At 34.5% G+C, this 71,733-nt stretch overlaps 6 protein-coding genes and 2 pseudogenes across 9 annotated transcripts; 5 read left to right on the top strand and 3 right to left on the bottom strand.

The window, feature by feature from the left end:
• Nucleotides 1-2,012: 2,012 nt before the first annotated feature.
• LOC115956753 (protein FAR1-RELATED SEQUENCE 5-like) lies at nt 2,013-2,975 on the bottom strand. The gene has a single exon (XM_031075049.1). The coding sequence runs from the start codon at nt 2,973-2,975 to the stop codon at nt 2,013-2,015; it is 963 nt and encodes a 320-aa protein (XP_030930909.1).
• Nucleotides 2,976-3,145: 170 nt separating this feature from the next.
• On the bottom strand, nt 3,146-4,264 carry LOC115956752 (protein FAR1-RELATED SEQUENCE 5-like). The gene has a single exon (XM_031075048.1). The coding sequence runs from the start codon at nt 4,262-4,264 to the stop codon at nt 3,146-3,148; it is 1,119 nt and encodes a 372-aa protein (XP_030930908.1).
• Nucleotides 4,265-15,231: 10,967 nt separating this feature from the next.
• LOC115955783 (arogenate dehydratase/prephenate dehydratase 1, chloroplastic-like) lies at nt 15,232-32,713 on the top strand. 3 transcript variants are annotated; one of them, XR_004084195.1, is made up of 11 exons: nt 15,232-15,960; nt 16,535-16,602; nt 16,723-16,815; nt 17,142-17,342; nt 17,460-17,540; nt 17,630-17,725; nt 20,487-20,564; nt 20,653-20,742; nt 20,856-20,923; nt 29,469-29,635; nt 29,878-29,964. XR_004084195.1 is itself a non-coding variant. In XM_031074117.1 (11 exons), exons 1-11 carry the CDS (start codon nt 15,675-15,677, stop codon nt 32,066-32,068), a joined length of 1,200 nt encoding a protein of 399 aa, XP_030929977.1. In that variant the 5' UTR covers nt 15,234-15,674; the 3' UTR covers nt 32,069-32,713. The 3 variants fall into 3 exon arrangements, 2 of the variants coding, with proteins under 2 accessions (XP_030929978.1, XP_030929977.1); XM_031074117.1 differs by lacking the exon at nt 29,469-29,635 and adding an exon at nt 32,012-32,713 and having other exon boundaries at nt 15,234-15,960; nt 29,878-29,959; XM_031074118.1 differs by lacking the exons at nt 29,469-29,635; nt 29,878-29,964 and adding an exon at nt 32,012-32,713 and having other exon boundaries at nt 15,233-15,960.
• Nucleotides 32,714-43,634: 10,921 nt separating this feature from the next.
• Nucleotides 43,635-48,466, top strand: LOC115954972 (5'-adenylylsulfate reductase 1, chloroplastic-like). 2 transcript variants are annotated; one of them, XM_031072986.1, is made up of 4 exons: nt 43,635-43,798; nt 44,353-44,448; nt 44,554-44,695; nt 47,693-48,466. In XM_031072986.1, exons 2-4 carry the CDS (start codon nt 44,376-44,378, stop codon nt 48,051-48,053), a joined length of 576 nt encoding a protein of 191 aa, XP_030928846.1. In that variant the 5' UTR covers nt 43,635-43,798; nt 44,353-44,375; the 3' UTR covers nt 48,054-48,466. The 2 variants fall into 2 exon arrangements, with proteins under 2 accessions (XP_030928846.1, XP_030928845.1); XM_031072985.1 differs by having other exon boundaries at nt 43,645-43,798; nt 47,690-48,466.
• An 832-nt stretch (nt 48,467-49,298) lies between these two features.
• LOC115954416 (aquaporin SIP1-1-like) lies at nt 49,299-50,775 on the bottom strand. The gene has a single exon (XM_031072266.1). The coding sequence runs from the start codon at nt 50,447-50,449 to the stop codon at nt 49,730-49,732; it is 720 nt and encodes a 239-aa protein (XP_030928126.1). The 5' UTR covers nt 50,450-50,775; the 3' UTR covers nt 49,299-49,729.
• An 8,432-nt stretch (nt 50,776-59,207) lies between these two features.
• Nucleotides 59,208-63,456, top strand: LOC115956012 (L-ascorbate oxidase homolog). Its single transcript, XM_031074462.1, has 8 exons — nt 59,208-59,742; nt 59,822-59,931; nt 60,662-60,932; nt 61,152-61,254; nt 61,343-61,688; nt 62,028-62,393; nt 62,600-62,678; nt 62,891-63,456. The coding sequence occupies exons 1-8, from the start codon at nt 59,605-59,607 to the stop codon at nt 63,101-63,103; spliced, it is 1,626 nt and encodes a 541-aa protein (XP_030930322.1). The 5' UTR covers nt 59,208-59,604; the 3' UTR covers nt 63,104-63,456.
• Nucleotides 63,457-68,937: 5,481 nt separating this feature from the next.
• On the top strand, nt 68,938-69,868 carry LOC115956751 (annotated as a pseudogene).
• A 144-nt stretch (nt 69,869-70,012) lies between these two features.
• Nucleotides 70,013-71,488, top strand: LOC115956013 (annotated as a pseudogene).
• Nucleotides 71,489-71,733: the final 245 nt, after the last annotated feature.

Raw genomic sequence — 71,733 nt, 5'->3', positions numbered from 1 at the left:
GTATGTATATATACACACAAATTTCAGTTAAGTTAGAAAAAATTAAAGGAAGTGTCCATATAATCCATGAATTTCTCTCTCTCTCTAATTAAAAAAAAAAAAGAGAATTTCTTTTTTAGGCAAAGACAAAGGTACCTAAAGTCAGGATTGCCACGTAACCTAAAGTCATTCACAAAACATGAATTTTTATTTTTTTTTAGAAGAGACAAAACATGATTTGAATTAAACTTTTTCTAAAACTTCGGTGACGGCTTTCTTTGATGATAATCCAATAAGTCTTCCATAGAGAGAGGGAAAATAAATATTAGAGTTCCCAAGGTCCAATCCAAAACAATTAATGAATAAGAAAAGAACATGTAAAGCTTACTTTATATTTTTTTGGACAGCAAAAGAGGAGCGATCAGTAAAAACATTTCTTTAAATTGCTGGAAATGTGATTAGATCGCAACGAAAATAAAGCCTTTTTTTAAATTAAAAAAAAAAAGGATAATTAAGCTATATTTATGAAGTATAAGTAGGTATATATCTTAATTCCATTGATCGTATAGGTTCCATGAAAGTGGAAAACTCTACAGTTTGGTGCAATCAGTTGGCTTGAAGGAGGCCATCTTTGTTTCCAAGTCATACCCAATCAAAAAATTTGCTTGAACACTGCTGCCATATAATCCTGCGCCATCCTTAAAATCCAACTTAGTATTTGCAAATTTGTAATTGCAAAGCAGTAATATTCATATTCTTTAACTGGTCGATTGAAAGTTTGTATGGGCTTTAACTCCACATCTGCTCCTTCAAAATGGATAGTCAATATTGGTCCATTTTCATTAGTAATTTCAGTTCTATAGCAAAGCCGTGTCCCCAAAAGAGTTTCATTTTTAATGGGATCAATTGAAATCTGCTTCTTCACTTCCACCACTAAGCGATCATAAAAATCTGGTGGCAAAGTCAATGGTGGTGATCCTGAATCCATACAAATGTTGCCCTTAGAAACCCTACCTTAAGAGTTAAAGGGTACATATGTGTCTCCAACACTAATTCCTTCCAGTATCAAATAATATTGATCTCCACCTACATATGGTGTTGAACCACGGTCTTCACTGATAACCTGTACAATAAAGGTCTTAGCATAAAAAGAAAAATATAAAAGAGAAAAGGTATCATTTGATAGAAGTCTGGCATTGCTTTTAAGAGTCACATGTAATTTTGAAGATAGGCCCAGAATTATTTAACTTATTGGCATACAATTTGTGTGTCCCAATATAAAAGTTTCTCTTTTTTATTTCTTGATTTATGGGAGAAAAAAAAAAAACCTTAAGAAAACCTTTTATAATACAGAAATATGAAGTCATTTAACTACTTAGAAAAACCTTTTTTTTTTTTTTTGGGGGGGGGGGGGTGGCAGTGGATGCAATAATGTATCTCTGCCCCCCAGAGGGTTCCTTTGATTTTGCTTCTTGTCAAAGGGCCTACATGTACTTCAACTATCTATATAGCTCAAGCATGAAGAGCACACAACCGTGGAACATCATATTGCTACCAATAATCGTGTGGCCCTCTTGAGAAAAATATTTCAGTGTCCAAGGACGTATGAATTACTAGAAATACATACACATCTATCTCATAAGGATTTCAATATCATTGCAATTCATTAATGGTCCCAATATAGATATAAAACTAACAGTACTAGTCCTGGAATACAGAATTAGAATATCAAAATAAAAAACAGAACCTAGAACAGAAAATTTCTAACCATTAAGCCACATGACTAAGAACTCGGGGTTTGCTTCTAAGATCAGTACTCAAAGAGTTTTTCATATTAGAAAACATAAAGCAAGCAACTAAAAAGAGCCGGTGATAACAAGATGAACTTAATACCAACTCCAATCCAGTAACTCTATTCCAAAAACTAACAATGTGATAACAATAACCAAAAATGAAGTTTAACCAAAAAAGCTAAAAGCTGGAAATAAAAAATTCATATGTTGTCTAGTAAATATCCCATCGACATTTCACTATTAAAGAAAATTATAATAATTTGTTTCCAAATCAGGTGAGCCAACAGCTGGATGTTCCATGGATTCAGGGACGTTGTCACCATCAACATGTTCACCTTGTTGAATATGTGTAGATGGACATGTGCGCCTTGTGTGTCCAACATCTTTACAACTGCTGCATCGCCTAACTTTCGCATGGCTGTGGCTGTTGCTCGTGCTACCATGGTCGCCTTTAGTCTTAACAATGGCTGGATCACGAACATTTAAGTTTGCTTTATTGGACACAGTACGTATCCCATCTTCAGCAGCTTCTTTACTTGAATTATAAAGTTCTTCCATGCGGCGTGTCAACCTTGCTATTTGAACCTTCAATTCTTCGAAGCCTTGTGTTGTTCTTGAACCAAAGTAACACATCTGACTACAACTAGCAGACAATGCACTAAACCGTGCCATACGTATGATATCAGGAGACATTTGGGATTCAAGTTTGTAAGGCAGGTCGGACTTTGCTGTTTTCAGCCATCTGTTCATTATACATGTCGGTGGAATCTGTTTCAAATGTTCAACCTTCATAATAGCAAATAGGTGCCCACAAGGATATCCATATGACTCAAATAGCAAACAAGAGCACTTCATAGATTGATCAGCTTGACAATACACAACCTCCCATCTTGAGTCAGGGGATGCATACTGAGATAACGTGTACGTACGATAACCTTCCTTATCTATGTAGTAAAGCACAATGAATTTTTGTTCATTCAATAATTCTTCTTGAACCATGCTGAATATCTCCCTTGTGAATATAGTAGCAGCATGTTTCTCTATTTCAGCTAACCCAGTAATCAGAATAGGTTCAGTATAATTTGAAGAAAAATCTGCCCCCATCTTATTGTGTCTAATACGTGAAAGTGCTCTATCAACTTGCTGGAACAACTCATAAAGCCTAGTCTTCCTATCCAAAAATCTATTCAAGAATGCATTCATGGCTTCACAACGTTGTGTACTCCTGCAGCCAGAAAAAAATGACCTCTCATGTAAGCTTCAGCCCATTTCATTTTTTTAGCATACATTTCATGCAACCATTCATGGTTATGTAAATTGTGATTGTCGACCATTTTCTTCCACATGTCTTCAAATTCATCTGGTGTACCATATCATACCATACACCTAATAAAACTTTCATATACTTTATCATGTAGATTTGCAAAAGCATTCCTTTCAAGATGCCACACACATAAACAATGTCGAGACTTTGGAAAAACCGTTTTAATAGCTCTACTCATTGCTTTGTCCCCATCTGTCACAACTGAAATAGGGGTCTTATTGTTCATTGCTACAAGCATATTTTGCAACACCCAAGTATATGTTTCAACGGTCTCATCAACCAATAATCCAAAACCAAATACTATAGTTTGCCGATGGTGGTTGACTCCTACCAATATAACAAGGGGTTTTTTGTATACATTTGTCTTATATCTTGTATCAAACGCGACTACATCTCCAAAACATGCATAATCTAAACGACTTTGAGAATCTGTCCAAAACAGATTAGCCAAACGGCTTTCTTCATCAACAGTGTATTTAAAAAAAAATGAGGAGTCCATGTCTACTTTTGCTTGTAAATATCCCAAAGCACATTCAGCATCACCATCTCGCGTATTGTTGTTGCGAATTTCCGCTACATAATTGTAGAGATCTTTTGAAGTGAACCCTATATTCTCGTATCCTCCAGCTTGTTGGATCATATGATCCATGATTTGATTTGATTTGACCCCAACATTATGCAATGCTATAATCTGAGCCTTATCAGAATCCTTAATAGTCCTATGTGAACGGAGAAATTGAGTCTCAAATTGCGGAACTAAGTCATGATTATGCTCCCTTTTAAACTCTCCTACCACCCATTCACCTAACTTTCGTTCAAACCTAATACGAAAAGCGGCCTTGCAACCACTTCTTGTTATTGGTCTCTCACGCATGCAATTTACATTGGACTCATTTTTCCTAATTCGCAACCCTTCCTTTGCACAAACCCATCTTCTAGAAGTCACAATGTTATCTTTATTACGCTTTATCTCATCTTTACGAATACTAAACCCAACCAACTTTGCATATGTGTTATAAAACTCTCCACCATCATCTAGGGAACTGAATTTCAAACCAGTTATTTGGGCATCAGTCAACTGATCTATTCCTTTTTCGAGAATAGTACTCCAATGTTTTTCCAAATCAATAAAATCAGTCTTCCCTTCGTTCTCTGTATCATGATCCATGTAAACCAATATATTATTCCTAAACAAAGAAGATGTACAATTTTCAATTTAAAAAAAAAAGAAATAAACGTTTAACTATCGCTATAAAAAAAATCTGTCTACAAATTCTCACAAACACAACTTCAAACTTCCGCCCATTATCATTAAGCAGTTATAATGTTCTCCCTCCATCCCTATCCTTCATAGCAACAACTATTTTTGTATGTAGCCTCTGTAATGAACGTTGTTGTATGTTTTCAAGATAAAAGTTTGCAATCAAAGGGTAGGGGACGTGAAGTCCGTGCTACAAATGATATGCCACCATTTTGAAGTCCCTTCATGTTGACAACCTGGCTGCTAAAGTTCATTATAAAGTCTACATTCCTAACAGAGCAACATCATCTCTGGAGGTAATTATTTCATGTTGTCTGGATCTAAATATATGTTAGAATGTATTGTGGGAGTTGGATTTGGGAAGTGTCTTCCTGAGTTTAGTAAGCCTAGATTCACATGTTTAATTTTTTTAGTACATTCTGTGTAAAGAGATCAAAAAATAATTAAAATTTATTCAATGGTTAAAAGAGTCTATAAGTACACGCGTGAGCGCGTACTCAGAGTCTAGTATTATATGATTTATGTTTGTCTTTTGTCTTTTATCTTTTGTCTCTTTGCCATTATCTTTCTTCTTCTTTTCTTTTTTCTGACACTGACCCATTCACAAATCCCACTACCGACACAATGAACTTATTATCCACTACCGACAAACACTTTTATCATTTTTATTCTTTGAAAGTTGATTCAGTTTTCCTTTTGCTGTGAGCCTTTAACTTGTCCTTATTTTGTTGCCCAACTACCACACAACAAACAGTCAAACACTGATATTTTCTCTAATCTCTAGAGACTCTACTCTCTCTCTTATCTATATAATATAGTCACACAGAGTCACAATTCACAAAGACAAACACAGACTCATCAGTAAGATAGTCACAGAGTCACAGAGCCAAAAAGCCAAAGAAAAATAACACAGGCACAGATTCCTCATCAGTAAAAACACAAAAACCACAAGCACAGATTCTGAGATTTTGAAGGATAGATTAAATACTTGACTGTGAAGGCTGGAGCAGATCAAAGCCAGCAGCGGCGTCACGACGAGATGGGTGTCGCGTGGTGGGTGTGGCCGTGTGGGTGTCGCATGGGTCTGCGAGATGGGCCTCGCCGCTCTCGCGAGGTGGGGCAGATCAAAGCCAGCAGCGGCATCACGGCGAGATGGATGTCGCGTGGTGGGTGTGGCCGTGTGGGTGTCGCGTGGTGGGTGTGGCCGTGTGGGTGTCGCGTGGGTCTGCGAGATGGGCCTCGCCGCTCTCGCGAGGTGGCAGTGTCACGGTGTGGGCAACAGCAAGATTTCAAGCTCTTACCTCACGTTTTGGCAGCTTCACTCACGGCGTGGGCAGCGGCAAAGTCTCTCCCCTCAGACTTTTTTTTTTTTTTTTTTTTGAAAAGCCTGTCACTCTGTCTTGCCTCAGCCTTCTTTTCTTTGTTTTTTTTTTCTTTTTTTTTCCGTTTGGACTTCGGAGACAGGCTGCTGGGTTTACATTTTTGGACTAAACCCCTTGTCTTTTTACATGTGGGCTGGCCGGCTGGGAGGGGTCCAAGCTTTTTGTAAGGGGCTCATGTCTCATATATATATATATATTTTTTTTTTCCTGAAAATTAACCTACTTAATTAAATTTTTTTTTTTACATGTGGGCTGGCCGGCTGGGTTACAATTTCAGAGGGGGCCCAAGCTTTTTGTAAGGGACCCAAGTCTTTTTTTTTTTGAAAATTAACCTACTTAATTTTATTTTATTTTTTTATTTATTTATTTTTTATATTTACATGTGGACTAGCAGGCTGGGTTACAATTTCAAAGGGGGCCAAGCTTTTTGTAAGGGGGCCCAAGTCTTTTTTTTTTTTTGAAAATTAACCTACTAAAAAAAAATGGCCCAGAGGAGCCCAGGCCCCCACCTGTGTCTATCCCTAGCCTTGCGAAACCAAAAGGAAAATAAAAACAAAACAAGATTAATAACAATTCAGCAATACAAAAGTCAAACAGCCAAAACCCCAAATGGAAAACTAAAAAATAAGGATGAGATGTACTGAGATTTTAGTGACGAGAAACGGTGGAGACTTCGAACAAAAGGGCATAGAAAGAGAGGAAAATCGGTGGCTGTTATCACTGACATTGAAGGAAAGAAGATTTGGGATGAACTAGGGGTTTTTTTGGGTGTAGGATCTTGTGGGCTTTTCAGCTTATAGACCGAAAATTGAAAATTCAAAAAAATAAAATTGCAGGCATGAAGGATTTGAACCAGAGTTGCTCGGCAAAAAATATACCGACATGCCACCATGCTGATTCGAACAAAGTATAGAGATGAAAATTGACCTTTTAATAGACAATTATGTTCAAATTACACTGTTTTCATATTTTATATGAATAAATACCAAATGGCTTTAGAATGACAAGTTTGTATAAATTTTGCGAAACCCTGAGAGAGAGAGAGAGAGAGAGACAGAGAGACAGAGAGGTGTTTTGTGGCATCAATAAGTCTTCAACAACAAAAACATTTCATTGTTATTACGGCTCTCTTAGACTTAGCTAGTGTAGGCTTTGCTAACTCAAATAAGGCTCACACTTATCACTATGGTCAATGTGCTGAACTCTCAATAACAAAATTATTTTGATAATTTTTTTAAAAAATGACTAGGTTATTCGTTTTTGGTAAAATCGGCCAATTGTCCTTAATTGTTTGTAGCTTTTTTATTGGTACTTTTTGTTATTGTGGAAATTTTTTGGGATGTTTATTTTGTTTTGGATAGGTCTAAATGTAATAATAATTTTATGATACAAAATTGCATAGACACTTTAGTTGGGGTGGTTATACCCGTGTTGGACACAGTTATTTGACATTTTCGCACATGTGGATCTAATGAAAATGCCTAAAAAATATAAAACCTGGTATAGTAGCCTTGATTGATGACTATTTCATACTAGATATGTAGTTTTAATTCAAGTGTTTACTAAAAATTTTAAAATTGTTAACAATCTTTGTAGTGGATTTTTTGCATAACTTGCTAATTGTATAGTCACCCTATTTCCAACCTTAGACACCACAATGAACACACAACTATGATTAAGTTGCAGATGTTGTATAAGAACAATTAGAAAGCACATAAGGTTATACATCTTCGGTTTTATAGTATATATAGATGACGCATAGAAAACCAGTAGGCTAAATGCTTCGGGTTTCAATGGGCTTGAGATTGCTTGGAAGGCTTGAAAAGAAAGAAGCACAAGATCAAAGATGATTGGGGTGAATTGGCCAAGAACCCTCCAATGCTTAAGTTAGTTTTCTGTCTTGAAATCAGGAATTCCAACTCTATAAGTGGTGAAAAACTTACTTTGATTTCATATGGCTGAGTCCTTTTATAGTGAGTTTTGGAGTGGTTACTTGTTTAGTAACTTCCTCAACGTGGATGGAAGTTAGAAGGTTCAGATTTAATTGGTCACAACTATCATCAGAAGTTAAGAACTTAGTGGGAAGTTAGAGTCAGATGCAATGTTGGTACTACTTAATGTAATAGTGGAACCATTAAATGTGAGAAAAAAGTAAGGGAACAACCAAATGTGAGAAAAGAACTGTCACATATGATGTTGGAACTGCACAATGTGAGGATGGAACGATCAAATGTGAGAAAAAAAAAGTAAAGGAACCACCAAATATGAGAAAAGAATTGTCACATATGATATTAGAACTGCACAATGTGAGGATGGAACCATCAAGTATGAGAAAAAATTAAGGGAACCACTCAATGTGACAAAAGAACTGTCATATGTAATGTTGGAACCGCATAATGTGAGGATGGAACCGTCAAATGTGAGAAAAAAAGTAAGAGAACCACCAAATGTGAGAAAAGAACTGTCACATGTGATGTTGGAACTGTACAATGTGAGGATAGAACCATCAAGTATGAGAAAAAATTAAGGGAACCACTCAATGTGACAAAAGAACTGTCATATGTGATGTTGAAACCACACAATGTGAGGATGAAACTGTCAAATGTGAGAAAAAAAAGTAAAGGAACCACCAAATGTGAGAAAAGAACTGTCACATGTGATGTTGGAACTGTATAATGTGAGGATGAAACCGTCAAACATGAGAAAAAAGTAAGGGAACCATCAAATGTGAGAAAAGAACTGCCACATGTGATGTTGGAACTGTATAATGTGAGAATGAAATCGTCAAATGTGAGAAAAAAGTAAAGGAACTATCGAATGTGAGAAAAGAACTGTCACATGTGATGTTGGAACCGCACAATGTGAGGATGAAACCGTTAAGTATGAGAAAAAAGTAAGGGAACTACTAAATGTGAGGAAAGAACTGTCACATGTGATGTTGGAACTGTACAATGTGAGAATGGAACCATCAAGTATGAGAAAAAATTAAGGGAACCACTCAATGTAACAAAAGAACTGTCATATGTGATGTTGGAACCGCATAATGTGAGGATGGAACCGTCAAATGTGAGAAAAAAGTAAGGGAACCATCAAATATGAGAAAAGAACTGTCACATGTGATGTTGAAACTGCATAATGTGAGAATGGAACCGTCAAATGTGAGAAAAAAAAGTAAGGGAACCATCAAATGTGAGAAAAGAACTGTCACATGTGATGTTGAAACTGCATAATGTGAGAATGGAACCGTCAAATGTGAAAAAAAAAAAAGTAAAAGAACCATCAAATGTGAGAAAAGAACCGTCACATGTGATGTTAGAACTGCACAATGTGAGGATAGAACCATCAAGTATGAGAAAAAATTAAGGGAACCACTCAATGTGACAAAAGAACTGTCATATATGACGTTGGAACCGCACAATGTGAGGATAGAACCATCAAATGTGAGAAAAAAAAGTAAGGGAACCACCAAATATGAGAAAAGAACTGTCACATGTGATGCTGGAACTACATAATGTGAGAATGGAACCGTCAAATGTGAGAAAAAATTAAGGGAACCACTCAATGTGACAAAAGAACCGCACAATGTGAGGATGGAACCGTCAAATGTGAGAAAAAAAAGTAAGGGAACCACCAAATGTGAGAAAAGAACTGTCACATGTGATGCTGGAACTGCATAATGTGAGAATGGAACCGTCAAATGTGAGAAAAGAACTATCACATGTAATGTTGGAACTGCATAATGTGAGAATGGAACCATCAAATGTGAAAAAAAAGTAACCTGGTATAGCACGTTACCTACTAGTGGGTACCGTACCTCCCCTTTTTTTGGGGGGGGTACCGTAGAATTACTCTGTATTCATAGACTACCAAAAGTTCATTTACTTATCTCTTCTTACAGTAGCTGGAAAAGGTGGTTACCAGGTAAGACCAATATTAATAGAAAATCATTATCCACAACTCTTACATTATATTAATACTACTTGATGTACAGCCCCTTATATTTATATAATTGCTTGTGTTTCGATTATTTTTTAGCTTATTTTTCTTCTGTTTCTTGTACAGCTATATTTTGCTTATTTGTAGATGATCATATATATGAGCAGAATAAGTTTGTTTGTTTCACATTATTCCATAATGTAATTAATGTAGTTTCTCTCTAAATGCATTGCATGAATACTATCAAGTTTTTATTTTTTCGGTCTTGATGAAGAACTATAGCTTTTGATATTTTGGAGGTTGTGATTCACTAAATAATTATATAGAATTGACACAAACATTTTTTTTTTTACTAGCTTTATTAGTAGAGACGCAACAAGTTTTAGTATATCTATACACAATTTTTTTTTCTAGCTTATTTTTCCTAATTGTTCATGAATTAGCATGCTACATTATTAACAAACCTATGTTTTGTTTGGATGGGTAAGATAAAGGAGACTTCAAATCCCAACCCTAAACCATCCAAAAATAGCTCAAATGTTAAGAGTTATTTGGACATCAAGACAAACAACAATCTTTTGTGAAACTTGTGTGGATGAGGTATTTAAGGATAATCAATCTAATACCCACTTTAGTAAAAAGGGTTGGAAGAAAATTATGGTAGCTTTTGAGAAGAATGCTGGAAAGAAATATCCTAGGAAGAAGTATAAGCATAAGTAGGATGGATTAAAGAAAGAATGGATACTTTAGAACAAGTTAATAGGAAGTGAAACTAGATTGGGATGAGATGCAGCCAAAGGAATAATATCTACAACTAATGAGTGGTGGAAGAGGAACCTCATAGTATGTTTCGTATAACCCATTGTATGTATGTTGTATTAGTAGGTAAATAATGCTTGAGTTATTACGAAAATAGTCAAACTTGTAGGAGGTACTTGATGCTGCAAAATTTTGAAAGAAGGGTTTGGAGAATGTTGAGTTATTAGACATCATGTTTAAGGACATTACAGCTATTGGAGAATCAGCATGGGCCTCCACTTCAGGTGTGCTACCTGATGATCTTGAGATACATAAGGAGGATTTAGGTGAAATATAATGATGATGATCTTAAAGAAGTTGAGACTCCTAACCAACACAAGACAAAGGAAAGAAGTGAGCTTTTCCATTATCTACAGAAGGCAAAGAGAAGAAAGGAGGGGCAACATTGAAGATGACACAACAACTTAGTCGTAAATGTGATGTTGTGTGATTAAAGGACTCAGCTTGTTCAATTGAGCTGAGTAGTACTATTTGTAATGTCATGGAACGTGTGTGCACCTTGGATGGCATTGAGAAGAGTTCTGAACTCTACTTCATGGTAGCCTGTATTTTTAAAAAACGAGAGAAAAGAGAGATGTTTGTCGTGATAAAAGAACCACATTTACAGCTTCAATTTCTAGAAGAGGAAGCAAGATTGTTAGGGGAGCACTACTTTAGCACTTAACTAGCAAGTGAAAAGTTTATAAGAAGATAATTGTTTTAAAATGTGTTCTTTGTTAGGTATTTCGTTGTTTATTGCTTTTTCCTTTTGAATAATGTGTTTGTTAGGGTAGTTTGAACTTGTTCAGATGTTTAAATAATGTTTTTAATGATTTTTTTTTTTAAATCAATTAAGCAATTTTTTTACTGTGATTTTTCAAATTGTTATCATTTTTTAGGTGTCATTCATATGGATTACAATGATTATATTGATAATAGTGATGATGATCATTCTTATAATGTGGAAGATGATGATGAATGATATGATCTTGTTGTTGCTAGAGGTCATGTAGCAGAGACATATTATATGAAATACATTGATAAACAACCTTGTAGAGATTCTGATCAAACTTTCTATAAGTGGTTGATGGATTGTTGATTGGTAATGAAGCGAAATGTCATGAAATGTTTAGAGCGAAGCCGCATGTTTTTCTTCAATTGTGCAATGTTTTACAATATAGATATGGACTTCAGCACACAAGGCATATTAGGCTTAAAGAGTCAGTAGTTATATGTTTGATGATACTTGGACAAGGAGCATATAACAAATTGGTCCAAGAATGATTTCAACATTCTAGTGAGACTATTCATAGATATTTTCATAGAGTTCTTAAACACCTTAACATAATGTCAATGGATATCCTCAAGCCTTCTAATTGTACATTTAGTAAAGTTCCAAGATATAAATAAATAAATAAATAAAAACCATTATACATGCCACATTTTTAGGTATTCAATTCATTCATTCTAATTTGCTTATAATTTTTGTTATGATTATTTCCTTAGTAACTAAAAGGCGAAAACACCATTTTGGTCCTTACATTTTAAGGTCACAAATAATTTGGTCTCTACATTTTGTTAGTAGTCAATTTGGTCCCTGTTATTTTTAACTTGCAATCAATTTGGTCTTTACCGTTAAATTACTAACGGAAAATGACTACGTGGCAAACAATGTGCTTCATTGGCACACTTGAAGCTGACATGGCAACTAAAATAATAATAAAGTTTGTTATTGTCATCAGAAAAATGCCACCTCAGTATCTAAAAAAAAAAAAAAATAGTTTATCAATATTAGGAAAAAAAAAAATAACAAAAATATTAAGGAAAAAAAAAAACATGAATTCAGATTTAGCCTATTTGGGAAGTGGAAAAACAAAGATCGAATTGAAATTCCTTCAAGAAATCACTAAATCTTCTTCAAATCCTCTCCTTCACACATCAACCTTTGAATTTATAACTTCTTTTCTACTAACCCAAAAAAAAAAAAAAAAAAAAACGGCTTTTTTACATCCATTGGTGTGCTCCTACCCGACTTCATCTTCTCCACCACCACCACCATCATTAAACTCACTTGCTGGGGACAAGATGACAAGCTCAATGCGGACCTGAAAGGGTTGTGACAAACCCAAGCCATGGCCATGACACAAACATGCACGAAGCAGAAGTGGGAGAGAAAAAGGGAGATTGAGAGATGTGCAAATCTGGGTCTCGACAGCGGCTATGGGTCGTGACGGAGATCTAGGTGCGACGGCGGTTGGATAGAGACAGAGAGAGGGAGAAGAAGAGAGAAACATAGAGATGGGTCTTAAACCTACCATCATTGCAACTGTTTCAACATCAGATTCCACCACCGCAACAGCAAGGGATACTTCCTTGGCCAATGAGAGCGTCATAGCCACCGTTCCCAATGTCAACATAGATCTAGTGAAAAAGGTCGTTGTTCCAGTCCAATCCTTTAGATCCATGACTTTATTTTATTTTGTGCTTGTTTTCTTTGATTTGAATTATTTGATATTATCCTTTTGTATCTGTGTATGATATTGGAGCTTCAGAGGTTGGTTGTGACTTGTGAGTTTCAGAGTTATTTTGTTTTGTGAATTAGTAAATGTACTGAGTTTGATTTGACTTGTTTTGTAACTTTTCTATTTCATTCAATTCTGTATGTACCGGGTTTCGTTCAATTTTGTATGTACTGGGTTTGTGTTCTTCCCATTTGAAAATAAAGTTAATTATATATTTTTCTGGGCTCATATTCGATCTGTGTTCCCACTTCTCAAATTTGAATTCATATTATTTTTTGGTTTTTAATAGTTTTTTTTTTTTAATATCTCTAATATTGATAAATTTGAGGTGGCATTTTTTAATGCCAATAAATTTTTTTTTTTTTATTTTAGTTGCCACGTCACCTTCATGTCAACAAAGCAAACCGTTTGCCACATAGGCATTTTCCATTAATTACTTAACAATAAGGACCAAATTAATTGCAAGTTGAAAATGGTAAAGACTAAATTGACTGCTATCAAAATGTAGAGACCAAATTAATTGTAACTCTAAAATGTAAGGACCAAAATGGTGTTTTCGCCTAACTAAAATTTGTATTCTATTTTAAGACTGTATTGGTGCCATTGATGGTACACATCCAAGTTGTTATTGGAGGGGACTAGAAAATTTCATATTATAATAGAAAGGGTGTGACAAGTTTTAATGTGATGGCAACATGTGATTTTGATTTACTTTTCACATTTGTTATGGCTAGATAGGAAGATGCAGGATATGATACACACATTTTCTTAGATTATTTTCATCAACAATCTATCAATTTTCCAAAAAAAAAATGTTTAAAATCTATAGTTTTTAACCCAAAAAAAAAAAGTTTAATAACCCATAAGTGTTGATTAGGAGAGTCAGCACAAAATAAAGAAAAACTAACTCAATAATTTAAAATTTAGCCTAAAATAAAAGGAAAAATTGGTTTTGGGCTGGGTAAGAAAAACCCAAAATTTGAAAAATATATCGGCTTCAAACTGCATCTTATACATCGCACCACACATGTGACCACAAAAATGAGGTGCGGTGCAATTATAGTTTTGGCTAAACTCTAAACCACACCGCACTACACTACACCACACATGTGACCGCAAAAATGAGATGCGGTGCGGTTATGGTTTTGGCTAAACGGCACTATAAAGTGCAGTGCTAAAAATGGCCCAAAACTGCACCACGAACCCCTACTAATTGGTGCCTTCGTCAAATCTACATATAATATAAAATTAAAACATTTGACTTTTAGTTAACCGCTCCTTATTACGTCACATGTCTACATAAATTAATGTCATGTATTCAATTAAAAATACCAAACGATTGTGACTTTTCATTTTCAACATACACATTTTTGACCAATAGACACATTTTTATTTAATAAGCAGTTTTTCATTCAATAGACACATTTTCGGCCAATAGACATCTTTTTAGTCAATAAGCACTTTTTGGTATATCTAATATGAAGGGTTATGATATTTAAATATATACATTTTTGTAAGCACATTTTCATTCAATAAACACATTTTCAATTAATAGGCACATTTTTCATTCAATAGACACATTTTCGATCAATAATCATCTTTTGGTATCCAATATAAAGAGTTATGACATTTCAATAGATCTCTTTTGGTAAGTACCTTTTTATTCAATAGGCACGTTTTCGGCCAATATGCAGTTAATAGACACATTTTCACTCAATAGACATATTTTCAGCCAATAGACACTTTTTGGCATATATATTACAACCTATTTTATATATACCTATATATACAACACAAACTAAATTAGAGACGCAACATTCTGTCTCTTTTTCCTTCCTACAAAAAACTACTAAATAAAACAACATTGCTTTCTTCAACCTAACTAATAAAACTTTATATTATTTCTTTCAATATCGTTTTTTTTTTTTTTTTAATTTCATGCATTTTTGCTTACTACTCCAACTCAAAAATAATGCATTTTTTTTTCTTGAAACTCATTCAGTAACTATTCTTGTGCATTGCACGGGTTAACGACTAGTAATAAAAAATAATTATAAATTATTTATAATAAAATTTTTTTAAAAAAAAAATCAATATCATACTCCGTCCAATAATAACATATTTTTTAAAGAATTAAATATACGCCACGTGTAATGTGTGGTGGTCCTACCACAATTCCTTGACATGGTCCCCCCCAAAACGCGAGTTCAATGTTCGAGGTCGCAGTCTGCCGTTTATTCTCAAAAAAAAAATGTTCGAGGTCGCAGGTTCAGAAGGATCTATAAATATAAAAATTTTGATTTATTTATGGTCGTTTGAATCGTTTTTTCACTCTCAATTTGTGGTCAACGTGCGTCTGGCTTCACAGAGCACTCACATCAGCACACGAACAACTTGTTCGGAACAAGTCTCATTCACGGAAGCGTGTAGCTGTTGCACGTTTTTTCACCTAATTTTTCAGGGCGGATTGCCCTCCACCTGCTCGACGAAAGTCTTCAACCAACACTTCCCACGCTTACTTAAAACACAAGGCTTAGTTTTGTAGTTTTCTTGGTTTCAACTTTCAACAACAAACGCAACGTATTCCTTTGTGTTTTTTCAAATCCATTTTCTGATGGTTCTTATATATAGCAATATAGCAAACATCGTGAGGAAACATATTGGCTTTGAAGCTTTTTGATGGCTTTGAAGACTGTAGTTGTGGTGGGGGTTACAAATTCTCAGTATGGTTGGAAAGACTTGGGGTCCAAGCCCTCTGTGTTTCCATTGAATCGGATAAATGAGTCGGAGAAAGTATGCAAATGGATGCGTTTTGGTGGGTTTCCGGGTCTGTCAGCTTGCCGGGCAATACGGTCTGTGGAAAACGAGAACACGTCCAACCGGGGCACCAAGTTGCAACAAATAGTTGATCAGACGGAGAACGATGTTTCAAGGAGATTGCAAAAGGATTTGAACTCTCTTCCAAGTGGGGTTTTGTTTCTTTAATGGCAATTTATCAAATTTATGGAGTTTTTAAAGTTTTGAATTGATATTTGTATTAGGATTGGATACAGATTAGAGCTTGTTTCAAGATGATTATTTCATTGTAGTTTTATTTTATTTTTAAAGAGAGCAATTAAGAATCTTTGAATATACTTATAGTGATGAAGTGAGTATTAATTTTATTGGCAACTTGTGGGACAAATGGGATTGACTATCCTTTCAATGTACTTCTTATGTAGTTATGTAAAACTGGAATTTTAACTTGCATTTCATGTGGGCAAAATAGTTGCTAGACTTGATAGTTGATGCAATTGAGCATTCAGGGAATTCATGCTGGTTAATTGTCAAAATTATATTTAACGTGAGCAAATTTAAGATGGTGATTAGCTTTTAGAAATATATACCATAGGAGGATTAGTTCAATTTTTATTTATTTATTTTGGTGGATGTAAATGGTAGGACTAGAATTTATTGAATTCATGTTCAATCTCAGACATTTGCCTCCCATCTTTGACAAGTTTAGTTTGACTCAACTTGATGTTTGGTCACAATTGCAGGACCATTATCCGTATCTGATCTTTCTGCTATTCCTGATGGTGGTTCAAAGGTGCGAATATCATTCAAGGTAAGGGATATATTTAGCAGAAGCTAGTCTGTAAATCCCAAAGATAAGATCAAAATGAATTGCTAGGTGCTAAAGACTTAGTGTCCTCTTGTTCCTTATCTGGTTGAATTTATGGTGCAGGGTTTACCAGGGTCATACAGCGAGGATGCTGCACTGAAAGCCTACCCTAAATGCGAAACAGTTCCTTGTAATGATTTTGAAGATGCATTTAAGGTTTAGTGTGATATATTGTAATAATTTGTAGGCTGAAATTAGGACATCAAGCAGAAACTTAATTCTCTATATTTTCTTATACAACTTTTGAACATTTGGATTCAACACCTTTGTTATGACTCAATCCCAAGAGATGGAATCATTAGCGAAATTTTGGTGAACAATATGGATAGCCAAACACCTTCTAAAATGAGCTGATACTAATCCTTGCTTCATTAAATCATACTGAAGCCGCAACATGTCGCTTTTGGTGAAAGGCACTTGCCATCGTACCATGGCCCGGCCTCTTAATCATTGCTTCATTCATTTTTATATTTTATTTGCAGGCTGTTGAACTATGGCTAGCTGATAAAGCAGTTCTTCCAATTGAGAATTCTTCAGGTGGAAGTATCCATCGTAATTACGATTTACTCCTTCGTCATAGGCTTCAGATAGTAGGTGAGGTGCAGTTGAATTGTAATCTCTGCCTTCTAGCTCTGCCAGGTGTCAGAGCAGAGCACTTGAAACGTGTTCTAAGCCATTCACAGGTCAAGATTTTATTTCATCTCTCCATATTGAAACTGGTTATATTGATGTTAACCAATCTGCATGGTCCAAATGTTTGTCCTTTCCTCGTTTAAAATTTGAGTGGTTCTTGTTTACAGGCACTTTCCTTGAGTGATATTCTCCTGAGTAAGTTAGGTGTTTCCAGGGAAAATGTTGATGATACAGCTGGGGCTGCTCAGGTGATTGATAGACGTCTCTTTTGTACCTATAATGATCTCTTTTGAATCATTCCATAGAATGATTTTAATTTAACTCAATTTTGGTTTAGTATGTATCCTCAAATGGCTTGAGGGATGCTGGTGTTGTTGCAAGTGCTCGAGCTGCAGAAATTTATGGGCTTAACATACTGGCAGAAAGAATCCAGGTACAGTTTTCCTCCTTTGTTATTTGTTTTGTGTCTCAAATTTATGTTTTCTCTTACCCTACACTTGTTTTGCCAAGAAAAGGATAAATTGGAGGTCCTACCCATTTTTTATTATTGATTGGTAACATAGGAAGCTCGGATATTCCACTTTTTCCTCATGTATCTGTATCCGTATCCGATGCATATTTGTATCAGATACCTTTGGGATACTCCTACAGCATGTCTCTGCTTTTTTTTCTTTTTTTAAGTTCCGATTTGTCTGGGATACACCCGCGATGTGGCCCTAATATGGTCATAACTAGCCCCCCCGACAATGAGAGATAGCTCAAACCTGTGAATATTTTTATTAATATTTTTTATATATTGGTTTCTATGTTGAAAACTTATCTGGTTCTTTTTTATTCACTCTTTCGGATCTTGGTCTGTATTCTAATCATTTAAAGGCCATGGATTCACTATATTATCCATTATTGCTCATAAATTGATATATGCTTAACAATATATAAAAATACAAATAAAAATATATTTAACAATTAAAAATATATCCCCACCATATCGTATCCTAGTTTTTCTGGAAATGCCGTATCACTGTATCCCCATATCATACCATATCCATACCGGTGCTTCTTGGTTGGTAACTTATAGAACAAAACCAATTAAGTTAAGCCTCAATTGAACCTACCCCCACACCACTCTACGGCTCTCAACTGAAGCCTTGAGATCACAACTTTTCTCTATCCTTTATGTATTGCCCTTAAGAAACCAATAAATGGTTTACAGTTATTGGGGATGATTTGAGATGGCAAGCTAATGGGCTTTTGCACTTATCATACTGGGTTCAAAAGAGGGGAGTTGAACCCGCTACTCACTCCAATATTTAAACAATAGAGGCTAGCAATGCATCATGAGTCCACTATCAAGGCTTTATAATATATCAGGGGCATGTCTAATATCCATCTTTGGATGGTGATCAAAGCTTTTGGTTGCTGGGTTTTTGGAAGAATGTTAACCTTGAGCTGTGGGCTTTTTGGATATTATCACAATCTGGTTTGCTACCCAGTGTGGATAATCCGGTTAACTAAACCAACTTTTTTGTCCCTTTTTGGTGGAAACAACCCCTTAAGAACATGCTAAATTTGAGAAACCTAGTCAGTTAACATTAAATGAGGTCAACATGTTTTTCATGGCTTGGGGTAATTATTCTGAAATTTTGTGCACATACAGCAGATTATTCAAGTTTTCCTTTCTACGTTTGTGGCCTGCACATGGGCTTGCTTATGGGCTCATGGATTTTGCAAATGTTTCAAGCCCACTTGACAAAATCCATCTCTTGGTCCCAAGGGTAAGCTCAAATAGGCCCTATTTTTTGCCCTTCATGCCACACTTCTTCAAAACTCCCCATTAAAGATTACATGGGCTTGGGCATGCGAAAATTAAGAAAATAAAAGGAAAAAAAGGGTCCATAAATATTGGGCTTTGCTTTGTGTGGGCCTCCGGAAAAATGGCCATTAATAATAGTGAAAGAAAGTGGGTGACAGTTTTATAGGTGAGTGTTGTAGCGCAGGAAGCCACGAATCAATTTATATAGTTGTGCACAAGTGATGCTGGTGATGCTGCTGCTTGTGCTGGCGGTGGTGCAAGAAATGTTACTGCAGGGGTAGCAGTATGACCACCTATGCTAGTCCTCATATCTCCTTTATTGAATGACTGAACACTCAAATTGCATATACCATATTCTCTTTCTTGTTGCAGTCCTTTTGGTGATGCCTGCATTGTATAGGGGAGAATGGCATAACAGAAGAATTTCTTCTTTTTTTTTTTTTTTTTTGGTTATAAGTGACATATAACTGGGGCAGAAATTGTAAAAGTTTAAAATGTTATCTTTTTTTAGTTCAGTTTTCTTAGGAACCAAACATAGCAAGCATATCTTGTGAGAATACTGTGTTTATCATCAGTTTAGTTGATGAACTACCTGTTGCCAAAAGATTCCCAGTGTCGTAATGATTGTGACCTCTCCTTTAATTGATATTCTTTTTCTTGAGGAGAGCAGAAGCTTAGATGGGGGACTCAAACCACAGCAGTCTATATATGTTATTTAAGATCCTGCCAATGGCCTTTAGGTCAATTGGCACTTCCTACTAATATATAAATAAATAAAAAAGGTCAACTGGCGCTTCCTGATGTTTCCAATGGAGATGTCCGCGGTTTAAATCCCCCTGCCCCACTTAATATATATATTCAAGTTCCTATAATGTTATTCCAAAATCCCCAAGCTAAGTTTAGACCATTTTCTTTTGAAGTATTCTTTTTTGTATTTTTAGAATTGTCTCATTGAAGCATTAACCCCATCACTTTAGTCAATGAACTACCCCTTATCAAAATATTCCCTGGTCATTATGATTGAGACATTTCCTTTAATTGATGTTCTTTTTCTTTAGAGGGACAAAAGCTTAGATGTGGGATTCACACCACTGTAGTCTATGTATGTGATTTAAGGTTCATGTAATGCAAATCTAGATTGCCTAGGCTACCTTAAATATATTAATTTAGCTCAGACCATTTTCTCTTGAAGTATTCATTTTTCATTTTTAGAATCTTCTCATTGAAGAATTAGCCCCATAAAGTTCTTGATTGATAACCCAACCAATCAATACATTACTATCTGACCAAGTCAGTTAGATGCCAAATGCTACCTAGTTGTGATGTTATTCTGGTCATAAGAAATGCTACTGATTTTGCTTCAATTCCATGGTTTATTCAGGATGACTTTGATAATGTTACTCGTTATCTGGTACTTGCAAGGGATCCAATAATTCCAAGAACTAATAAACCCTTTAAGGTAAAAGGTTCATTTACCCATAGAGATTTTATTTTACATGTTTTCTAAAGAGTTTCTTATAGTTGAATATCATCATCCTTAATTTCAGACAAGCATCGTATTTACTTTAGATGAAGGCCCTGGAGTATTGTTTAAAGCCTTGGCAGTGTTTGCACTGAGGGACATAAATTTGAAAAAGGTATTTTAGACACAGTTCATTTTTATTAGTTCATATCAAAGATTTGATAATACTTATTAAAAATAATAATATCAAAGATTTGACCATGAATTATAATCTCTATGCTGTTTCAGATTGAAAGTCGACCGCAGAGGAAACGGCCATTAAGAGTAGTCGATGACTCCAACACGGGAAGAGCCAAGTGAGTCTTCTTTTGATGACTTATTACAAAAAAATGGATATCAAGTTCTCTATTAGGCAATACATGTCATCTAGTTGGTTTGAACCATAAGTAGTACTTTGGAGTGATTTTGGTGAAAATATGTTGCTTGGAACACATAATTAATATACTTTAGACATATTGATGCAGTTAGCTTAGAAAAACTAAGAAAGTGCAGTGCCAGCATCTCTAAACTCTAAGCCAATAGTATAATTATGCTGTTGGATTTGAATTTGAATTTTCTTTCATCACTGCAATTGTTCTTATTTGGAGCTTATCTCCAAAGTAGGATATTTGAAGCCTTTAGAACCAAACTTTCTGAATTCTTTTTTCCTATCGTGGTCCATTATCTTAAAAGTAAATAATCATTAACAATTTAAAAAATCTCATGCTCAATGCCAATGCTTTAATTGAGTTGTAAAATATGAAAGATTAGGGTTAGGAGAGAAGAAAGGAGAAAAGAAGAATGGAGAGAGAGAGAGAGAGAGAGAGAGAAGGTTTAAGAGCTTAATTGTTTAGTCTCTTCATCGTAACATATATTTATATTAAAATGATATGACTTGATTACAAGAATAACCTTAATCTAATATAAGAATAATAAGCCAATATAAAAAAACTCTCAAGCTAGAGCATACAGATCAAACATGCCCAGCTTGAAAGGCATGAGCTAACAGCTCCATTGGAATACCAACCAACTAATCATTTGAGCGAACATGGAGAGTAACAATTGGTTTCCTTATCAATAAATCTTGAATAAAATTAGTCAACCTAGATATTTATGGTATGCATATGGAAAACGAGATTGTTAGCAATAAAGATGGCAGCCTGATTATTACAATACATCCACATAATAGTAGGAACATCAATACCAATGTCATAAAGGAGAAAACGAAAAGGAGCTGATAACATTTCTAAAGCAATAGAAGCCATAGATATATACTTAGCTGCAACATTAGAATGAGCAACGAAATTCTACTTTTTTGTAGTGCAAAGTAACATGAATATCTCCAACCAATGTCTAATAGCCAGAAGTCGACCACCCACAAAATGTCTACCAGCCCATGTTATACTAAAACTAGTCACACAAGGAAGAAAAATGTACAACATTCTACACTAGGACCACCCTTTTGGTAATGTAAGATACGACAAATTGCTTCAAAATAAGGTTGATGAGAAGCATCAGTGACTAACCACACCAATGACATAAGTAATATCAGGAAGGAAGACTAATGGTAAGATAAATCAACTTCATAACTAATCCCTAGTATTAACTAAACATCAGTGGGAACAAAGTGTCCACCAGCCCATGTTATAGTAAAACTAGTCACACGCAAGGAAGCAAAACACATGTACAACATTCCACGCTAGGAGCATCCTTTTGTTAATGTAAGATACAACAGACCGCTTCAGAATAAGGTTGATGAGAAGCATCAGTGACTAAACACCAACGACATAAATAATATTAGGATGGATGGCTAGTGGTAGGATAAATCAACTTTCAAACCAATCCCCAGACTAACATTAGTAGTGAAAATGCAAAACCTAACAACCTAGGCAAATAATTAGACCCCAATAGTAAATTTTGCGACTTAATCACAATTAATCCTATCTAACAATTAAAGCCCAATATACATGATTGACCGATTTCATAATCCATGGTTTGCAATAAACAATATAAAGCAATAAAGCAATATAAAGTGCAAAAAATAAATATGCAAATCATACGAAGATACCAAGACGTGTTTTCAAAGAAGAAACCGAAGCTCCCAGTGAAAAACCTTTCCGCCAACCCTGTATGTTGGAATTGCACTATAGAATAGATGTAGTACAAGATTGACTATAGACCCTTCAAGCCTAGATCTCCCTAAGTACTCGAGCCCTCCAAGCTACTGCTAGCATTTGAATTCACTGAGTCCTTTCTTCTACAAAGTCTTGCCGATTGAGCAATCAACCGCTAGTCACCCAATGAAACTTGGATTTGAACTGTAGCTCCAGATGGTTTACAGCACCAATCAACTCTCTAACACTCAGATAAGGTGTAGGTAGTGATGGTTAAAATCTCCTCTCTTGGATATAGAAATGATGAGAGGGAAGGAGAAGAGAGATAAGATGTGTTTGGCTCAAACAACAAAAATGGCTTCCTCTCTCTCTAAGAGGAAATCTGAAAGTTGCTCTCTATCTCTCTGGTGTATTTGTGTAGAAAAAAGATATATATATATATATATATATATATATATTGGGAGTGAATTGGCGAAGGGATATAACTGAAATAATTGTTCTGTCCTCAACTAACTCACAGGTGCGACTTGGTCCCAAGTTGTTCGCGAGTTGCAAATAACAAAGGTAGCTCCTTGTTTTGCTATGTGTCCTTTCAGCAAGAGTGACCCGGTTCAAGTACTTCTACCCAATGAAAAAAATAACCTCACAAATTACATGAAAATTGAGCAAAAGTTCCACGCAAATTTGGCACAGAATTAAGCCAACAAACAAAGACTTAACAAGTAGGAATTCTCCTTTCTCTCTATCAAGTTTAGCAATAGAATTTTATAGAAGTATCAACATAATGAGATCCTAAGAGCCAATTTCATGTAGAAGATCAATTACATATTTCCTTTAAGAAAGAGAAATTCCTTGAGAAGAACAAGCAACTTCAATTCTAGGGAAATAGCAAAGAGCACATAAGCACAATGATACTAAATCTATCCTAGGCACAGGGGGATTGCTTTTAACCATATAGAGCCTTTCGTAGCCAACATAAAGGTGTTCACTACATGTAACAACACATTCAAGTGGTTGATCCATGTATATTTTCTCCTGAAGATCTCAATGAAAAGAAAGATTCTTGATATCAAGATGGTATAATGACCTAGAATGATTGAGAGCAATAAAAATCCAAATCCAAATCCAAATAGAATTGAGAGCTATAAGAGAGGTCTCAGGATAATAAACACAATATGTTTGTGTATCCTTTGTCAACCAACTATACCTTAAGGCGCTTTACAAAACCATCAAGGACAACATATACTCCTCATAACCTCTGAAAATACCCATAAATATCTCTTCGAGAAAATCCGTACACCACATACATCACCATGGAGACCATAAAACAAGGACTGTATCACCATGAAGGAAGTCATGCGAGTGGATATTGGATAAGGAAGATCCAACCAAGTTCCTTCTAAATATTGTTGGACATACTCTATTTCCCTTCATCTACAATCCAAGTTCACACTTCTAACTCTATGATTAGTATGGAAGAGCTTTATTTGTTTTATAGTTTCGCTATTAATGATACAGTCTTTCTCACTATTGTGTTTGTATCTTTTATTAACCTACGCCTGATCTGACGATATTGGCTGTCGATGGTGGGTGTCCAAACTCAACAACGGCAGGTCAAGTGGTGGGTCTCCTCCAAAATCAAACTTGACTCAATCCAACTGTGAAAACCCATCTCCATCCAAATCACTGCCTAGATTGGTGGAGATCTCTTGATCTCCGACCAGGTGGAGATCTCATGATCTCCGACAAGTTTTCTTGCATCTCTCTTCATCACTGTTGCTCCCAGTTTCAACCGAAACCGATCTGCCACTGTGGACAACTGACTCAACTCGATTCATTTCTTCTCTTCAGTCGACCACAGGTCACGTTTTCTACCACCTGACATGATTGGGTCAAGTCCGAGTTGAGCCCAAACCTAACTTAACCCAACCAGTGAACACCCCTATTTCAGACTTTAACTTATTGTTGAATTTATTGTATGTTGACCTGCAGGTATGAAACTGTAGACTAAGCTATTTTAAAATCAGAATGGAATCCCTTGCTGTGTGTCAATTTGTTCTCTTTTGGGCTTTGGGCTAGTTCTGTTTTGTCGGCCTTGAGATGCATCGATAGCCACTAGTCACATTTTGGGTAGTTGTTGAGTTCTGGGCTAGACTCCCAAACACAAAGCATGGGCCCCTTCTTCTCAATTCTAACACATGTCATCATTCCAAGAAAAACCCCCTAACACCCATTTACAACCAACTGTATGTTTCCAAAGTAGAAAGGGAACAAGATCCCGAGTGCCAGGGTGTCTCTTTTTGATATCAGTAAATCTTATTATCAAAAAAAAAAAAAGATCCCAAGTGCCATTTTGATGGAAAACAGTCATTCCAACTGCAAGGCTTGCCTCTAACCCAGGTCAGAGAGTGCATCTTGAAGATTTTTATGGATGGAAACATTGGAAATGGGGGTATATAACAAGAAAAAGGAGACAACGATGGACAAAAAAAAAAGTTACTGATAGGATGCATAGTGACTTAGGGTTGTGTGCCTTTCCTTAGAGCAATGGGAGTGAATTGAAGATAATAGATGTAGGATTGGCAGGCTGTGAGGAAAATGGAAAGGGGCATTAGAGTTGGTCAGGCATGGAAATCTGTTGTACAATTTGTAACCAAGTTGGGGCCTTCGAAGGCTACAGTTTAGGTATAGAAATAGGTGATGAGGTTAGAGACTCAGAATCAGAAAACAGGTAGAAAATGCAACAGGCTCAAATCAAATTTTTTTGGGAGAACTAGTGCTAGAGAAATATGACTGAGACTTAACAAGGGTAACATTAGCATTTGTAAAGTAGCATTGATATCACTTCTAAGTCCTAGAATAATCAAGAAAGACACACTTAGTGGAGTGAGAATCAAATTTGTCAAAACTTGGTCCAAGATTAAGAACATAGCAAACACGTGCAAAATCTTTGGGAGGTAAATGGAAGGCTAGAGAAGAAGGGAATAAGATCAAGTGAGGAGATGCCCCATCAAGAATAGTGGAAGGAATTTCAATGATGATGTAGCCGGCAGTCAGTAGTGTATCACTCCAAAAACATTTAGGTGTGTGCATATCATACAAGAGGGCTCGTTCAACATCAAGGGGGTGCCTATTTTTATGCTTAGCAACACCATCTGTTATGGCATGTGAGGACAAGTGGTCTGATGTATAATGCCTTTGCTAGTAAAATAAGAAGTAAAGGATGCCTTGGAGATGGAAAATTATTAGGTAATCCTGGAGCACGATGATGTGGTGCTCCCTCTTACAGTTATGGTGGATCCCACCATGAATTTAATTAGTGAGATCCCTCATGAATGTGAGAGGAGGGAACACCATACCATCGTGCTCCGGGAGTACCTAATAATCACTCCTTGGATACATACTCTTTGGCATTGTCAGAGACTCATATCCCAGCACTTGGATTTTATGGCCAAATTGAGTTTTAATATCTTTGCGAAAAAGCTGAAAAATGGACATTAACTAAAACGATTTTTCATTATGAATAACTCAATCATTCAGGAGTAGTCATCACTCATCATCAAAGGTAACAAAGTATTGAAATTTATTGGACGCAACATGAAAGCTAGAAAGCATGGACACGGAAATTTGTTTGTCGTGCCCTTGTCGAACATGTACGCGACACAGTGTACAACTGGGAGACGGCTGCACGCGTTTCCCAGACTTTTTTATATTTAATGGCAAGGACATGGCTTGAACACAATTGGGACACGCCTCATGAAAATTTATAAAAATAAAAATAAAAGACTAAAAATCAAAAGCCCGAAACAGTGCGTTTTTGCCTCATTCTCCCTTTCGAACTATGTAGTCAGACTCTCTCACATTGCATCCAAACTTGCAGAATCCAAAAATCCCAAAACAACAGAACTCATAAAAATGCACACGAAATGGTGTATACTAAACTGACATGATTCCTTGACAAGGAAGATATATAACCAAGACTCCAACTTGACGCTTCAAAGTGGACAGAGATGGGCGACCAAGTTGACAATGCCACTTGAAAGGAGATAAGGAACACTGATTTGCCTATGGAGCGGTGGAGGAAATATAGGAGCAAAATTTGAGTAGCAGAGACCTCCAATTTCATGCCCCCACACCAATCATACACTTATTTAGAGATCCTAAAAAATACAAATAGTAGGATAAAAACTAAAACAATAGACACCCTTATCCTGATCAAGCATATCCTTATCCAGAACGAGGAATACGCAGTATGAGTAACCAAATAAGCACATTGAGATAACCAAACAGCCCGAAACAAAAGTATCCTATTCTTGATTAACCTATCCTAATTTGAGATAGTGAATAACCAACACCATGAACCAACTTGGGGTCTTCCCTGTCAACTCCCACAATTGTCAATGCTGATTATACTCAATGACTCTCGGTGACCATGTCAGCTCAAAAAGGGGTCATTGATGGTCAAACTACCCCCTCCCCCGAGTACATCGGAAACCTCCGTGCTTTCATTAAGGCAACCAAAGTTTCCATGAACCTCCTCAAAACCACCAGAAATTCTTGCACATACTACCGACCAATTGTGAACACTACCATGTTCTTAAGAAACATTGCTGTCTCTGCTACCAATCATCGATGACAACAATGGCGATGAATAGGCGTTTCTGACGTCTTCATTCACCTTAGAAGAGTTAGACCATTACTCAGAAAAACTAATGCATATCCAAACTCAATCAAATAGAGTGAACTGAAAGTGATGCAGGAGCAAAACCAAAATTATTTTAAAATTTATATTTTCAGATTTTTGTATTTATCTCATAGGAAATTGGATGTTTATTCAAATGGGAATTAGATTTGAGATTAGATAGGGATTAGTATTTGAGTTCAGTTAGGATTAGTTTTTACTAGTTATTATCTTTTATCTCTTGATTTCCTGGAAGCTCTAGCTCTGTATAAGCTCCTGGTTTATTTTTATTTTGAGGAAAGACGATTGATTAATAAATTTCAGAATGAAGATTTTCCAATACATTGGGTGCTGATTCCTAACACTTAAGGTGCTGATGCCTAAGTTTTTTGCTTGGTGTTGATTTTAGGCAAGCCCTAAGTGCTGATTTTTAGGGTTTATCTTTTAATTTACTTGTTCTTTTATTTTTCTCTTGATTGTCCTACATCAATTTGGTATCAATGCAAAACAGATACAATTTAAAAAAAAAAAAAAAAACAAAATCCCTCTCTTTTCCTTTTCCACTCATCACGAAACCATCTTTCAAAACCCAAATTACTGTGTTCAGCCACAACCGCCTCTGGAAAAACCCCAAACAACCCAATAAAAAAACAGTTTCAAAAACTCCTGCATCAGAAAAAATTATAGAGTCCTCTGGTGAACCACGTCACTTGTCCACCATTCCGTTAAAAAACTTCCACTTGTTTAAAATTGCTGAGTCAGTAATTAATTTCTGTTTAAAAAAAATTTCTAACTAACAATTTTAAACAAATAGAAGTTTTTTAGTGGAATGGTGGACCACATCACTTGTCCACCATGTGGATCTTATAATTTCTCCTGCATCAGAAAGAAATGGTAAGAAAAAAAAAAAAAAAAGAATGTAGAATCGGTCAAGACCAGGGTCAATTCAAATCCCCTACTATGATACCATGTTTGTGAAAAGGAAGACGCGTGTAAGAAGAAAAATATGAAAGAAAATGGCTATATCTATATTTGATCTTTTCCCAATCCAAATAATATATATAGGAGAACATTTAAAAAATATTACAAATAATATTCTGATAGTTACAGCTAGTAGGGACACCTCACTAGGGACACCTCACCAATGACATCTTTCTAGAACAACACAATTCTCTTTCTTTCTAATACATTAAATTTTGATTGCAGTTATCCCGTAACTGATCATCATCAATTTTCCCCTTGTAAAGAATTTTACACCTTGTTTGGTTGGGTTGAGGGTGGATGGAAAACATAGGAAGGAAAAGTGGAGATGACATATTGGCTTTCCATTGTTTGGTTAACAAGAGAAGGGGAGAGGAAAAGGAAGGGGGAGAGGGAGAGGGTGATTTTCATCCGGTCTCACCAAAAACTAATCCTCGAATTGGGGAGAAAATGAGGAGGAAAGGGGGGCATTGAAGTCAAATGACTTAAAGGCCCTTCCACTAACATTTGTCTACCACCCAATGACCTTTTCTACCTTTACATCTGCCGCTCTGACTATAGTCAGCAAATTTTATTCGTTGAAAGCATAAAGCATGACCCAATGAGCAGAAGAAAAATGAAAAACATAGAAATAAGACAAGGACAAGGACGGGCTATTCATTGGAGGGAAAATTATTCTTTTGGAGGCTATTAATTTTTATTCTTTTGGAGTCCTTTCCCGAATCAATTTAAGTAATCACATTATTATTATTTTTGTTATATATATAAAATGGATGAATAAAAAAAAATCAAATAATATAGTAAGTGTGGTGTGTTAACTTTTATGATATGTCATCTTTACCTCTTATAAATATGTAATAGGGACATGATAGTGAATTCATACAAACTATATCTTCCATCCTTTAATTTTGCTTCTCAACCAAACAATGGAAATTTATATTTATTTTCTGTCCTTTTACTTTTCCATTCTCTATACCAAACACACATGGTGGAAAGGGAAAGTGAAGTAAAAGGGGTTATGGTATAATATAAGGTCACTCTAACTAAAATCTTTTCTATTACTTTTCTATCCTCCCAACCAAACAGAGCCTTAAGCAGTTGGAAAGAAGATTGTTCTTCTTATTTAAATTTAATCATGAAGTTACTAGACCTCTTGACTGCATTAGGAAACCGTCACTTCTGAAGATGCTGTTATCACAACTGTAGCATAGTGGGGAGACCTGAAGGGAAGTCATTGGTACAGGAATTTAAGGGTGATGCATTGCCTTTCATCCGTTTAATCTGTCACCTGAGGTGTTGTATTGCACCTATCAAATTAGTATTCTTCATTCTTATTTCTAGTCCAATTTGTTCACTTAGTTCAAGTGTATCATTGACCTTGTTGAATATCTTTTGTGGTGTGCTCTTGTCGACTTAAGAAATTGTGAGGTTTTTACATTAGTTGAGAATGAGATAGCGTTGGTTTTTTATTAACTCATTTGTGATGTGATTGCAGATATTTTGACTACCTTTTTTATATTGATTTTGAGGCTTCAATGGCAGAGCCTCGTGCACAAAATGCTTTAGGACATTTGCAGGTTTGTTCCTTATCATTCTCCACAATGCAAAATTATGCCTCCTGATAGTACATTTGTCTTGTCATCAATCAAATTCCCCTTTAGGACATTTTCAGGTTTGTTCCTTATCATTCTCCACAATGCAAATTATGCCTCCTGATGGTACATTTGTCTTGTCATCAATCAAATTCCTTGTTACAATTACTCAAAATTTTAGAATGGCTTAATTGAAATTTTGGAATATTCTCCAATCTCATAATACCTAATACACAAGGCTCTTGCTTCTATGGCATCTAGTTGTAGGCAACCTTACCCTCTCTCTCTCTCTCTCTATCTCTCTCCACAAATATATATATGTATATGTTCACACCCACTCACCCACATAAGCTTAAGCTTGTACATTACTTTGAATTTTAACTTTTTTCCTTTTGTTAGCTTTTGATCAACAACAACCAAGTCTATGTTCATATATTTTAGGGTCAACTATGGATCCTAAACAAATTAGTCAGTGTTGGCCACATATATTCTTTTTTGCCATTCTATTTTATCCGAAGTCCTACTTTTTGTTACCTCTTTAATTGACATTTCCTTTTTTACTATTTATATTGATGTTATTTTAGGTCTTCCTTTAACTTCTTCTTCTTTTCTTTTTTTTTTTCTTTTTTTTTTCTTTTTCCTCAATTTGAATCAACTAACTCTTCTCACTAGTGCATTAATTGTTCTCCTCTACACATGACCAGACCATATTATTCGACCCTTCCTCATTTTTTCATCAGTAGGGACCCTATCTTTAAGCCAATTCCCTCATTTCAAATCTTATCTTTCCTTGTATCCACTTATCCATCTAACATTCTCTGCAACATTCAATATATAAGCATCTTGCTTATTAACCATATATCATAGCTAGTCTTACGGTAGTCTTGTTCAATTTTACCTTTTCCTAAATATGTATTCTACGATCACAAAATAATCCTGATGTGCTTCTCCATTTCATCTGTTGTGCTATTATCCTATTATTCACATTTTCTTCAATATTTCCATCTTTAAGAATTATTGAAATTCCGAAAGCTCATTCTTTGGTATCTCTTTGATCAAGTCTTCTATTCCATGTACTTCGTTTTAGTCCTACTTAGCTGGAAGCCCTTAGATTCTAAAGCATCTCTCTGAATTGCTAACTTGACAGTAATTCCACATCTAATTTCATCCACTAAAACTATATTATTTGCAAAAAGCATTCATCGAAAGAATTATTTTGAATCAATTTAGTGAGCTCATCCATCACTACTACAAAGAGACATGGACTTAATGTTGATCCTTAATATGAACCTATAGTTATAGGAAACTCATTTGTAATGCCTCCATTTTTTCACACACTAGTTATAGCTCCGCAACTCATATCCTTAATCAACTTGATATACTTTAGAGGAACTCCTTTGTTTTCAAAAATCCACCTTATTAGGGACCCTATCGTATGTTTCTATATGTCAATAAATCAGTTTGTTAACTTCTGTAATGCACAATATTTCTTGGACGTGGCCAAAATGTCATACTTTTGACTTTAACTAGGAAAAAATGCCCATCCTAAGTTCTCTATGTTGTTTTTAGAGGTCAAGGGTACTGCAATAGAGGCTGCATTGCATAACTTAGGAAATTTTATAATTAGATTTTCTTGGGATTTAACAGAATGGACACATAATATTATGGCCTTGTCCGAGGAGTTCTTTTTCTAATCAATTCATTATGTTTCTAGCCTCCCTGAATATGTAGTCTTTTTTCAAACATTTGATTTAAAGATCCTTTTCACTCTGCTGTAATTTGTGGCATGGCTTAAGAAGTTAAGTATCCCAAGGTCAAAGCTAGAATTCTAGTGTCTCACATAACATCAACTCCTCTATGCTGCTTACTTCCCAGGAGTTGTCATAAACATAACACCATTCCTTAATGCTAGTAGTGATAATCATTTTATGTTGATATTTCACACTGATGGTATGCCATTAAAACTCTCTATTTTTTAATCATACTGCTGTATAGCCTTATTTTTTATATTTTCATTACAATTTTACATCTTTGCAGGAATTTGCAACGTTCCTTCGCATACTTGGTTGCTATCCCATGGATACAACTCTATAGCTTCCTTTCTTCTCAAACCTTTCAAGCTGGTGGCAGAGGAGAATTTGTCTACTTTTTAATGGTCTGTGCAATTTCTGAGTAGACAAGAAGGTCGTATCATTGCCAGATTATGTTTGATGACATGGGTTGAACAGTTGTTCACAAATCCCACCTTGTCCCTTCTTCTAGCCATTTAGACTTGCTTGGCAAAAAATGAGCCATTCTAATAGCATGATGGTGGGGCTGGGGGTTGATTTATTTAGTTGTTAAAAGACAATATCAAGAAATGATTTCTGGATATCTTGGATTCTACTGAGAGAATATAATTTAGATCCTTGCTTGCAAGTTATTGGGTACTTCTCCCATGAGTTATTGACTGTAATCAAGAGAGACACCTGCATGTAAGATTTGTTGTATATGTCATTTTTTGTCATTTTTCTGGGGGTTTTGTTGCATACACGCCAAATCCGTCATGCTGTACATTTTTTCATCTTGATGTATGCTAGAAAGTCAACTCTTCAATGGAACAATGGTCAAAGATGTTCTTCAGCATGGTCTGTCCTATCTTTACTGCTGTAATGATGATAGGAACTCAGGAATTGTTTTGTAAAAATTGGTTAAAATCAGGACATTTTGTGAGGAATCATAAAGTAGTTTTTAGACACAGCTATTGACTAAGTTACATGGCATATTTTGTGTGTTGCTAATGCAAAGCAAGTGGGCAACTTGGTCTGGAATCTGACAGGTAGCACCAACAGTAGTGGTGGTTATGGTGGAGTCCCAATGATTATGGTGGAGCAGTGGTGGTGATGTTGTTGTTGGTGGCCAAGTTGATAGTACTGCCGGTGGTGAAAGTATTGTCTATTTAAGGTGTTACAGCATGGTATGGAACCTACCTTCTCTTTGGCATTTGAGAGCATTGCCTATTGGGAAAGGTTAGGATTATAGTTGCACCTATCAAAATATAGTGTAGGTGGCCGGAGAGAAACTGGAGGCAGTGGCCGTGGCCTTGGCAGCGGTGACGAAGACCATTGTGTAAGTAAGACTGGTTGTTGTCTCTCTGTTAGTGTTGTTAAATGTATACTTTCCTTATGAGCTGTATTGAACTTAGTTAAGGCCGTACAAATTATAACTTTACATCGTCAATAGTAATAGGGGACCCAATTGAAATGTAAAGATCTCTAAACAACAAGTGAAATTGTCTTTTGATTCCCTTCATATGTGAACATCAAAATTATTGACAACTGATATAATGTGGCATATTAAAAATACGGCAAAAAAGAGCTGTTGACGTCAACCAATAATGCTATCCCAAAAATAGAAGAAAGACAAACCAATAATATTTTGTGTAGCAATTACAAATGAGAAGTTTGATTGGATTAGGTTAACTTATTTATTCGTTTGTGTTTTACAGTCGGTAATAGAATGCATTAATGTAAGACAAGTCTCACGTAATCAAATATCAAATATCAAAGATAAGTTGGGGAATAAATTATCTGGCTGGAAGGAGAAGCTTCTACCGAGTGCAGGTAAAGAAATTCTGATTAAATCAATGGCCCAAGCTATCCCAGCCTATACTATGAGTTGTTTTAAGCTCCCTGATGCTTTGTGTGATGAACTTGCTGGCATGGTGAGGCGATTTTGGTGGGGGCAGCAAGAAAACCAAAATAAATTGGCGTGGCTAAGTTGGAATAAGATGTGTGCTCCAAAAGAGAAAGGAGGTATGGGTTTTCGTGACTTGAAAGCTTTTAACATTGCTTTATTGGCCAAACAAGGATGGTGGCTTCAGAATTGTCCAAACTCATTATTTCATCGAGTGTATAAAGCCAAGTATTTTCCGCATGGAGATTTTTTGACTGCTTCGTTGGGGAGGCACCCATCCTACTCTTGGCGGAGTATTATGGAAGCCCAAAAGGTTGTTCAATTAGAATGTCGCTGGCAAATTGGTAATGGAGGTTCGGTCAGCCTGTGGAGAGATAAGTGGCTGCCTTCCCCGCCCTCACATAAACCTGCAACTGTTCCCCATTTTTTTCCTGATGATGCCTTAGTTTCAGCACTTATTTATACGGAGACAGCAACCTGGAAGTCTGATATAATCCATGAGGTGTTTCTTCCTTTTGATGCTGAAGCTATCCTTTCTATTCCTCTTAGTCCATCGTTGCCTGCAGATAGGCTGATTTGGGCTTATACTCCTGCTGGCCGGTTCACTGTGAGCAGTGCTTATCGTGTTGCTCGCCAAGCTAAGAATGATACAGAGCAGGGTGAGAGCTCGTCGTCACAGCACATGGTGTCCTTTTGGAGGTGTATTTGGAAGTTACCTCTGCCTAATAAAATTAAGAATTTTGCATGGCGTGCTTGTAGGAACATTTTGCCAACAAAGGCTAATTTGTTCTACCGGAAAGTAACCCAGGATGACATTTGTGATGAGTGTGGGGCAACTGTGGAGTCTACGGCACATGTGCTTTGGCATTGTGATAAGGCTAAGGAGGTGTGGACAGCGGCGAATATCGACCTCGGTACAGACGTGGGAGAGGTGCGTGAATTTATTGATCTAGTTTGGTATGCTCGGAATGTGAAGCAGTGGTCGGTCCAGGAGTTGGCTCGTCTATTTACTGTTGCCTGGGGTATTTGGTCCAATAGAAATGAAGTTCGAGTTGGTGGGGCTCGTAAGACGGCTTCTGGTATTGCTGGCTGGACGTTGGAGTATTTAGAAGAGTTTCAAGTGGCAAATCATCGTATCAAGGTGAAGAATCCAAAGGTTGAGGTTGGCTGGGTTCTTCCTCAGCATTCGTGGCTCAAAGTTAATGTTGACGGAGCGGTTTTTGAGAGACAGTGTGCTGTGGGCATCGGAGTCGTTATTAGGGACCACTTTGGGCTGGTGTATGCTGCGCTGAGCATGAAGATTCACGCCCCCTTAGGTCCTCTGGAAGTTGAAGCCAAGGCGATGGAGGAAGGACTGAGGTTCGCTTGGGAACGTGGTATCAGTTTCGCAATCTTTGAAGGTGACTCGTTGGTAGTTCATAACTCCCTCACAGGCTCTGTTACTCCTCCAACCAGTATCTACAATTTGATCTCAGGATCCTTGCTTCAAGCTACTTGTTTCAAGGATTGCTTGTTTTCTGTTGTGCCACGATGTGGTAATAAAGTAGCGCATGGGTTAGCCCAACACGCTAAGTCCTTATCGGACTCTTTCTTTTGGTTAGGAACTTGTCCTCCTTTTGTGGAGCAGTTAGTAGCTTCTGATGTAATGTTTTCTTCTTCTTAATAAAATTGTCATAGTTCGCATCAAAAAAAAAAAAATATATATATATATATATATATATCAAATATCAGTTTCCTCAACAACAAAAAAAAAAAAAAAATTATCAAATATTGAAAAGAAGGAAAAATAAAATGATTACCCTAATGGCGTCCATCTTACCCTAAAGCAAAAAAGAAAAATGTTCGGTGTTGTCTTTTCCCATAACTATTAAACAAAATATAACATTAAAAATATACTAAAAAAAAAATTTGTTTTGGCTATATAGATCTTCAATAATTAGCCTCTTATTTTAATTACACTTCTGCTGCTCAATGAATTTGATACCACTGAGATGTTGTTCAAATTAGGTCACCTAAACCATCAAAAACAATAATAATTACAGCATAAAGCCAATGAATTAGGGTGTAAATTTATGTCTCGTAGCGTTCTCACAGTCACCTAATTAAATGAGCAAATAAATAAATAAAGTATTATAAAATTTTAAAAAAATCATTTTATTTTATAATGGTGTCCAATAAAGAAAAGTTCTTTAGTGTTAGCTTTTGGTCCCATCACTAGAAAAGGTGACGCTGATGCAGCCTTGAGAAAAAGAAAGTTGGCCGTGCCCAACTGAGTTGGGTCACACATGTGTCATAGATAAATTAAAAAGTGCATAACTCGTGTGTTCTGTATTATTTTTATTGGTGTCTTTTATTGGGTGCTTGGATTAACGTACCACAGTTTTGTGATTGTGATTCCGTATCTCATGAATGAATTTTGGGGCGTTCCATTTTGGTCCCGATTCCATTCTGTGTCTTTTCATTTCTTTAACATTATATTCCCTATCCCCATTATGTGTTCCATTGCTCTCATGAACATGGTCATAATTCAGGTTCTATTCGTTTTCTCCTTGGGAGGGGGGAATTTCTTTTTCTTTTCTTTTTTTAATTTAAAAAAAAAATTGAAAACAGTTTATGACTTTTGACTCAAAAGAAACGCTTTGCAGTGGATCGAATAGAGGCATTTTCGTTTCAAGAAACCAATTCATCAATCTATAGGAAAATTTAACTTTCAAATTTTAGAAATAATTATTGGATTGAAATCCACAGTTTCATTTAATCATAGCAGTGACCTCCTATCACTATTTAGGGTGTCTTGTTAATATTGTTTTAATAACATCGTTAATATCAGTCTATTTATCCATCATCTCTATTGTCATTACTTTTATCATTACTTTTAAAAATTATGCCTTTTCTATTTGGTTAATTTGTCTTCATACCATTATCAATAAGAACATCGTGCATTGTCACCATGTCACTAATTATACATCACCATTATCGTCGTCTTCATTAAATCATCACAATAATAATAGTCTTTTATATGTCATTACTAGTTTTAACATCATTTATCTTATATTTATTTTGAACCACAAAACAAAAGCAAGCAAATATAGTCACATTTTTTTTAATAAACAAATTTACCCGAACAAAACGAAATGCAAAATTGCTCATAATTAACATTTTTGATGAATTTTATACATGTATGTATGTATATTAAAATACTCAATAATAGCTAAAGTGAAATTATATATAAAGTATGTCTTTAGATAATATTTCAAATATTTTGTGAAATATTGCGTCTTTAAACTTGTTGTTTAAACAACTTTTAAGTGTATAGGTTCATTTTTCTTTCTTTCTTTGTTTTATTGTTTTACTTGGGTGTTAAGCTTTTTAGGCAACAAGCAGAAATAATTTTAGAAGTATCATAAAAAAATTGCACCATACAAACAATTAAAATTGACTCTTTTTTTATTATTATTATTTAGAATTCTCAAAATTAAGTAGTTGACAACCACTGAGGTTTTAGATCGAATAATGATGCCTTGCTTTGATCTTAGGCATAATTTTTTAGGGACCTTCATTAATTTTGTAGGAGATGCAAGTCAGTGTTACAGATCATCTTCATGCCTTATGATTGTATAGTTTTTGGGATTGAATTTGGTCGAAGTTTTTGAGATGAAAAATACTAAAAATATTAGTACTAATTTTACTTCAAAAATCTTACAAACTAAAAAGCCCACTAATTTAATGGAATTGGATATTAATACAATCAAAGGAAGGGTTATCATGTCATCATTAACAATACTAAGAATGTTATTGTGGGGCCCGAAATCTGAGGTCCCAACCCACTTTGTATTTAAAGCCCAAAGCCCAGGCCGAGGAGCCCTACTGCTAAGAACGCACAATGAAAGCTCCTTGAAGGTCCAAGGATATGGCCGAGGACGACTTTACGCCCAACATCTCACAAAAAAGCCTGAAGAAAAGGACAAATTCAGTACAAGAGCAGCATAAGGGAGAAGGCTGCCAACGCCTTAATGTGGAGCCCATCGCCTGACAAACTCATACTCATACCATGCTGTCCAGCTTTTCCCAACCACTTTGATGTGAGGATTGACAAGACGAGTAACCACCCCGAACAAGGAGAAACGGACACGTAGGTGAAGAATGGGAAGGAAATACTAGTATAAAAGGGAAGCTCGTTGCATTGACAGGGGGCCTTCCCGGGGGGAACCAGAAAAGAGGGGGAAGACGAACTCATAAAAAAGGAGGACGGTGAGGGCGAGACGCTCCTCGGACTAAGTCCGAGGAGATAGATCTTCACACCACATCCGTGTAAGGCTTAGACATGCAGGCCAAATCCACCTTCAAATGGGCTCCCATGAAAATCCTGACTAACCCGTTACCTAACGACCAAGGTCTAGCCTTTCCAAACCCACTCTCTACGAATCATATTGTTCGGGCCTTTTACATATGAGCCCAAAGTCATCTTTGGGTCGTTAAAAATCGTGTCCCTACAGTTATATATCTACAAGCTAATTAAAAGCTCATTTTGTGAAGGAAAGCTTGAAATCAATCATGTCCATATTTTATGATGATTGTTTAAAAATCAAGTCAAGACATCAATTGGAATGGTTTTTTTATTTTTATTTTATTTTAAATTTAAAGACATTTCTCTCAATAAGATTTTTAAAAAAAATATTTAATTCTATGTTTTTTTAATAATGCTATGTTTAGTTTGTTTTTACTTAAGTAAAGGGTATTGTAACTAAGTGGCATTACTTGCTCCCATTTATAAAGAAAATTATGGTTCAAATTCCTTTCTCCACCACTATTGTAACTATCAAATTCTCAAAAAGAAAAAAAAATGTTTATTTCTATTTAGGTGCTCTATATATATAAATAGAGGATTTTGATTAATTTGCAGCTCTTGAGCTGCTTGTACTTTATATTTTTAGTTTTTTTTTTTCTTTTTGTTTTTTTTTTTTTAGCATAAGAGATTATGATTTTTTTTTTTTGGGTGAAAAAAAGAGGTTATTATAGTTTTAGTTGGTTTAAAATAAGAATTTTTTTTTTTAATGGAAGGTTTAAAATAAGAAGTTATTCATCTGAAAAAATTAAAATAAAATAAAATAAAAGAAGAAGAAAATATTAGACCCTCAATTTCAAAATGCGATTATAATATTAATTGTGTCCTTTTTTATCAGTACTCTGTGGCCTACGTCGAACATGATGAGCAGCATTTGAGAGTCACTCATAGCCATCCACATTTCTTTTTATCAAACTCAATGTACTCGTCTTTTCATTGTCCCAATTTTTCAACTCTGTGCTGATTTGTTCGACCCTTTTGCAGAGTCACTTCTTTGATTTTCCACATAAAGATTCAAATCCGGCTTCTGTTTTAGATATATATTGGTAATTCCATATCTGTGGTCTGCCCCCATTGATGAAGCCATGAAGGTGATTTAAGAATTACCCCCCACACATGAGTGTAGCTCATCTCTGCTCATGTAATCATTGCTTAATGCAAAAATGACACAATATGAATCTCTATGCACCTGGACTTCAATTATAGATATAATATACTGAATTAAGTCCCCGAATTTAACACGCTACCAAATTACCAATAGTCTTTAGAAAATAAATAAATAAATAACAACAATAAAACAAAAATGTGATTGGCTATTTGAACTTACAACGTGGTTTTTAAATCTATTTATTACTACACATTTTGAATTGCTAGGCAAGTAGATTTGTGACAATGTTTCGTTTTATTTATTCTTGTGGGTTGTAGGGCCAATAGATTTAAGGCAGTGAGACGTATTTTAGTGCCTTTGAATAACTTTTGTAAAGGTTAGCACTAAGGCAAAAAGGTTGTGCTCGCTGGCCGCTGCTCATTGATCATTGATGCAGCGGTGCCGTGCTCACTGCTCATGGCACCATGGCCACAAAATTAATTACACCTTTTGTCCTACAATAAATAATCATTTTTTCTATTTTGGGTTGCTGCTTAAAAAGAATAAATAAATAATAATAATAAAAAGGTAAATGCTCAATTTCTTATATTTTATTTCCGAAATCTTCGTTACTTCAAAATAATTGACATTATAAAAAGGAGTAATGTTACAATCATAGATTTTTTTACAATATTTTTACAAACCGTTAATGTGATAAATTTTTGCTAAGTCTTATTCAGGCCTACAACTGATATTACTTTTTACTTACTAATAATCATTCACTCCATTAACAATTTGTAAAATAGTTTGTACCTTTAGTACAACTCTATTAAAAGATGTTTATATTAATGGTACCTTTAGTACCACTCTTTTATAATACATGAGAAAGTTTGAAAAACAAATGTTTGTGTGTGTGTTCAATCAATTAATTAGTAAATAAAATTTAAATTAGACAATTTGTAAGTAAAAAACACTTTCCTAATTCAATTAGAATTTGTTCAAAAAATACATATCAAATCTAATTTCATTAGAATTTATCTAGTATTAGGTTGCTTAATTAAAATAAATAGTGAGTTTTATTAGTTTAAACTAACATGATTTATAATTATTTGTAATTCTAAAAATCAAACTAAAAATATTTATTATGATGATGATGTAGAAAAATATGAAATTAAAAACTTATATGGCAACATTAAAAGAAAAGTTAACAAAAATTCAAATGTTTCCATATATATATATATATATATATATATATGGAAACCCCTCTACTCGTCATTGATCGAATGAGCTAAAGGCCAGTCATTGTCCCACCTGATCTTGTTTGTTTATAAGTATAAAATATGGATTCTTTCATTCCCAGTCCTCTCATCCTGAAAGGAACAAGCAAGAGACAACGCTAACTGGAAAAGGAAGGGGAAGGAAAGCAGTGGTTAGAAAAGAAGTAGTAAACAGTTGTCAGAACTGGTTAGCGGTAGTAGATCAAAATCATTTGTTAAGTTGTGCAAAGGACAATTGCATTGCCTCAAAATATTACTTTTTGAACAGGGATGTTGCTAGGGATGGCAATTTAGATCCGACCCGCGGATACCCGACCCGGCCCAACCCTAATGGGCCAGATTTTACCCGGCCCGATAAAGAATAGGGTCGGGTATGGGTTTTAAAAAAAAAACCCGAAGCGGGTCCGGGTCGAGTCCGAGTTTTATCAAAAAACCAGAAACCCGACCCGGATAAGACCCGGTTATATATATATATATATATAATTACTAAATTACCCTCACATATATATATAGTTAAAACCCTAAATTTTTCTATTCCTCTCCTCATTTCAGCTCCGCCTCTCCCTCTTCATCTCTCAGCTCTCTCACACACACGCCTCCCTCACTTTCCTCTCCCTCTCTCCTCTCCCACTCTCACTCACTCACTCTCCTCTCCTCTGACCACCACAACCACAACCAAGCCTCACTCACTCTGCTCTCTTCTCACCACGACAGCCCCAACCAAGCCTAGAAAACCCGTACACTAGCGATGCAGGTGCAGCATCATCCGATGGACATTTCATACTCTACATTTCCTTCACCCTCTGATCAAAACCCCCACTATTCCTCAGCGAATTCAAAGCCACCAAACCCCCAAACAACTTGTCATTGAAGAATATCTATCAAATCGCTGTACTGTCTTTGCAATTCAACCGAGAAAAGAAGCTGAGAAAATGGGTTGGTTTGTTAGATCTTGGATCCGTTTGAATGGCAAGAAAATAGTCGAGAAAATATTGTAATTATTTTTATTTAAACATGTATATTCAATGATTTCTGTGTTTGTGATTTTGGGATTTTTTTGTTTGTGATTTTGGGTTTGTTAATCGTGATTTTCTGGCTTTGTTTGGTTACCGATTAAGTGTGAGAAAAAAGAGGAATAGTTAGTTTTGATAGATTGCATTTTCAGGAGGAAAAAAGAGGAAAGTGTGATTAGATTTTCATTAGACTTTGTTTAGGCTTCAATCCTCTTCTTCTTCTCTTTTTTTCTTTTTTTCTTTTTTTTTTTTTTTTTGGGTTGGGCCCAAATCTGGTTGGCCTAAACAGGGCCCGTGGAGCCCTGCGGGGGCGGGTTCGGGCCCCGGAAAAAAATCCGTTTAGTAAACGGGCCGGGTCCGGGCCGCAGGCTAAGACCCGCAGGTCGGGTCCGGGTATGGAAAAACCCGGCCCGAACCCGACCCGTTGCCATCCCTAAATGCTACACACACAGCATAGGCTTTGGATTGTAGATCATTCTGTCTCATATGATCCTCTCTCAGTTGGATGTTGGTCTAGCCTACTATGAGGATCCCGTATCCAGTAACCCAACCTTAAAAAAGGGCATAAAAATGTCTTGTTTAGGTTGGAGCTATGAACCTTATTATTTTGAAAAAGGGAAGGGGCTTTTTCAGCTGGTGCACTTGAAGAAGTGAGCCCATATCAGAGAAAGCCATTGTGCGCTAGCCCCTTTCTATTAGTAAGGTTGTCAAAAGGCTAAACTTGAGTTCCTTTATGAAAAAACTAAGAAAATAGGGGTAAGCGGGCGCTAACGAGCAAGAAAAGGCCCCTCTGCTCGTCATTGATCGAATATAAGGCTATTTCCTCCGGGGTGCTTTTCCCCCTCGTGATTGGGTTTTCGTCCTTGCGTCCTTGTATTCCGATTGTTCTTACCGAGCTAGCAAATCTAAAGTCTTTCCTTTTGTTTGCATGGCATTAATTAAATACTATCTCTATCTTGTGGATGGTTCATTTTGATCGTTACGAACCAAAGAATCGGGCCTAGAAACTCCAAACATGACATGAATGGGTAGTTAAGGCTTTTTATACCTATGTTAGCAATAGATTGGTAACAATATTGAAAAAGTGATATTTGTAAAAGAGATAGGCGGAATCACGCTTTTAGCCATATTCCTAGGGTCTTTCTTTTGGACAGACAGCCATTGGTTAGAAGATGTTCGAAAGCGGGGTTTCTGGATACCTTATCCATCGCACCGTCGAAGTCAACTCTTTGGTGAAAATCCTGACATTGAGGTAACCCCGCCAGTTTCTATTCTGAGTCTCTGCTCTTTCCCTATCACTGGCTTTAAGTAGATCATCCTCACACGGGAAGATGAACATTGAAAGGGCGAAGGGTAGCGACGGGTTGTAGATGTTGATTTTGGAGGTCGTGTACTTTAGTTAGAATGCTATTGACACAGTTGAAGCTTCTACTTTTCTTTGGTCCCAACATGACCAACAGTAGATAACACACAAGTTATGACAACCCTCACACGAGAGCCAAAAAGAAGGCTTCCAGACTAACTCTACTTCTTGCAGCTACTTCCTAATAATAAGATTGAGTCTTTAACCTAATAACCGCTTTAGCTCACGCTCCCCCTCTTGATTATCTTATTAAAGATAATCAAGTAATTACAACAAATTAAAGCTGAAAAACTTAAACACTCTACCATCCTTTAAATTCAATTAACTCAATTTAGGGCTTAGACTAAATTTTGTCAATTTAAAGGTATATTGATGAATGAGTGTGCACACTATTAAATGCAAAAACAAAAATCTTAACAATGAAATTAGTGAGATAGAGAGAATATTTTTCAAATAATTGTTAAGAAATTAGAGTGCCAACCTGGAGATACATTATTTAATAGGAATCCCAATTAAACAACAAAAATTTACACACATGCTTCCTGTTCCTGTCAAGAAATTAGAAAATTGTTACACCAGACATTTTGCAAATTTTAATCTGATTGGAATTAGAGTACAAATTGCCTTGAAAAAAATGAAAAAATAAAATAAAATACTTGTTGAGATGTTGAGTGATCTTGACCATCCAACATTGAAGACTTTATTTATTCTTCTTTGTAAAAAGAGGTTGGGGAGCAATGAAGCTGGCTTACGAGGAGAGAGTAGTGCATCTGTGCATGCTTGGACATATCCGCGTGTCCTATGACTCTCAAGTCTCAAAGTACTGTTAATAGGATTCGTACCATCCCAGGGAAGTGTCTAGGTTCAACGAACCTAACAATACCACTACTCTCCCTCCCACCTGAATAGTTATTTAACCCACGAGACACAAAGAAAGAATGACAGTGACAGAGAGAGAAGCGTGCTTTGCTAGCTAGAATTCCTTCTTTTGTCTTTGTCTGTTGCTGCCTCTTCTTTCACACTTGTTTCATCTTCTTCTTCTTCTGCAATCTCTCAGCTAAATGGTATTTTTCTTTTTTCTTCTTTTTCATTCTTTTTCCTTTTACTTGTTTATGTTCTTACTGATCATACACTTGGTTATTGTCCTGATGCATAATATATATATACACTGTAATATTTAGTTGCCTAAGTTTTTGGTTTTTTTTTTTTTTTTTTAAATTTTTTACGAGGGGTAGCCTTATTTTTTTATTTATTAAAGTGGAACAAAGCTTCATTGCAGAAGGGGTTTTTGTTTTTTTGTTTGTTTCCAAATCCAGCAAAGAGATATTATTCTTTCTTTTTTTGATCTTAGATATTATTCTTTCTTTAAAAACTCATGATAAAAGGGTTTCAAGTAATAAAAAAAAAATTCAGGTTCTTACAGAAACTATTTTCTCAATCTAAACAAAACCAATTAAGTAGTTTTTCTTTGTGTTTGTTGTTGTTGTTGGTGATGATGATTATAATGATTTTGCTAATTTCATGGTGGTCTTAATTATATGCATAAATATTATGATTGGCCTACAAATTGGCTCTCGCATACATTTAGTTTCATTACTTTTTGGAGTAACTTTGACAGGTACTAGCGAAGGAAGATATTGGATGAAACCCATTCATGTAGAGCCTAAGAGGAGCGAGCTAACAGTTCCTCTAGCAACCACATTGGCTACTCCTGGTATGTTTGATTCTTCATGGAATTTAAAGAGCGCGATACGAACATTATTTATGTGGGGTCTGATTGAATTGCACTATGGTTTTCTTTTTATATGATATCTTGTAGTGATGGTTGAGAAGGTTGATGAATGTCCCAAAAATGATCATACTGATAAGCTGGCTAAGGATCTTCAAGGAGCTTCTCCCCTAGAGATTGAAAAAGATGATCGTTTTGAAAAAGCCGGAGATGATGCTACTGTAACTTTAAGGTATGTTTATTATGTCCTTTTCTTTGTGAATATGCTTATTAACATGCCTCCAAGTAGTCAATCTTGAGGCTTTCTTCAGTTGATATCGAAGAATTTATTTCTTCTTCCCAATTGTGAAGCCATGTTAGTTTATTCAAGAAAAAAGAGATATAGTATATATACATATAAACAAGTTTGGCATCTGTCCCGTGCATTTAAGTACCGGACATGACACTTGTTCAAAATTAGTCACGTGCCAATCTCCTCTCCCATCAATTGCTGCAGTGCATTGGATGACCTTGCCCTGGAGGTCTACTCTATTGGCATGATGCTTTAATTCGTCTATAAACTTCCATTCTTATTAGTTACTACATGTTAGTTTATTCAAGAAAAAAGAGATATACATTACTGAATGTTAGTTTATTCAAGAATAAAGAGGTATAATACATCCTTTTAAACATTGAAGTGTGTGTATATATATATATATATATATATAAACGTATTTGGCTTATGTATCGTGCATTCGAGTACTGTGCATGATACATATCTGAAATTAGCCACATGTCAGTCTCTTATCCCATCAAGTGCTCTAGCACACTATATGGAAGCCTTGTCAAGAGGTATACTCTGTCTGCATATGATGCATTAATTTATATATAAACTTCCATTCTTGTTAGTTGTTAGTTGCTACATGTTATTTTATTCAATAAAAAAAAGATGAGATACATGGTTTTAAAAATCGGATCAGGGACAGAACCGAATTTGTCTCCAGTTCTTGATTTTTACCAATTTTTGACTGATTTTTCCAGTTATTCACTGAGTTTAGGCTTTTTTTGGGACGGGACTGGTCTTCGATTCTTGGTTCAACCGGTCGGTTTGGTTCGGTTTTTAAAAACTGAGATATAATACATCTTTTTGAATGTAGGAGTGTGTGTGTGTCTATATATATATATATATATATATATATATATATATAAAAACGTGTTTGCCTTCCATCCATACATTTAAGTACTAAACATAACACGTCCAAAATTAGCAACATGTCAATCTCCTATCTCATCAACTGCTCTAGTGCACTAGATGAAAGGTCTATACTGTCAGCATGATACATTAATTCATCTATAAACTTTCCATTCTTATTAGTTACTACTCGTTCATAGTTAACATGTTTGGCGTCTCACCCAAATGTGAATTTGTCAAATATATATATATATATATATATATATATATAAAAAAACGTATTTGGCTTCTGTCCATATATTTGAGTATTGAACATAACACGTCCAAAATTAACAACGTGTCAGTTTTCTGTCACATCAACTACTCTAGTGCACTGGATTGATGGAAGGTCTACTCTATTAGCATGATACATTAATTCATCTGTAAACTTCCATTCTTATTAGTTAGTACTCGTTCATAGTCTGAGGCAACACTACTCTATATATTCAAGGGGTTCAAATGAACCCCTGACTTCAACCCCAAAAAAAAAAAAAAATTATATATATAAATTTTTTTTTGTTAGTTTAATACTTTAATTTATTTTCAAAAATATTTTTGCACACCTGACTTAAATTTTACACATCCTTATTATAAGTATTTCCAACTCTAAGAGTAAAGAGTAGGTGTTTGTGAATTGTAAGTGTCACTCTTTTTTATAAATTTATATTATGTGTGAGTGTGTCTAATATTGATTATGTGCATTACTTTTTGTTATAATGTTATTTGTGTGAATTATGATGTGTGTGGACGTTTGTGTGTATGATATAAATATAATATAAATTTATATAATTTAATAATTAGGAAATAGAGATGGTTTCTTACATATGTGTATGTTGTTATCATGTTATAATAACTTTTTGTTATAAAGTTAGTAAAATTTAAGAAAAAAAATTGTAAAGTTAATTAGTGTTTGTCCAAGCATCTAATTGGTTAAGTAGACACATAATGTATAATTTTATATATAAATAAGTGTAGTTATGTGCGTCAATAATTAATACAAAGCTAATGAGTTTAGTTTAGTCATTTAGTTTAAAATATTTTTATAAAAACAATAACAAATAGATAATAACAACTGCATAAAAATAAAATTGTTAGATAAACTTAACAAAATAAAATACTCATAGGCTCATAGCTACCCACATTGGCAATAGATACTCATAATGAATTATCATATAACAATTCAAAATTTGAAAATTTGTAGAAGAAAATCATAAAACTTCATGTATTATTATTATTATTTTTTTTTTTTTTGTTGATAACTCAATATATTCAAGTTTTTGTTTTTATTAAAAAAATTTAATGACCCTCCAAACAAAATTCCTAAAACCGCAACTGTTCATAATTAATATGTTTGACATCTCACCCAAATGTGAATTTTTCAATTTCAAATTTAATCAATAAAATATAATGGATAATGCAATAGGTACTAGATATTAAGTTATAATTATAACTCAAACATACTAAAAAGTAAGACATTATTGGTGGAGAGAAAATTTTTTAGTACGGCATTGAATAGTAAGGAATAAAGGGTTCATATCAGCACGAATTTAGAAATTATTAAACATTGTTAATAAGCCAGAACTTTGGACACAAATATCTGGTGCATATAAACAAAAGCAAAAGAATAGGAAATCGAACAAGCTCGGATTTGCTAAAAAGAGAGAGTCATTACACATTAACTGATAGCTAATATATAAATTTTGTTTTTCATAATGCGTAAGCTACATATTGTTGACCAGCCTGCATGCATCACTTAACTTCTGCTATTGTTGTCCTAACAAGTAACAACAATGCTGCAGAGTACAAAAGTACCAATAGTTTTCAAGAAAATAATGATATTGATGGGATAAAAAGTAAAAGGAAAAATGACACACAATTTTCTTGATATAACGTAATGTTTGTGAATTTTGTCACTATGCCTTTGTCTATTATTCAGTACTTCTAGAATAATTTATGAACTTTTGTCACAATGCCTTTGTCACTAATTTAACATGGAACCTACATCTGGTTGTGCAGTAGAGCTGAGGATGTCACTTTGATTGAAGCATGGTTATTTGAGGCTGGGATCACTGGCCTAAAAGAATATCAGTCCTCGGAAACTACAGAAGGCACTCCGGTTATTCAAGTAGACCCTTCATTTGAAGGAAGAGATGGTGAGATTGGCATATTGTTGAAGTCGAATGCAGTGGCAGATGTGGAAAACCAAGAATACTGGAGCTTCCTTCTAGCCATAAATGTGCTATTTAACAGTATTCCTTTTCATGGATATAATTCATTTGGGTATGAGAAGGAAGGGATGTGGTGGTGGGAGGAAACGGATCAGGCTAAGGAGTGTGGCCTATATAAGGCTATGGAATTGGATCATTTGACGGTCTTTTGAGAATGGCTTCCTTTGATCTTCTTGTACAGAACTAGAATCACTGAGCAGCAGTGAGATGCATCCATTTAAGTGCTGCTTTTGCTGCAATGTGCTTGGTAATGATCCTATGTTCTTGTACTTACAATAAGAAGAGTTCCCCTTTACAACTTCAAGTTTGTAACCTTTTGTGATCGTGAATTGCAGACTGTAAACATGGTCCAAAAGTCTATCTGCCCCTTTGTCCTTGTGTTTTCACAAAACTAAATAGTGGAAGGCAAACATAGGGAGCATTAATTAATTGTAGTGGTAGTGATGAATTTACTCATCCTATCGTATCTTAAACAAGAATATGCTTGTTAAAATTAGAAGTTTCATGTACTAGAATATTGTGAGTTTTCTTTTCTTCAATGGTGAGAAAGACTTCCAAGTTTTAATTTTAATGTTTATGATATATATTATTGTATATTGTATGCCTTTTCTTGGCTACGTTTCGTGTGCTTTTTCCAAACTCGAATATAATTTTGCTTTTCCCCTTTTTGATTGAATAAAATTTCCCCTTTTCCCTTTTCAATTGTCAACTATATTAATCCTCAATCTCAATCTTTTGCGAGAGTTAGAAAAATTATATTGAAAATTTTCTGTGCAAATTTTATCCTACAACCCAGCCTCTCATCCATTATTTGATTTGATTGTGAATTAAGATTTGATTGTGAATTAATCTCCAAATTAACGGTGATGAGCCTGGATTTGAAGACACTTAAAATATGGTTTACAAAATAAAAGCGGCATATCACGGGTTTGAGAATATAAATTAGCATTTTCAAAAATTAAAATAAATAAATAAATTGGGAGACCTAGTACACATGGTTCTCACACTACTAAGATCCGTTTAGTAAAACATCTTAAACACATATTTTTAGTTTTTAAACAATATTACACTATTTTCATTCACACTTATTTTAAAAAAATACAAATAATATTACTTAAACTATCCTACCAAACAAACAGATCTAATTTACTACATGGTACTGGAGATCTGATGGGTAAGCAGTCTTACTTCTTTTCATTTTTTTTTTTTTTTTTTAAGGCTAATTTCAAGACTCAATCGACACTTGCCATTACACTAAAACCCGAACTGTTTTTGTGAAGGGGTACGACCTTAAAATAGAAGAACACTGATTATCCCCAAGTCTAAATCAGCACAAATTAAAGGAATGCAGTTGGAAAAGAATTCCACAGAATGGACTAAAAAATGCAGGTAAGCAATAGTTTTGAATGATATATGCACTATGTAAAGCCCATGGAACAGTTTTATATTAAGGAGAAGATTCATATTACAGAATTGCTTGTTTGGATGCCTCGAATTCCCATATGGCAACTTACATGACTGGGACGATTTACTCCTAGTTCCCTGTAGTCTTGATTACCTATGAGCAGCCAAACCAACCCACGCATGCTGTCCACTGAATCAAGCTAGCTCAAACATTCAAATTGCCCTGTACGCTTTCACATCTTCTTCAGTTCCAGCATAATCCCATTTCTTTGGAAGCATAACATATATACTCCTTAGTTGACATATCATATCACTGTTTCTTAAGCTATAAAGCTACTAAAGCTGAAAAGAAGAAAAGAAAAGAAAAGAGAAGGAATTAAGCTCTTTAAGACATTTGACAAGAGCTCATACAAATTTTGTATCTTCAGGCTTTCTTCTGCTTGATTGGTGACAGAAAGAGAAATCGAAAGATCGAAGCAGCCAAAGCTGATCCAGCGAAGGGACAAATCCAATAAACATAAAAATGTTCCCAACTGTTATGTCGATCGTTCACAAATGCCCAGCCAAAGGCGTTGGCTGGATTCATGGAAGGCCCTGTATAACCAGACCCTGCAACAACCAAACCCATTGTAGCCACAGCAATCAACCACACCTTCAAAAGTGGGTTTTTAGGACCCCGGATCACAATAAAAAGGATAGTAAAGTTAATCAGAAAAGTCAACACCCCCTCTGCTATGGCTCCAGTATGCAAGTCCACTCGCAAAAAAGGTCCCTTTAGCCTGGGCTTGTATTGGCTTGGCATCAATTGTAGTATAGCCTTGGCACCACCCACTCCACCAGCCGCCTGAGCCGGAAAGCGAGCGGCCAGGGAGATAAGAGAGGATTCAGGTTTAAGACCTGCTGTGTAGAACGAGAGAGTAGTGGATGGATTGAAGCTAGCACCACCCAAGGCTGCGCCAATTATGCTGAAAGACAACACAAGAATGGTGGAGATGTTGGTGGTGATGAAAAAGCCTGCCAATGGATTGGCTTGAACACCAAGGTATGTAGCTATGATAGTAGTAAGAACTCCCATCAATGGTGTGCTGAACACCCACAAGGATGTCAATAAGGCATCTCCTATTGCCTCCTTCACCACGCCCATCTTTCTTTCTCTTCGCTCTCTCTCTCTCTCTCTCTAGCTTTAACTGCCTTCTATTATCAGCACTTTCTATGCCTATGTATTGTCTGTGTCCTTCTACAAAATAAGAGTTGAAACAAAATAGCTAACTGGGAATTTCAGCATGGCTCAAAAAGAAACTAAAAATAAAAATGGAGATGCTTACAAGCTTGAAACTTTGTTCTATTGGTGGCTAGTACAGTACCGTAAGCTTATCTTTAAGCCGTTCACTTTGAGGCCTCAAAAGAACTTTCACACATCTCACCTACCCTCCTTCCCATTCTTACTCACTATCTACCCAAAAACTGAAAATAAAAATAAAAATAAAAAAAGTAAAAAACAAAACATGAGTGACAGGCGTGAACTTTTTTTTATTTTTAATGGAAGGTACAAACAACGTGGTGTAAAGGGTGATTTATACTAGTCCATGAGAAAAGTGACGCATTTTGTCGCAAGTCCAAGATAATAAGTATTAAGTACAATTCTATTCAACATCTATTGCTTGGATCTGTGATGCTTCAGCTAAAGTGACAGGAATTGTCATAAATTCTTGTAATCAGTCAATTGGGTGGGTGTATCACATGCCAAAGTCATGATTCCCCTTCAAATGCAACACTAGCCTCGATGCTAATTTCGCTGCTCCAAGCCCACGCCTTTTGTGGTCCTAACCTAAGCCGTTAACATATTTAAAACATTTAATATGTGCATCTGATTCAAGTAGTTGTAACTAACTAGTCGAGGAGGTGATTTAGTTGGAATCCTACATTCAATATGAAGTCGTAGAATATTTTACAATGAGTAATTTGCTATTGCATACTTTTACTCACTTTTTTTCATTAAATAGTGTGTGCAAAATAAGCATTACTCTTCTTCAATTTGAGGAAAAAAAAAAAAAAAAGAAGAAGATTCTTAGGTTTAATATCAAAAATGGATATTTAGGGGAGGGAGAGAGAGAGAGAGATGTGGGTTCTTGTGTGGAACTTATGGTATGATCCACACTCCCATTGAGAGGAGGGAAGACTCCTCTAGTATAAGTGAATAATATCTCCTTTCATTAGAGACTTAAAACACTTGGGTAATTTCCCAACTAGTTGAAGTTACAAGTATTAATGTGCATGGGTCGAGTTGAGGGGGAGTTTTTCAACCCAACTCATTATAGTGAGTTAAAAAAATTCAACCCAACTCAGTCCATCACAGGGGTCCAACCCAACCCATGTAAATCAAGTTGGACATTTTTTTTAATTACTATTATTATTAAATTGAGTATTAGAAGTTTATAACACTACCACAAATAAGAGCAAATTTATATTCAAATAATCCTGAATATAATACCAAACTAATACAAACTATATGAGGAGAACTTAGGGTTTGGATTTTATTTAGAAAAAGAAGCAAAAAAGTAAATAAAAAAATTGTATAATATATTTTTAAAATTTTAAAAATATATTAAATATAGGTGGGTTAGGTCAGGTCAAGTTAGATGAATTTGTGAATCTTATGACTCAAACCCAACCTGACCCACGGTATAAAAAAAATAAAATAAAATAAAAAAATAAAAAATTTCACAACTCAACCCAACCTACCAACCCCTAAAAACCAACCCAACTTACTGAGTTGGGTTAGATCGAGTTGATTTTGGTGGTTTGGCGTGTTAGCTGTACACCTCTAATTACAAGTGATTTTCATTGGAATTCAAAGTGCGATAAAATATTTTCGTTTATTAGGTTTTTTTTTTTGTTTTTTTTTTATAATGACAATGAGATCTTTTTGAGGTTGTAATTAAACTCTTGTATTTCATTTTGTTGGTGTTAATATATATAAAACGTCCACTCTTGATGATAATTCTTTATCATTATACCAAGACAACAATCAATTTTTAGTATAAATAGAAATTGAACCCTATTTCTTATTCAATGAGACTGTATATATATATATATATATATATATATATTTTTTTTTTTTTTTGATGGAATGAGACTCTATATATTGATAAAAGAAAAGATGGTGCAATTAGATTGGGCTTCCTTCCTTGCAACCGAAACTTTATCCAGTAGTTTAGTAATTCGCTAATCCCTTGATATAAGCAAAAAACACAGTGGTCCAGTATTTGGTTGGGCTCCCAAGAACAGATGCGACCCTGTGCGGGCTTAATTACATGTAGGCCAGAAGGTACTAATGGCTAATAAGTACTGTAACGTTACTAAAGTAGAGCTGAGCGGGGCAGGGTCGAAGGCTCTGCTCCGTCCATATTGGGCCACATTATTTAATCCCCACTACAATTAATTTGAAAACTTTTTTAAATAAAACCGTTTTTTTTTAAAGGAGAATAAAAATGTTAACAATAGAAAATAAAAATAAAAATCATCAAAAACTACATTAAAATTTTAGATTTCATATTCACATTGAAAATAACATATATGAGTTCAGAAATGCTATGTTCAACGTCTATAATATTTTTATAATATTTTAACAACAAATATTAAATGAAAAGTTGTTACTGACAATTACTTATTAGCAAAAAAATCATTTTAATGATGGATTTTAATTAAAATAAGTAAAAACTTACCATATAAAATTTGTTATGAAAATGTTGTAGACGTATCCCTTCTTGAGTTCAAGTTAAGTTTACACAAATGAAAAACAAAATATCTAATATCTCTTTTTTGTTTCCTTTTAGCAAGATATATTTAATTAAAATTTTAAATAAAAATGAAAAATACTAAAATAGTATAAGTGGAATTTCAAAAAAGATTTAAAATTCCTAAAATTTTTTGTTGAGTTCCATAAATTTTAAGGCAACTATATTTTAAACCTATAACATTCAAAACGTTTTATCAATCAATTTAGTCTTTCTTTTTTCTTTTTTTCTTTTTTGTAGGTATTTATGACATTTATTAGATCCAGAACTGTGTTACGACTGGAAGATAAGGTCAAACTCGTTTATTTTCAAGTTTCAGCATTGATTGGACCTGCTATGAAGGGCACCGGTCACCGGTCCACTTTTAATGTATACTAGTCGCTAACCCGTGCGATGCACGGGAAAACTATTAGAAAATAATAAAGCATGCATATATTAAAAGACAATTTAAGTTCATGTATGCTTGTAAGGGATACATACCTAAATAGTTCTTGCGGTAGAAATAAAAGTTTGAGATAAAGAACTGATGTAAACAAACTAACCTTACATTAAAAAAAAAAAAAAAAAAAACCTAAACCTAAACCTAAACATAAGGACTAAATATATAAACAAACTAACCTTACAAAAGCTGAACTTTATAAACTAAAATCTATATCGTGAGTTGTAGATCTTGAATGTTATACTGTGCGTTTAGGGCTTCCTAAATCTGGAGAGAGAGAGAGTTTGCAAAAACCAAAGAAAATCTTTCTATAGTTTAAGAAACACAATATACTAAAATCAAAGAGATAAAATTTTCAGAGGACAAAATATTATAGATAATTTAAAAGAATTTTGGTTTAATTCTTGAACACCCCAACTCCATAAAATTCATACTAATAATAATATTTTATGATAGCACAGTTAGAATTTTGGTTTAATTCTTGAACACTGAATTGGAAATTGATTATATGAGTATTCAATGATGAACAAAGTACTATGTATTAATTAATATATAAACAAAACTAACCTTACAAAAACTGAACTTTATAAACTAAAATCTATACCGTTCATTGTAGATCTCGAATGCTTTAGGGCTTCCTACGTCTGGAGAAAGAGAGAGTTTGCAGAAACCGTGGCTTTATATTTCTTAACTTGAGAGATGGGTAAGGTTGCTAGGGTTTTGTAGATCTTAAATGCTTGCAGAAACCGTGGTTTTATATTTCTTAACTTGAGAGAGGGGTAAGGTTGCTAGGGTTTTGTAGATCTTGAATGCTTTAGGGCTTCCTACGTCTGGAGAAAGAGAGAGTTTGCAGAAACCGTGACCTTATATTTCTTAACTTGAGAGAGGGGTAAGGTTGCTAGGGTTTTGAGGAGTTATAATTTTTATTTATTTTTTATTTTTTATTTTTTATTTTTTATTTTTTAAATATTGTGCTGACGTGGAAAATTGTGGTGCTAGAAAAGGCTTCGGTTATATATATATTTTTTAAATATTGTGCTGACGTGGAAAATTGTGGTGCCAGCAAAGACTTTGGTTTTATATATATATATAGATTTGGCCTGGTTTAAAAAGTTAGTTTTTTTTTTTTTTTACTATTTAGTTTAGTTTTAGTATTATTCATAAATTTTATTATATTTTTTGGTCTTATTCATGAGTCCTACTATATTATTTTAATTATTTTTTAGATTTATCTACAGTACTTTCAGCAAAAGTTTTCAATTTCAGCTAAAATAAATTATTCCCAAATGGGCTCTTAATGAGCTAGAACTTTTCCCTCCATTGATAGACTTTGCAATTTGTATATTGGTACAGGTAATAAATAATTTTTTTTAAAATTTAAATTAAAAATAAAAACGTAAATTTTAGTTACAAACTTAATTGTATAGCTAATAGTTACAATTCCTACTAAAAAAATATTATTACATATTTTGAAAATCTAATATTTGGATTGTATGTTCTTTATATTTTTTTACATATTAAACTTCGTGTCACTCGAATGTATTTACATTTCTATCCATAAAATTATTTTTTATACATAATTTTAGAGTACAAAAACTTAAAATTTTAAACATGTGATTGATTATATAACTATTAATCTTTGATTTTCTGAAAAGAATGCAAGAATGGAGAATATAAGAAAGAAAAAATATAATTTAATGGTGGATTTGTTATAATTTATATTCAATAAAAAAGATATTGAATAAAGTTGTAGTAATTGACTACAAACTAATCCATAGCCAAACTTTGTTTGTATATATATAATGAATGTAATAACAAAAAATAAATGTTCAATTATGAGTTATAATACCCATTTTCGAAAAGAAAAATAAGCTTGTCTTCAATCATGTGTCTCATTAATGATATGACCTATCTTTGACATGATTCATAATCAATTCCAAATTTTTTACACCAAGATTGTTGTTCAGTTGTTGAATCTTTTGTTGTCTAACATTGTTAAGAAGATAATTAGATGAACTTTATATTAAGTGGCTAATTACTTTGAGATTATAGTACTTCTTTTGCAATGCATTTACTTAATCTTATCTACCCCTCCTTTTCAATTTAGTACTTAGCAAAAGATATAGGATGCTTGGGTGCTATTAATTAAACCAAACTCATTACACCGACATATGTGTCTCATTGTTTAGACTTTAGATTATCTGTGTTGCTGCTGCGTAATATTTTCTAATCAAAGAAAAAAAGGGGAAAGAGAAGAAAAAGTGTATGTCAGGAATAATCAAATAAATATGTTTTGAACACTGGCTTGCATGGTGATGGTGGATTTAACTTGCTTTTTCATAAGGTTTGGAGCCAAAGTCTTCCTTGGCCATTAAGATTTGTTACTCATTATTGATGCACATGACACCGTTTTCTTTGTCCGGCTTTGAATCCAACATTTATTCAAAAGTTGAAAAGAGCATAGGACAACAAATCAATAAAAAAATGTCTGCCGATCTCAGACAAGGTTCATGATAATTTAGGATATTACATTACTCTTTAATATTGGGGCAAAGCTTATACTCTGCTAAAATCCATGATGCTTCTCATGGTCAACTATGTAGGCCAATAAACTCCATATTTCTTCACTTTTGCCCAAAATTTTCAATCCTTTAATAAAAGTTGAGATTAGTATGGTGTCCATGGATTGGTTAGATATAGGTTGAGGATCAATCTATCACTCGACCTGAGTACGTTAGATGAATGTTGTCGAAATTCATTGCCGATTGATAGAGTAAGTGAAATTATTTGTAAACTTCATTCAAGTGAATGGTCAAGTTAAACAAAATATTTATACAAATTCAATTTCAGCTCTAAATAATAACAAAGACCCAAGAAGAAGAAAATGGGAATCTTCACATAATTACAATAATAAAGAAGAAGACAAATTTCTCCCCATAGAAACCAACCCATTAACCAAAATCAAGCAAACTCATCGAATCTCACAAACCCAAAAACTGAAAGAAATTCGTTTCGCTCTAAAAGCTCAACAAATTTTCATAAAAAAGTGATTGTATCTTTTCTTTTAAAAAAATAATAAATAATTAAATTTTAAAAATTATAATAATAATCCAACGCTTTAGATTTTGGCCATTTTGTATCAACAAGATATTATCTAGCATGTAAATTGTTACGATCATAACGTCTCACATGGATTAAGTGTAAACTTGACCATGTATTTATAAGCTCTTGTACATCCTCCCCTTGCAAATTGGTTTTCGAAAGTGAGTTCTACCTATAAGTTCCTAACATTTGGTATCAAAGCTAAATGACCATAGGGGGCAACCTAGAGGCAACTCATTTGGATAAAAATATAGTTTTTCTATTTTAGTTAATCGTTTTTCATTTTCACCAACATCATATTTTTTACTCTAAACCTTATTTCTTTTAAATATTATTTTTTATTTATTTATATTATTTCTCTCACTTTTCAAACAAACACTTCTTCTTTTTTATCACATTTACCAAACCACAAAAAACAATTACAAAAAATGAAATAGGGAATGAACCATTCTCCCAAAAGATAGGGAGTAAATGTAGTTTCAAAATAGGAAAGAACATAGTTGTTAAAACATGAATTGTATTGTGAATCGATTTTTTATTTTTATATATCATGTATCATAAGATGTACAAACACCTAATAAAACTTTTTAAAAAAAATTATACATGTAAAATATATGTTCATTATAAATTCGAAATATATTCAACTAATGACTAATTTAATCATTACTTATGTAATAATATTCAATAAAGATAACTTAATAAATCAAATTAATGTATATTTAGGGGTGGCAATTTGTGTTCACGGGTCGAGTTCATGTCGTGTTGAGCCATGTGTATTCGGCTATATTGGTTGATCTGAGCTTGACCTGTTTAATAAACATGTCAAGAATCTTCAACCTGAACACAACCTGTTTATTAAACAGGTTGACCTGACCTGTCATGTTTAACTCATTTAATTAACAAGTCGTGTAAAGGTTAATACAAATGACTCATTTAATAATCTATTTGATTGATAGGTTATACCTAACCTATATAAATTTTATCAATTCTCATATATCTAAAGCAAAATATAATTACAACTATAAATTAAGCAATAATATCAAAATAACTAATAAATTTATAAGTTAAACGGGTCAGATGGGTTCGCATGCTGAACATGAACTTGACCCGTTTATTAAACAAGTTAGCTGTGTCAACATGAATATGACCCGAGCTCGTTTAGCCTTAACTCATGACCTGTTTAAAAACGGATTAATAGTGTCGAGTTCACGGGTAGTGTCAAATTTTGCCACCCCTATTTATAACATACACATTCAAATTGATTGAATTCAAAAGTAATAAAACATGACATATTAACCAAAATAATAGTTTTTGTTTTTATCATATTCATTAGCTTGTGTGATCAACTCCATCTAAGTCAATGTTATCATGTTCATCTTGCAAAATTATTTATTCATTGAAATTTTTGACATCATGCATCTACTATCTCTTATTTTTCTTTTATTTTAATAATTTTTCCTTGGTATCATAGATTGTTAGACTTATAAAAATAATAGAAAAATTTTTAAAAATATTTATTTTGTCATTTAATACTTTATTCACAGTATAGAAAAGAAATTTGCAAATAAACAAATGTGAAGTGTCAAATTGTGTAGTTCAAATTTTGTAGGAGAAAAGAAAAAGCACATGGACATATTATTTTATTAGGCTCAAATAAGTAACCCAATAATTTTTGTGTTAAAAACGAGCCTAATAACTAGTTGGACTCAAATAAAAACACAAATTTTAATAATAAAACTCATTTTGACTCATGTTTATGTATCATACATCATGTATAATTTTACAATACGATACGATTTATACAATATGCACTTGTGTATTGTATCATTCATGAGCATTTAATACACTTTTATGATACTTGATACTTATCGCGAATCATATAACATTGACAATTATGAGAAATTGATTTTTAATTCTTATTCTAGAATTATTATGATTTTTTTTTTTAGAATATTAAGCATTTTTAACATATATACACGGAGAGAAGATAAAATTTTTAAAGAAACTTATAGCATATCTAAAAAGGTTTTTAGAATTGTTATGAGAAAGAGATAAATTAGCTAATATCAGATTTTTTGAGATTTTCTTTCTTATCATGTTCCCTTCCCTATCCTAGAAAGTTTGCCCCCAATGCTCACAGGTTTGCACCAAAATAACTTTAGCACGTGCGACTTACAAATAATTTTTTTAATTGGTTATGAATTATGATGGTGCTAAAATCTTTTCCCCGTCAAATTCATTTTTTTGGATAAATAAATTTATTAATATTCTGACAAACTAAATAAATTAGTTTTATAAGAGTAAGTAACTAGTATTTTTTGGCATTTTTCTATACATTTAAAATTAAAAAATGTATAAAAATTAAATTATTACATGTTCAGAAAAAAAAATATATGTATATATATATATACATATTATATACAGTTTAATCCAGCGACGTCAGAAAAAGTCAGCATCAATCATTCAAATACAATTTTTCAAACTGTCTCTCACTCCCATTCCCACATCACTAATACCCAGGAACGCGGTTTCGACATGGGGGTTGGAACTTGGAAACAGAGGACACTCGGTTTCTTACTTTGTTTAATAGATACTGTACAACCTGCAACGAGTACAGCTCATACTATGCCCACACACCATTTATTAGTTTTCGCTGCTATATACAAACGAAAGTAGACATTAAATGATAAAACCCCATCAAGAAGAAGATCTAAACACTTCTGAGAATCCTTTTGCTCTTTCTTACCACCGACATTGTAAGAGATAAAAAGCTCTCAAAAGAAAAAGGAAAAAGAAGACAGAGACTGGAGAGAGAGAGAAAGTAGGAGCTTTACGTAAAGAAAGAAATAAAGAAAGAAAGATTTGGTTATCTCTTTGTTGAAGTTTTCTCATCCTAGTGCATTTCAGTCCCATTTCTTCATTCTTATCAAGAACCCCATTTGGTTTTAGAGAGAGTGAGAGATGGGAGAGTGTAAGAGTTTTTGTTCGCTGATATTGGTGTTCTTGCTAGTGGCCTGTGCAAGTGGTGAAGACCCTTACAGGTTCTTTAACTGGAATGTCACCTATGGTGATATCTACCCTCTTGGAGTGAAACAACAGGTACCTTCCTTTACTCATTTCTATTCTCTCAAAGAGTTTGAAATGGTTACTGAAGTATGTGTTTTTGATAACGTGACAGGGCATATTGATTAATGGGCAATTTCCAGGGCCTCAAATTGACTCTGTCACCAATGATAACTTGATTATTAGTGTCTTCAATAGCTTGGACGAGCCATTTCTTCTCTCTTGGTTAGTGCCTTTTCTTTTCTTTTTTCCCTCCACTTTCTTGTGTGTGTGTCTGTATTATTGTGGATTTGTTCTTTGTGCTAAATTTAAATTTCTTGTCTTTTTCTTTTTTATAGCATTAGTATTTTCCTGTCCATTATCTGCGAACCCATTTTACGGATACATTCAGCAATCTCCTAGCTTGCTTATCTGAAGTGCAAAACCAATGTCATTTAAGTACATGAGGCTTACCCTGATAGATCTACTGTTATAATATTTTCTAAATTCCATGAGGCTTATTATATATCTCCTAAGTGAGATCCATGTAAATCTATTGTGGGATCCACGTGTATTTGTGCAATTTTAACAATATATTCTAGAACATATAGTCATTGTTGATGGATTTAATTTTTAAAACACTTGATTACTGTATATTGGAGGAGGTAAATGGTAGGTCTTGTCCGTTTCTGTTGAATTGCAGGCATAAAATAAGCCTGAAGATTTTTCTTACTACAGGGCATATAGAAATAGGTTTAGGCCTGGTCTATGATGTTTATTGCAAAAATTAACATCAGAAGCCCACTTTGTCTATCTGCTTCAGATTTAATTTAATAGCCTTTGTTAAAACAAGGCCTACAAGATTATGCATATATTGTTGTTTATGCATTGTAAAAGAATTAAATCTCAGATTAATCATCTTAAAAGAATCATGATTGGGTAAATAGGCCACTTAAGGGACTTGATTCTTGTTTAGGAATGGTATACAGCAGAGAAGGAACTCTTGGCAGGATGGAGTCTATGGTACAAACTGCCCCATCCCACCTGGGAAGAACTTCACTTATGTTCTCCAAGTCAAGGATCAGATTGGTAGCTATTTCTACTTCCCTTCCCTTGGCTTACACAAGGCTGCAGGAGGGTATGGTGGATTTCAAATTGCTAGCCGCTCAGTCATTCCTGTACCTTTCCCACCTCCTGCAGGAGATTATACCATATTGGCTGGCGATTGGTACAAGCAAAATCACACTGTAAGTTAGTTTGATTAGAATAAATCGTAAGTACCTTATTATGCAATGCGTATTAATCTTGCAAAAATTTAAAGATAGGATGGCTAATAGTGATTGATAAATACCTGGGCGAATATGAAGCATGTTATATGTGTTTATTCATAAGTCTATATTGAGTTCTAACTAATCCCTTCATTTTACTTACCAAAAAAATTTATAAGCTTATATTGAATGTTGCAGGATTTGAAAGCAATTTTAGACGGTGGGAGTGATCTTCCCTTCCCTGATGGGCTTCTTATCAATGGTCGTGGTTCAAATGGGTACACATTCAATGTTGATCAAGGTAATTTATTGTGATAAGCAGGAATGCTGGAAATTATTATGCACATGGCTATGGTATTTATAGAATTTTTATCCAACTTGTTGGCCAGGTAAAACTTACAGGTTCCGGATATCAAATGTGGGGCTTACAACCTCGATTAATTTCAGAATCCAGGGGCACAAAATGTTATTGGTAGAGGTGGAAGGAACCCACTCGCTCCAAAACACTTATGATTCCCTTGACATCCATTTGGGTCAATCCTACTCTGTATTAGTTACAGCTGATCAACCAGCACAAGAATACTACATTGTTGTGTCAACGCGTTTTACTTCCCAAGTGCTCACAACAACCTCCATTCTTCATTACAGTAACTCTGCAGGGAGTGTTTCTGGCCCTCCCCCTGGTGGGCCAACAACTCAGATTGATTGGTCTCTTGAACAAGCCCGATCTGTCAGGTACCTACCTTTACTATTGTATTCTATCTGGGAGCTGATTGTATATGTGCTAGTGCTGTATAGGATGAAAAATTGAGCCATCACTTTTTATGTTATAAATCACTGAACTGGTGTTAATTCATTGAAATATTGGAACTGATCTTATGCATGTTCCAAATAGACGATCTATGTAAATCAACAAACTGATCTGTTTCAACTTATAGCTCAAAGGGTACACCCCTAGTCAAATGGCATGGTATTGATGTGGTTTTGTTGGTCAATTACATGCTATATTATTTCCTGAACTTTCGGTAATAGCTATATGGTAGCTTACTTATTTTATGTCATGTATTATACCAGACGGAATCTCACAGCAAGTGGGCCACGACCTAATCCTCAAGGTTCTTACCATTATGGAATGATCAACACCACACGCACAATAAGACTCGCAAACTCTGCTCCAATTATCAATGGCAAGCAGAGATATGCTGTCAATGGTGTCTCTTTCATCCCAGCTGATACGCCACTTAAGCTTGCTGACTACTTCAAGATCTCAGGGATATTTTCCCTTGGAAGCGTTTCAGACGGTCCCACTGGTGGAGGTGGTTATCTCCAGACTTCTGTCATGGCTGCTGATTTCAGAGGTTATGTTGAAATTGTATTTGAGAATGCTGAAGACACTGTGCAATCATGGCACATAGATGGCCATAGCTTTTTTGTTGTGGGGTAAGTTTATCTTGCTCAGTTTTTACACTAAATTCCCTCTCTCTCTCTCTCACACAAACACACACGCATCCATTATATGAGATGTTAAAAGTATGCAAGTTGCAAAGTGCAAACTTAGATGTGGATTTTTCTATTTCCTATTATTTCTGCTAGTACAACAGCAATATTGTAGATTTCTGAAGATATGATCAATTTGAGATGTGCAGGATGGATGGAGGGCAGTGGTCAGCTGCAAACCGACTGAGTTACAATTTAAGAGACACAATTTCTCGTAGCACTGTTCAGGTAGGTTTGCCATTTTCAGGAAAATTGCTACTGAGTTCATTTGGTTTATGGCTTCCTCTCAAAATGAAATTTCTCTTCTGTTCCTTTTACTTGCATTTTAGTAATTGATTTGCTCTGGGAATCTAACATATGAGACTCAAATATATATCATCTCATAGCAATAGAAAGTATGTAATTAAGAAATTCCATTTCTATGTTTGTTCATATCACAGGTGTATCCCAACTCATGGACTGCAATTTACATGCCTTTGGACAATGTGGGAATGTGGAATGTAAGGTCTGAGAACTGGGCTCGCCAGTATTTAGGCCAGCAATTCTATCTCCGTGTCTATTCCCCAGCAAATTCATGGAGAGATGAATATCCGATTCCAACGAATGCTCTTCTATGTGGACGGGCACTAGGCCATAGTACACGCCCTCAGTAAACTGGCGTAATTGTATTGTTGAAGAACTGTCATGAGTGTTTGCCAATGTATTGGATGTGAACTAGGAGAGGATATCCCTGCTGAAGATGTAGTTAGGGCTTGACTCGAGCCCTTTTCACCGGTGTTATTCTTTTGCGTTAGTTTGTTTCTTAGATGTGTTATCCAAATTAAAGTCATCAGAGTTAATATGTATGTAATTTTTTTCTTTTCCCTTTTTTTTTATTATTATTATTATTTTTTTTGGGGGGTGGGGAGTTGATTTAGCACAAGTGTACTCCTTTAACTCGCTCTTTTTCCAATTACCATTTTGTATGATGCTGGCGAATATAGCTTAATATGATTTTTTCAGTCTACTGCTGGAGTGCTCCATTCTTTTAAATTGGCAAGTCAAACCCTGTTGTATTGTGCTGGATCATGGATACGTGGGTTGTACGTGAATGAGCATGATTACAGCAAAAAAAAAAAAAAAAAAAAAAAAAAACTTCAATTTGGGTATTCAGAGCATTCATAATTGGATTTTTTTTTCCCTGTTATTCATATATATATATATATATATATATATATAAAAGAAAGATGGGTTTAAGTTACACTACGAAGTTACACAAAGTGTAATTTTTGTATATATATGGTCCATAAATACAGTACTGCATTTTTCTTTGTGGGTTACTGTTTAGTGTAAATGGATTTGTGTTAAAAGCAAGTTGTCATGTTTTAACATGATTAATAAATGGATTGAGTCTATGTTGATTTGCTTAATCCGCAATTAACTCAAAATGATTCGATTTATATAAATAAATGATATTTTAATCTAACATAAAATCAAATCATCAATATAATTGACTAATTAAAGAATTTCAATGGTTAGTTCATTGCAACTCTAAAGTCCTTAACCTTTTTGCCCTAAATAAAGAAAGAAAAAAAAAAAAAAATCTTTTTGCTTTATTTTTCTTAAATTGTCCTCTAAAATAGTTTAAATGGATTGTGTTGTGTCAACCCACTTAATAAATAGGTTGGGTTAGGATTGTGTGATTTTGACACGATTATTAAATGAATCTAAGTTAGGGTTGAGTTATGTATTCTAATACCCTTGCATCAATATTACACAAACATCACTTATCAATATGAATTGCCACCATTTGTCCGTAAAGAATAAAAATCTCATGTCTTACTTTTTATGTTTTATTTTATACTTTATTGATTGTGATATTATTATTATTTGTTTGTTTGTTTGTTTATTATTATTATTATTATTATTTTTACTTTGGTTATAATATAAGGAAAGTAAAAAATAATGCATCGTAATTGGTGGAGGAGAAAGTAGAACCTAAAGTAGGATAAAGTCATAAAAAATTTGTATTCCTATTATAATAGTTGATCAAAATGGGTAAGACTGATTTCTCAGTAAATTCACTGATTCCAAGTGAAGTTTTGTTTGTGTGAATAATTCAATAGTTAAGGGAGGAGGGATTTGAATCTTAAATGTTTCTATTAGAAATATCAAAAAATGTCAATCAATTAAACTACAAAGCTAATTTATTTGTCGTAGACTAGAGATAGTTTTGGGTGCTATATAAAGTCATACATTGTGACCAAGAGTGAAGAGGTAAAATAAAGAAGGAGAGGGTTTTTCCTTTGTCATCTGTGGCATGCGAGTACTAGTGTAAGTGGTGTGAGTTTACCAATTTGATAGGATTGAGAGGGCCAATGTTCCTATAAACACACCCATGAGCATCAGTCATAGCACATTAACAACATTTCATACACACATAATATTTAAACACTTAACACTTAAGACTTAATGAGCTAACCTTATTTCTTTTTTCCTTATTATTATTTTTTTTTTTGGGAGGAGATATGAGCTATCCTTGCAGGAGCTTTCAGCTAAACTACTAATGCTAAGTTGTTTCGAGTCATAAGACGAATTAATGAGTTTTGAGGCCTATAAATACACCTATCAACACCAATCATAGCATATGAGCAACATTCGGACACAATTTGCTTGCAAACCAGCTTGGAGGAATCCTCCAAATTGGGTTGGGTGGCACCATATGAAGCTGACATGTGTCCTATGTTGCATCTTTATCCATAACATTTTATACACACACTATATTCAAACACTTGAGAGATTTTGGGCTAAAAATATATATATTCCTTCCCTTGGAGTTTTGGGTTGAACTACTATTGTTGAGTGTGATATAGCCATATGATCAAATTGTTAGTTTATCGTATCTTGGAGGAGATGAGTCAAAGAAAATATCAGTTGCATTGGTTAATGGACTTGTCAATAATAAAAGGCTTGAATCTCTTTAAACCAATAGCAGTGCCAGCCATAGCCTGAGGGTTCAAATGAACCCTCTAACTTGGTAAATAAATAAATAAATAAATAAATATATATATATATATAATATTTTTATTTTTATTTTGCTTTGACCCCTAGAATAAAAATTTAGACGCTCTAACCTTAATTTTTTTTAATCACAACTAAAATAACCTTCAATATAATCATCTTATCAATATCTTGGTATTTTTAAACAAACCAAAGCATGCTTAACCTCTGGATTTGAAATCACTGCTTATACCTAGTATTGGCCATAATTTACAAGAACATTCTATAGTCTTAGATACACCTATTAACACCAATCATAGCATATGAGCAACATTCGGACAAAATTTGCTTGCAAACTAGCTTGGAGGAATCAACCAAATTGGGTTGGGTGGCACCTTATGAAGCTGACATGTGTCCTATGTTGCATCTTTATCCACAACATTTTATACACACACTATATTCAAACACTTGAGAGATTTTGGGCTAAAAATATATATATTCCTTCTCTTGGAGTTTTGGGTTGAACTACTCTTATTGAGTGTGCTATAGCCATATGATCAAATCGTTAGTTTATTGTATCTTGGAGGAGATGGGTCAAAGAAAATATCAGTTGCATTGGTTAATGGACTTGTCAATAATAAAAGGCTTGAATCTCTTTAAACCAATGGTAGCGCCAGCCATAGCCCGAGGGTTCAAATGAACCCCCTAACTTGGTAAATATATATATAATATTTTTATTTTTATTTTTCTTTGACCCCCAGAATAAAAATTTGAACACTCTAACCTTAATTTTTTTTAATCACAACTAAAACAACCTTCAATATAATCCTCTTATCAATATCTTGGCATTTTTAAACAAACTAGAGCATGCTTAACCTCTTGATTTGAAATTACTGCTTATATACCTAGTATTGGCTATAATTTACAAGAACATTCTATAGTCTTAGTAAGAGGGGGAAGGGTTAAGGTTAAAAAAAAAAAAAAAAGTTCCAACAACAAACCAATTTGATCTAGAACTTTGAAAATAAAAATTATTTACTAAATCTAAATGTGCTTTTAATTAGTTATTTGTTGAGTGGAGACTAAGGGCGTGGGACAGGTCGAGAGTGATTGAGTGAAGATAAAAGTAGATGTTAACACAACAAAAAATTTCTTAGTGTTCATTTGAGAACAACTAATCTAATTTTTTGCTAAAAGTATAAACTAAGTAAAGACTCACATGAGATCCACAAGTGGGTTCTGTTCAGTTCAACTAGTAAAGTCTCTGACGGTTGAATAAAAGATATGAGGTTCAATCCTCACCTACACTAAAAAATCAATTTGGTGTCTTAGTCTGATGATAAAGAGCTATCATTAAGAACAGACGCTATAAGTGAAATTCTCTAAAAAAAATGAAATCCACAAAATAGTAGGAAAAAAGAAAAAGTAATAAGTTGATTTATAATTAAGATCCAAACACACACTTAATACAATTACAAAGAACAATAGCTGTCGAAGTTGAGTTGATCAATTGTTAAATAAAAGAATTGAAAAATGTAAAGACAAACTAACAGATAAAAGAATTTTAAGCAATAATAATTAAAGTTCACTTAATAACAATAATTAATATGTTTATTGTATTTATAAACAATAGATGATCTTCAAGATTTCATCTTAACAACAATAATTAGTATGTTCATTGTATTATGAATCAATAATATGTCAAATGAACTAATAGTTTATCTTTTATTTTTTTGCTAGTACTATGAACATATTTGTAATAAAGAAACCTCATAAAACACGATATTTATCTCTTAACCAAGATTCATCTTTTTATTAACCCTCCTAAAAAAAAAAAAAAAAAAAATCCTGGACCTGCCACTGCTTTAAACAAAGTAAAATTTCAGAATCTCAATCTAATCTTGTGTCGATCTAATTGAAAATTTTATTTTCATTATAATTACCAACATAACTTTTAAGTTTTAACATTTTATGTCATGTTTATATTTGAATATTGAAGTTCATAACTTTCTCATCCCGCTCAACATCCTAACTTCAAATATTTTTCGCTAAAATATTTTTTTTGTTACTAAATTTAATATGAATTTTATTTCTCATTCCTAATTTTTTTTTTTTTTTAAATTGTCACTAAACTTTTAAAAAGATTTTTTCTCAGTAGTTAGGAACGAGAGAAAGAAACTTTTTATAATAATTGAAAATTTATAATTGCAATATTTTCAATAGATAAGACTCAGCAAGATTTGAAGTGTCGGTAGACTTGACTAGCTTCTATAATGTAAAGGCATAGCCATAGAGAACGTAGAGATATTTGATACCGTACGATGAGTAATTCTGGTATCATAACTAATTCTATAACTTTGATACTACTTTTTTATATGGTGACTCGTGAATAGTGAAACCATGAATTCACATGGACCCATTATTTTATTTCCACTACTTATAACTTGTTATATAGGCAAATTATAGTGAAAATTGTTGTGGGACTAGACTTTACTCACAGTACAATACCTATTACATGTGATATCCCCAGTTAAAGACTCCAATACTTTTTTTCAATGTCAATGAAACACTGGAGTCCAATCACTTGATCAGTTCGGCATTTATTTTAAATTTACAATCGAATTCTATTTTTTTGATGAACACAATCGAATTCTAAAATACACGTATGGGTTTTGTTTTATCTTTGAAATTAGATTGATTCGATTTTCATCCTCTATATTTAAAAACTAACAATTTAGTCATTGAAAATTATCTCAATTTTATGCTTTTATTTTGCCATTAAAATTATTCTAGACCATCCATATTCCATACCATACTCGATTTATCACGTGAGTAATTTTTTAATAATATGGATATAGCATTTAAAATTTATAAGGACCAAAGTGTAACTTTATGTTGAGCGGAAAAAATTTAATTTGGAGTTTGGACCAAAGACATAAAAATATATTTAATAATCTAACAACTTTTTTGCCATTACACTCTTACTTTCCAAGCTCTCTCCCTCACCATTTTCAACTTTTAATTGAAACAACCTTTTTAAATTGGTGCATTCATTGATCAATGATGCTTATGATGGAGCAGGTTGCTTGAAATTTTCTTCACTAATCAAATCATTAAAAACTAATGAATTTAAGCCGGAAGTATATATTGGCACTTCATTTGAGTACTACGTACATGCTTTCCTCGTGCTAAGAAGAATTAATGACACGAGAACCTAACGAATTGCAGGGTTAGAATTGACATTATCTCCAAGTCCAACATACAGCTTGTTTGTTCGACTTCAAGTTTTCTTCTTTGACTTGATCCATTTTCATAATCAATGTTTGCGCCAATCACCCAACGGTTCCAACGCGTCACAGACTCACAGTATCATGCATCCATTAATGACTGTTTAGTTGGTGGAGTAGCTTATAGTTACAGATATGGGCTATGGCAAGTGGGTGAAGCTTACTATATAAGGAGGGTCTTCATTCATGCAAAAGATGTACAGCAAAGTTAACTATATTAAAAAGAGCTAGCAACGGGTGTCTGTTCGAAATGGCTCTCTTTGAGTCTTCTTGTCCTATGCATTGTCCTCCATTTGAGTGCACTGAGTACTCTTGGAGATGACAAGCTTGACAAAACTAGATTCCATGATGATGATGATTGTCGATTTGGAGGCCGACGGAGATGTGGTGGAGGAATTGGTGGGGGAGGTGGTTTTGGTGGAGGTAGAGGTGGTGGCATTGGAGGTGGAGGAGGTCATGGTGGAGGCTTTGGAGTTGGGGGTGGTGTTGGTGGTGGTGCTGGAGGGGGTGTAGGAGGTGGTGCTGGTGGAGGAGGAAGTGGTGTTCGAGGTGGGTCAGGTCAAGGAGGAGGTTTTGGAGCTGGGGGAGGTGTAGGTGGTGGAGCTGGAGGAGGCATTGGAGGCAGTGGTGGGGGAGGAGCAGGAGGAGGTGGAGGTGGTGGACTTGGTGGTGGTTCAGAGCATGGTGGAGGCTTTGGAGTTGGAGGTGGCGTAGGTGGTGGTATTGGTGGGGGTGCAGGAGGAGGAGGTGGTGGTGGAGGTGGAGGTGGAGGTATTGGTGGAGGATCAGGCCATGAGGGTGGGTTTGGTGTAGGTGTTGGTGTAGGAGGTGGAGCTGGTGGGGGTGTTGGAGGTGGAGGAGGAGCTGGAGGGGGTGGTGGTGGAGGCATAGGTGGAGGGTCAGGTCAGGTCATGGTGGTGGGTTTGGTGTAGGTGGGGTTGTTGGAGGTGGTGGTGGTGGAGGCATAGGTGGTGGTGGTGGACGTTAGAACTTAAAAGAGGGTCAACTTATTTGTGAAGCTTCTATCCTTGCATTAAAATCGTTTTATTATTAATAGTAGCTTAAACTATGAAATATCTTTCAGTGGGAAAGCCTACATATCTTGTACTGCAGATTATGCATGTTAGGGCTTGTTTAGTAAGAGATTTCTAATAATGTTATTTAAGTATTGTGGAAATACATGTAGATGAAAAAGTGTTATGAAAATATGTGTTGTGGTGTTTAAATAATGAAAACTGTTGTTTAAACATATGTACCAAAAGGACCCTTAATTTCTCATTTTCTTTAATGATATACTCCTAGTTAATTGGTTGGTTGTAAGTTGTAACTACACAGTAAAACCTTCATCTGTGAAATGAGAAATGTCATAATATTATAAATTTCCCCCTTTTTTTTCTTTACAAATACCAATATTCAGTGTCTAATTGGTCTCGTTAGTCTTCAATTACAAGTCTTACAAATACAACACAGTAAGGAAATTTATGCAGCATGTAAATATTCATGTAAGATATATCCCACAATAAAAGAAAAAACAATCTTAGTCCCTAAATTCTTCTGGTGCTCTATCTGCTGTCCAAAAATGAAATTGGATCTTTTGTATTTCACATTAAGTCCATCATCATCTTTCTCATAAATTTGAAAGAAGCCCATTGTAACTTTACGTTAATGATTACCATCAGGATTTCCAAGACTGATATTGTTATACGTCAAAATTTATTTCTAGTGACACCTTTATTTTATAATTGCAAAATTTATTCAAAAGATGATTTTTCCTTCAAATGATGTAAAAACTATGATAGTTGGAAAGCATATGGTATGGCAAATTCAACTATTAATCTCCATTAATCTCATCCGGTATGGCAAATTCAAGCCCTCTCAAAGAGCTATTATCTCAGATTTCATTGCCTCCCTTTCTACTTCCAAACCCACAAAAGCCCAACCCTCTGTTGCAACCTGGTGGAAAACCACTAATAAATACTACCAACTCAGCAACTCAAAGAAGCCCTCCACTCTCAAATCAGCAAATAGAACAGTTAGCATCAAAAGATGCCCAAGCAAATGCCATCAACGTAGTTCTGACATCAGATGACGTGGTAGTTGAAGGTTTTTGTATGAGCAAGTGTGGAAGCCATGGATCTCTAACAGGTGCATCTGTTCAAGGCAAAAGCAACAAATTTGCTTACATTTGGGTTGGCAATTCGGAGACTCAATGCCCAGTGGCCATTCCACCAGCCCATCTATGGACCCCAGAGCCCACCCTTGGTTGCCCCCAACAATAATGTGGGTCTGGATGGTATGGTCATCAACCTGGCTAGCCTCTTAGCTGGTACAACTACAAACCCATTTGGAAATGGCTACTTCCAAGGACCAAAGGATGCACCATTAGAGGCTGCATCTGCTTGTCCTGGTGTGTATGGCAAGGACAAAATAATGTCATTTCCAATCTCATTTGAAAAGATTCACAACAACGATCAACTAATATCTGGGGCCACCATTAAAATAATCATATATGTTCAACAAAGTAATACTAGTACCACAACTTTTGTCATAACTTTTTTCACAATTTGCTTATGTGGTAAGTTATGAATGGTAGAGTTGTATACTCACATAAACCCACCACTTTTACTCCACCACTTACAATTTACCACATGAGTAAGTTATGACAAAAGTTATGATCCATGTTGAATATATATAGCCATTGAGAGTGTTAGATTGACTAGAGTTCTTGTACGAGCAAGTTGTGACAAAAGTTACGATCCATGTTGAATATAATCATTGAGTGTTAGATTGACCAGTGTTCTTGTGTTTCTCAAAATTGAATCTTATTTTCCATAATAGGATAGATATTTCAGGCAGGAATTGAAAGCTTCATGCACCATTGAGAAGTACTTGTACATAATTCATTCTTTCAACATGCACGTCTGGTATTTATCAATTGTTAATAACGTTAGGAGTAGTCGGTGAAATATTGCATCCTCCGCAAGAAGGGAAATAACTAAAATAGACTTGAAGGGCAT

This window comes from Quercus lobata, chromosome 8, assembly GCF_001633185.2.
Source record: "Quercus lobata isolate SW786 chromosome 8, ValleyOak3.0 Primary Assembly, whole genome shotgun sequence".
Taxonomy (NCBI): Eukaryota; Viridiplantae; Streptophyta; class Magnoliopsida; order Fagales; family Fagaceae; genus Quercus; species Quercus lobata.
The sequence above is the reverse complement of the archived record's forward strand: the minus strand, read 5'-3'. Positions and strand labels throughout refer to the sequence as shown.

Bases quoted from the DNA above. Each gene is read 5' to 3' on its own strand.
- LOC115956753 (XM_031075049.1), bottom strand. From the start codon at position 2,975: ATGAATGCATTCTTGAATAGATTTTTGGATAGGAAGACTAGGCTTTAT.
- LOC115956752 (XM_031075048.1), bottom strand. From the start codon at position 4,264: ATGGATCATGATACAGAGAACGAAGGGAAGACTGATTTTATTGATTTG.
- LOC115955783 (XM_031074118.1), top strand. From the start codon at position 15,675: ATGGCTTTGAAGACTGTAGTTGTGGTGGGGGTTACAAATTCTCAGTAT. The intron at 17,343-17,459 runs GTCAAGATTTTA...TCTTGTTTACAG, and splicing joins GTGTTCTAAGCCATTCACAG to GCACTTTCCTTGAGTGATAT. The intron at 20,743-20,855 runs GTATTTTAGACA...ATGCTGTTTCAG, and splicing joins GGGACATAAATTTGAAAAAG to ATTGAAAGTCGACCGCAGAG.
- LOC115954972 (XM_031072985.1), top strand. From the start codon at position 44,376: ATGAAACCCATTCATGTAGAGCCTAAGAGGAGCGAGCTAACAGTTCCT. The intron at 44,449-44,553 runs GTATGTTTGATT...GATATCTTGTAG, and splicing joins AACCACATTGGCTACTCCTG to TGATGGTTGAGAAGGTTGAT. The intron at 44,696-47,689 runs GTATGTTTATTA...CTGGTTGTGCAG, and splicing joins GATGCTACTGTAACTTTAAG to TAGAGCTGAGGATGTCACTT.
- LOC115954416 (XM_031072266.1), bottom strand. From the start codon at position 50,449: ATGGGCGTGGTGAAGGAGGCAATAGGAGATGCCTTATTGACATCCTTG.
- LOC115956012 (XM_031074462.1), top strand. From the start codon at position 59,605: ATGGGAGAGTGTAAGAGTTTTTGTTCGCTGATATTGGTGTTCTTGCTA. The intron at 62,394-62,599 runs GTAAGTTTATCT...TGAGATGTGCAG, and splicing joins CATAGCTTTTTTGTTGTGGG to GATGGATGGAGGGCAGTGGT. The intron at 62,679-62,890 runs GTAGGTTTGCCA...TTCATATCACAG, and splicing joins TTTCTCGTAGCACTGTTCAG to GTGTATCCCAACTCATGGAC.